Source organism: Eleutherodactylus coqui, chromosome 7 (genome assembly GCF_035609145.1).
Source record: "Eleutherodactylus coqui strain aEleCoq1 chromosome 7, aEleCoq1.hap1, whole genome shotgun sequence".
In the NCBI taxonomy this organism is placed as follows: Eukaryota; Metazoa; Chordata; class Amphibia; order Anura; family Eleutherodactylidae; genus Eleutherodactylus; species Eleutherodactylus coqui.
Window position 1 is genome coordinate 3,422,078 of NC_089843.1, and position 72,089 is coordinate 3,494,166.

The 72,089-nt window shown below is 56.4% G+C and overlaps 1 protein-coding gene and 2 pseudogenes across 1 annotated transcript in view; 2 read left to right on the forward strand and 1 right to left on the reverse strand.

Annotated features, from left to right (window-relative positions):
* The first annotated feature begins 24,582 nt into the window (after positions 1 to 24,582).
* LOC136573260 (matrix metalloproteinase-21-like) lies at positions 24,583 to 44,953 on the forward strand (annotated as a pseudogene).
* Positions 35,638 to 35,759, forward strand: LOC136573969 (U2 spliceosomal RNA; annotated as a pseudogene).
* A 15,143-nt stretch (positions 44,954 to 60,096) lies between the features above and the next one.
* Positions 60,097 to 72,089, reverse strand: part of TLX2 (T cell leukemia homeobox 2) — an 86,922-nt gene continuing 74,929 nt past the window's right edge. The window contains exons 2-3 of the mRNA XM_066572803.1: positions 61,852 to 62,089; positions 60,097 to 61,431 (exon numbers count right to left, since the gene is read on the reverse strand). Coding sequence (XP_066428900.1) covers positions 61,242 to 61,431; positions 61,852 to 62,089 — 428 coding nt within the window. The 3' untranslated portion in view covers positions 60,097 to 61,241. The remainder of the gene's footprint in view (positions 61,432 to 61,851; positions 62,090 to 72,089) is intronic.

The following is a 72,089-nucleotide window of genomic DNA, read 5'->3' on the forward strand; positions in this document are numbered from 1 at the left end:
CAGGGACCTTCTGAAGGGCTGGGAGCTGGGACAGCAGTGGGCAGTGACACCACCAATGGGCACCTACATCAGGGTCGGGAGCCAGGACATCAGTGGACAGTGACGCCACCAGCGTGGACCTCCATGAGTGTTGTGAGTCAGGACAGCGGTGGACAGTGACGCCACCAGCGGGGACCTTCATGAGGGCTGGGAGCCAGGACAGCGGTGGACAATGACACCACTAGCGGGAACCTCCATCAGAGTCAGAACCTGGGACAGCGGTCGAGAGTGACGCCAGCAGCGGGAACCTTCCTCAGGGCCGGAATCCGGGACAGCGGTGGACAGTGACACCAACAGCGGGGACCTTCTTAAAGGCTGGGAGCTGGGACAGCAGTGGACAGAGACACCACCTGCGGGGATCTCCATGAGTGTGGGGATCCGGGACAGCGGTGGACAGTGACGTCACCAGCGGGGTCCTCCATCACGGCCAGGAGCAAGGACAGCGGTGGACAGTGACACCACCAGTGGGGACCTTCATCATGGTCGGAAGCCAGGACAGTGGTGGACAGTGACACCAAGAGCGGGGAACTTCATCAGGACCAGGAGCCAGGACAGCGGTGGACAGTGACGCCACGAACAGGGACCTTCATCAGGGCCGGGATCTGAGACAGCGGTGGGCAGTGACACCACCAGTGGGGACCTTCATCAGGGTTGGGAGCCAGGACAGCAGTGGACAGTGACGCCACCAGCGGGGACCTCCATGAGTGTCGTGAGGCAGGACAGCGGTGGACAGTGACGCCACCTGCGGGGACCTCCATGAGTGTCGGGATACAGGACAGCGGAGGACAGTAACGCCACGAGCAGGTACCTTCATCAGGGCCGGGATCTGGGACAACGATGGACAGTGACACCAACAGCGGGGACCTTCTTAAGGGCTGGGAGCAGGGATAGCAGAGGGCAGTGACACCACCAGTGGGGACCTTCATCAGGTTTGGGAGCCAGGACAGCAGTGGACAGTGACGCGACGAGCAGGTACCTTCATCAGGGCCGAGATCTGGGACAACGGTGGACAGTGACACCAACAGCGGGGACCTTCATGAGGCCTGGGAGCTGGGACAGCAGGGGGCAGTGACACCACCAGTGGGGACCTTCTTCAGGGTCGGGAGCCAGGACAGCAATAGGCAGTGACGCCACCAGCGGGGACCTCCATGAGTGTCGTGAGCCAGGGCAGCGGTGGACAGTGACACCACTAGCGGGGACCTTCATAAGGGCGGGGCGCCAGGACAGCGGTAGACAGTGACGCCACCAGCGGGGACCTTCATCAGGGCCGGGATCCGGGACAGCGGTGAACAGTGACACCACCAACGGGGACCTTCTTAAGGGCTGGGAGCTGCGACAGCAGTAGACAGTGACACCACCAACAGAGATCCCCTTAAGGGCCGGAATCTGGGACAGCGGTGGACAATGACACCCCCAGCGGGAACCTCCATCTGTCCCAGAACCTGGGACAGCGGTGGACAGTGACGCCAGCAGCGGGGACCTTTATAAGGGCTGGGAGTCAAGACAGGGGTGGACAGTGACACCAACAGCGGGGACCTTCCATAATGGTTGGGAGCCAGGACAGCGGTGGACAGTGACGCCACCAGCGGGAACCTCCATGAGTGTCGGGATCCGGGACAGCGGTGGACAGTGACGCCACCAGCGGGGTCCTCCATCACGGCCAGGAGCAAGGACAGCGGTGGACAGTGACACCACCAGTGGGGACCTTCATCAGGGTCGGAAGCCAGGACAGCGGTGGACAGTGACACCAACAGCGGGGAACTTCATCAGGACCAGGAGCCAGGACAGCGGTGGACAGTGACGCCACGAACAGGGACCTTCATCAGGGCCGGGATCTGGGACAGCGGTGGACAGTGACACCAACAGCGGGGACCTTCTTAAGGGCGGGGAGCTGGGACAGCAGAGGGCAGTGACACCACCAGTGGGGACCTTCATCAGGGTTGGGAGCCAGGACAGCAGTGGACAGTGACGCCACCAGCGGGGACCTCCATGAGTGTCGTGAGGCAGGACAGCGGTGGACAGTGACACCACCAGTGGGGACCTTCATCAGGGTCGGGAGCCAGGACAGCAGTGGACAGTGACGCCACCTGCGGGGACCTCCATGAGTGTCGGGATACGAGACAGCGGTGGACAGTAACGCCACGAGCAGGTACCTTCATCAGGGCCGGGATCTGGGACAACGATGGACAGTGACACCAACAGCGGGGACCTTTTTAAGGGCTGGGAGCAGGGATAGCAGTGGGCAGTGACACCACCAGTGGGGACCTTCATCAGGTTTGGGAGCCAGGACAGCAGTGGACAGTGACGCGACGAGCAGGTACCTTCCTCAGGGCCGGGATCTGGGACAACGGTGGACAGTGACACCAACAGCGGGGACCTTCATGAGGCCTGGGAGCTGGGACAGCAGGGGGCAGTGACACCACCAGTGGGGACCTTCTTCAGGGTCGGGAGCCAGGACAGCAATAGACAGTGACGCCACCAGCGGGGACCTCCATGAGTGTCGTGAGCCAGGGCAGCGGTAGACAGTGACGCCACCAGCGGGGACCTTCATCAGGGCCGGGATCCGGGACAACGGTGGACAGTGACACCACCAACGGGGACCTTCTTAAGGGCTGGGAGCTGGGACAGCAGTAGACAGTGACACCACCAGCGGGGACCTTCTTAAGTGCCGGAAGCTGGGACAGCGGTGGACAATGACACCACTAGCGGGAACCTCCATCAGGGCCAGAACCTGGGACAGCGGTGGACAGTGACACCACCAGTGGGGACCTTCTTAAGGGTCGGAAGCTTGGACAGCGCTGGACAATGACACCACTAGCTGGAACCTCCATCACGGTCAGAACCTGGGACAGCGGTGGAGATTGATGCCAGCAGCGGGAACCTTCCTCAGGGCAGGGATCCGGGACAGCAGTGGGCAGTGACACCACCAATGGGGACCTTCATCAGGGTCAGGAGCCAGGACAGCAGTGGACAGTGACGCCACTAGCGGGGTCCTCCATCATAGCCAGGAGCAAGGACAGCAATGGACAGTGACACCACCAGTGGGGACCTTCATCAGGGTCGGAAGCCAGGTCAGCGGTGGACAGTGACACCAACAGCGGGGACCTTCATCAGGATCGGGAGCCAGGACAGGGGTGGACAGTGACGCCACGAGACGGGACCTTCATCAGGGCCAGGATCTGGGACAGCGGTGGACAGTGACGCAAACAGCGGGGACCTTCTTAAGGGCTGGGAGCTGGGACAGCAGTGGGCAGTGACACCACCAGTGGGGACCTTCATCAGGGTCGGGAGCCAGGACAGCAGTGAACAATGACGCCACCAGCGGGGACCTCCATTAGTGTCATGAGCCAGGACAGCGGTGGACAGTGACACCACTAGCAGGAACCTTCATGAGGGCCGGGCGCCAGGACAGCGGTAGACAGTGACGCCACCAGTGGGGACCTTCATCAAGGCCGGGATCCAGGACAGCGGTGGACAGTGACACTACCAACGGGGACCTTCTTAAGGGCTGGGAGCTGGGACAGCAGTAGACGGTGACACCACCAACGGGGACCTTCTTAAGGGCCGGAAGCTGGCACAGCGGTGGACAATGACACCCCGAGCGGGAACCTCCATCTGTCCCAGAACCTGGGACAGCGGTGGACAGTGACACCAGCAGCAGGGACCTTTCTAAGGGCTGGGAGTCAAGACAGGGGTGGACAGTGACACCAACAGCAGAGAACTTCCATAAGGGTGAGGAGCCAGGACAGTGGTGGACAGTGACGCCACCAGCGGGAACCTCCATGAGTGTCGGGATCTGGGACAGTGGTGGACAGTGACACCACCAGTGGGGTCCTCCATCATGGCCAGGAGCAAGGGCAGCGGTGGCATGTGACATCACCAGTGGGGACCTTCATCAGGACCGGGAGCCAGGACAGCGGTGGACAGTGACGCCACGAGCAGGGACCTTCATCAGGGCCGGGATCTGGGTCAGAGGTGGACAGTGACACCAACAGCGGGGACCTTCTTAAGGGCTGGGAGCTGGGGCAGCAGTGGGCAGTGACACCACCAGTAGGGACCTTCCTCAGGGTCGGGAGCCAGGACAGCAGTGGACAGTGATGCCACCAGCGGGGACCTCCATGAGTGTCATGAGCCAGGACAGCTGTGGACCGTGACACCAACAGCGGGGACCTTCATCAGGACCGGGAGCCAGGACAGCGGTGGACAGTGACGCCATGAGCAAGGACCTTCATCAGGACCAGGATCTGGGACAGCTGTGGACAATGACGCCAACAGCGGGGACCTTCTTAAGGGCTGAGAGCTGGGACCGCAGTGGGCAGTGACACCACCAGTGGGGACCTTAATCAGGGTCGGGAGCCAGGACAGCAGTGGACAGTGACGCCACCAGCGGGGACCTCCATGAGTGTCATGAGCCAGGACAGCGGTGGACAGTGACACCACTGGCAGGGACCTTCATGAGGGCCGGGCGCCAGGACAGCGGTAGACAGTGACTCCACCAGCGGGGACCTTCATCAGGGCCAGGATCCAGGACAGCGGTGGACAGTGACACCAACAGCGGGGACCTTCTTAAGGGCTCTGAGCTGGGACAGCGGTGGACAATGACACCCCCAGCGGGAACCTCCATCTGTCCCAGAACCTGGGACAGCGGTGGACAGTGACGCCAGCAGCGGGGACCCTCATGAGGGCTGGGAGCCAGGACAGCGGTGGACAGCGAAACCACCAGTGGGGACCTTCATGAGGGCCGGAAGCTTGGACAGCGGTGGACAATGACATCACTAGCGGGAACCTCCATCACGGTCAGAACCTGGGACAGCGGTGGAGAGTGACGCCAGCAGCGGGAACCTTCCTCAGGGTAGGGATCCGGGACAGCAGTGGGCACTGACACCACCAGTGGGGACCTTCATCAGGGTCGGGAGCCAGGACAGCAGTGGACAGTGACGCCACCAGCGGGGTCCTCCATCATGGCCAGGAGCAAGGACAGCGGTGGACAGTGACACCACCAGTGGAGACCTTCATCAGGGTCAGAAGCCAGGACAGCGGTGGACAGTGACACCAACAGCGGGGACCTTCATCAAGACCGGGATCCAGGACAGCGGTGGACAGTGACGCCACGAGCAGGGACCTTCATCAGGGCCAGGATCTGGGACAGCGGTGGACAGTGACGCCAACAGCGGGGACCTTCTTAAGGACTGGAAGCTGGGACAGCAGTGGGCAGTGACACCACCAGTGGGGACCTTCATCAGGGTCGGGAGCCAGGACAGCAGTGGACAGTGACGCCACCAGCGGGGACCTCCATGAGTGTCATGAGCCAGGACAGCGGTGGACAGTGACACCACTAGCAGGGACCTTCATGAGGGCCGGGCGCCAGGACAGCGGTAGACAGTGACGCCACCAGCGGGGACCTTCGTCAAGGCTGGGATCCAGGACAGCGGTGGACAGTGACACCACCAATGGGGACCTTCTTAAGGGCTGGGAGCTGGGACAGCAGTAGACGGTGACACCACCAACGGGGACCTTCTTAAGGGCCGGAAGCTGGCACAGCGGTGGACAATGACACCCCGAGCGGGAACCTCCATCTGTCCCAGAACCTGGGACAGCGGTGGACAGTGACACCAGCAGCAGGGACCTTTCTAAGGGCTGGGAGTCAAGACAGGGGTGGACAGTGACACCAACAGCAGAGAACTTCCATAAGGGTGAGGAGCCAGGACAGTGGTGGACAGTGACGCCACCAGCGGGAACCTCCATGAGTGTCGGGATCTGGGACAGTGGTGGACAGTGACACCACCAGTGGGGTCCTCCATCATGGCCAGGAGCAAGGGCAGCGGTGGCATGTGACATCACCAGTGGGGACCTTCATCAGGACCGGGAGCCAGGACAGCGGTGGACAGTGACGCCACGAGCAGGGACCTTCATCAGGGCCGGGATCTGGGTCAGAGGTGGACAGTGACACCAACAGCGGGGACCTTCTTAAGGGCTGGGAGCTGGGGCAGCAGTGGGCAGTGACACCACCAGTAGGGACCTTCCTCAGGGTCGGGAGCCAGGACAGCAGTGGACAGTGATGCCACCAGCGGGGACCTCCATGAGTGTCATGAGCCAGGACAGCTGTGGACCGTGACACCAACAGCGGGGACCTTCATCAGGACCGGGAGCCAGGACAGCGGTGGACAGTGACGCCATGAGCAAGGACCTTCATCAGGACCAGGATCTGGGACAGCTGTGGACAATGACGCCAACAGCGGGGACCTTCTTAAGGGCTGAGAGCTGGGACCGCAGTGGGCAGTGACACCACCAGTGGGGACCTTAATCAGGGTCGGGAGCCAGGACAGCAGTGGACAGTGACGCCACCAGCGGGGACCTCCATGAGTGTCATGAGCCAGGACAGCGGTGGACAGTGACACCACTGGCAGGGACCTTCATGAGGGCCGGGCGCCAGGACAGCGGTAGACAGTGACTCCACCAGCGGGGACCTTCATCAGGGCCAGGATCCAGGACAGCGGTGGACAGTGACACCAACAGCGGGGACCTTCTTAAGGGCTCTGAGCTGGGACAGCGGTGGACAATGACACCCCCAGCGGGAACCTCCATCTGTCCCAGAACCTGGGACAGCGGTGGACAGTGACGCCAGCAGCGGGGACCCTCATGAGGGCTGGGAGCCAGGACAGCGGTGGACAGCGAAACCACCAGTGGGGACCTTCATGAGGGCCGGAAGCTTGGACAGCGGTGGACAATGACATCACTAGCGGGAACCTCCATCACGGTCAGAACCTGGGACAGCGGTGGAGAGTGACGCCAGCAGCGGGAACCTTCCTCAGGGTAGGGATCCGGGACAGCAGTGGGCACTGACACCACCAGTGGGGACCTTCATCAGGGTCGGGAGCCAGGACAGCAGTGGACAGTGACGCCACCAGCGGGGTCCTCCATCATGGCCAGGAGCAAGGACAGCGGTGGACAGTGACACCACCAGTGGAGACCTTCATCAGGGTCAGAAGCCAGGACAGCGGTGGACAGTGACACCAACAGCGGGGACCTTCATCAAGACCGGGATCCAGGACAGCGGTGGACAGTGACGCCACGAGCAGGGACCTTCATCAGGGCCAGGATCTGGGACAGCGGTGGACAGTGACGCCAACAGCGGGGACCTTCTTAAGGACTGGAAGCTGGGACAGCAGTGGGCAGTGACACCACCAGTGGGGACCTTCATCAGGGTCGGGAGCCAGGACAGCAGTGGACAGTGACGCCACCAGCGGGGACCTCCATGAGTGTCATGAGCCAGGACAGCGGTGGACAGTGACACCACTAGCAGGGACCTTCATGAGGGCCGGGCGCCAGGACAGCGGTAGACAGTGACGCCACCAGCGGGGACCTTCGTCAAGGCTGGGATCCAGGACAGCGGTGGACAGTGACACCACCAATGGGGACCTTCTTAAGGGCTGGGAGCTGGGACAGCAGAAGACGGTGACACCACCAACGGGGACCTTCTTAAGGGCCGGAAGCTGGGACAGCGGTGGACAATGACACCCCCAGCGGGAACCTCCATCTGTCCCAGAACCTGGGACAGCGGTGGACAGTGACACCAGCAGCAGGCACCTTTCTAAGGGCTGGGAGTCAAGACAGGGGTGGACAGTGACACCAACAGCGGAAACCTTCCATAAGGGTCAGGAGCCAGGACAGCGGTGGACAGTGACGCCACCAGCGGGAACCTCCATGAGTGTCGGGATCTGGGACAGTGGTGGACAGTGACACCACCAGTGGGGTCCTCCATCATGGCCAGGAGCAAGGACAGCGGTGGACAGTGACATCACCAGTGGGGACCTTCATCAGGACCGGGAGCCAGGACAGCGGTGGACATTGACGCCACGAGCAGGGACCTTCATCAGGGCCGGGATCTGGGACAGAGGTGGACAGTGACACCAACAGCGGGGACCTCCATGAGTGTCATGAGCCAGGACAGCAGTGGACAGTGACACCACTAGCAGGAACCTTCATGAGGGCCGGGCGCCAGGACAGCGGTAGACAGTGACGCCACCAGTGGGGACCTTCATCAAGGCCGGGATCCAGGACAGCGGTAGACAGTGACGCCACCAGTGGGGACCTTCATCAAGGCCGGGATCCAGGACAGCGGTGGACAGTGACACTACCAACGGGGACCTTCTTAAGGGCTGGGAGCTGGGACAGCAGTAGACGGTGACACCACCAACGGGGACCTTCTTAAGGGCCGGAAGCTGGGACAGCGGTGGACAATGACACCCCGAGCGGGAACCTCCATCTGTCCCAGAACCTGGGACAGCGGTGGACAGTGACACCAGCAGCAGGGACCTTTCTAAGGGCTGGGAGTCAAGACAGGGGTGGACAGTGACACCAACAGCAGAGAACTTCCATAAGGGTGAGGAGCCAGGACAGTGGTGGACAGTGACGCCACCAGCGGGAACCTCCATGAGTGTCGGGATCTGGGACAGTGGTGGACAGTGACACCACCAGTGGGGTCCTCCATCATGGCCAGGAGCAAGGGCAGCGGTGGCATGTGACATCACCAGTGGGGACCTTCATCAGGACCGGGAGCCAGGACAGCGGTGGACAGTGACGCCACGAGCAGGGACCTTCATCAGGGCCGGGATCTGGGTCAGAGGTGGACAGTGACACCAACAGCGGGGACCTTCTTAAGGGCTGGGAGCTGGGGCAGCAGTGGGCAGTGACACCACCAGTAGGGACCTTCCTCAGGGTCGGGAGCCAGGACAGCAGTGGACAGTGATGCCACCAGCGGGGACCTCCATGAGTGTCATGAGCCAGGACAGCTGTGGACCGTGACACCAACAGCGGGGACCTTCATCAGGACCGGGAGCCAGGACAGCGGTGGACAGTGACGCCATGAGCAAGGACCTTCATCAGGACCAGGATCTGGGACAGCTGCGGACAATGACGCCAACAGCGGGGACCTTCTTAAGGGCTGAGAGCTGGGACCGCAGTGGGCAGTGACACCACCAGTGGGGACCTTAATCAGGGTCGGGAGCCAGGACAGCAGTGGACAGTGACGCCACCAGCGGGGACCTCCATGAGTGTCATGAGCCAGGACAGCGGTGGACAGTGACACCACTGGCAGGGATCTTCATGAGGGCCGGGCGCCAGGACAGCGGTAGACAGTGACGCCACCAGCGGGGACCTTCATCAGGGCCAGGATCCAGGACAGCGGTGGACAGTGACACCAACAACGGGGACCTTCTTAAGGGCTGGGAGCTGGGACAGCGGTGGACAATGACACCCCCAGCGGGAACCTCCATCTGTCCCAGAACCTGGGACAGCGGTGGACAGTGACGCCAGCAGCGTGGACCCTCATGAGGGCTGGGAGCCAGGACAGCGGTGGACAGCGAAACCACCAGTGGGGACCTTCATGAGGGCCGGAAGCTTGGACAGCGGTGGACAATGACATCACTAGCGGGAACCTCCATCACGGTCAGAACCTGGGACAGCGGTGGAGAGTGACGCCAGCAGCGGGAACCTTCCTCAGGGCAGGGATCCGGGACAGCAGTGGGCAGTGACACCACCAGTGGGGACCTTCATCAGGGTCGGGAGCCAGGACAGCAGTGGACAGTGACGCCACCAGCTGGGTCCTCCATCATGGCCAGGAGCAAGGACAGCGGTGGACAGTGACATCACCAGTGGGGACCTTCATCAGGGTCAGAAGCCAGGATAGCAGTGGACAGTGACACCAACAGCGGGGACCTTCATCAAGACCGGGATCCAGGACAGCGGTGGACAGTGACGCCACGAGCAGGGACCTTCATCAGGGCCAGGATCTGGGACAGCGGTGGACAGTGACGCCAACAGCGGGGACCTTCTTAAGGGCTGGAAGCTGGGACAGCAGTGGGCAGTGACACCACCAGTGGGGACCCTCATCAGGGTCGGGAGCCAGGACAGCAGTGGACAGTGACGCCACCAGCGGGGACCTTCATGAGTGTCATGAGCCAGGACAACGGTGGACAGTGACACCACTAGCAGGGACCTTCATGAGGGCCGGGCGCCAGGACAGCGGTAGACAGTGACGCCACCAGCGGGCGGGGACCTTCATCAAGGCTGGGATCCAGGACAGCGGTGGACAGTGACACCACCAATGGGGACCTTCTTAAGGGCTGGGAGCTGGGACAGCAGAAGACGGTGACACCACCAACGGGGACCTTCTTAAGGGCCGGAAGCTGGGACAGCGGTGGACAATGACACCCCCAGCGGGAACCTCCATCTGTCCCAGAACCTGGGACAGCGGTGGACAGTGACACCAGCAGCAGGGACCTTTATAAGGGCTGGGAGTCAAGACAGGGGTGGACAGTGACACGAACAGCGGGGACCTTCCATAAGGGTTGGGAGCCAGGACAGCGATGGACAGTGACGCCACCAGCGGGAACCTCCATGAGTGTCGGGATCTTGGACAGTGGTGGACAGTGACACCACCAGCGGGGTCCTCCATCATGGCCAGGAGCAAGGACAGCAGTGGACAGTGACACCACCAGTGGAGACCTTCATCGGGGTCGGAAGCCAGGACAGCGGTGGACCGTGACACCAACAGCGGGGACCTTCATCAGGACCGGGAGACAGGACAGCAGTGGACACTACGCCACGAGCAGGGACCTTCATCAGGGCCGGGATCTGGGACAGAGGTGGACAGTGACACCAACAGCGGGGACCTTCTTAAGGGCTGGGAGCTGGGGCAGCAGTAGGCAGTGACACCACCAGTAGGGACCTTCCTCAGGGTCAGGAGCCAGGACAGCAGTGGACAGTGATGCCACCAGCAGGGACCTCCATGAGTGTCGTGAGCCAGGACAGCGGTGGACAGTGACACCACTAGCGGGGACCTTCATGAGGGCCGGGACACAGGACAACAGTAGACAGTGACGCAACCAGCGGGGACCTTCATCAGGGCCGGGTTCCAGGACAGCGCTGGACAGTGACACCACCAACGGGGACCTTCTTAAGGGCTGGGAGCTGGGACAGCAGTAGACAGTGACACCACCAGCGGGGACCTTCTTAAGGGCCGGAAGCCAGGACAGCGGTGGACAATGACACCACTAGCGGGAACCTCCATCAGGGCTAGAACCTGGGACAGCGGTGGACAGTGACGCCAGCAGCGGGGACCTTTATCAGGGCTGGGAGTCAAGACAGGGGTGGACAGTGACACCAACAGCGGGGACCTTCCATCAGGGTCGGGAGCCAGGACAGCGGTGGACAGTGACGCCGCCAGCGGGGACCTCCATGAGTGTCGTGACCCAGGACAGCGGTAGACAGTGACGCAACCACCGGGGACCTTCATCAGGGCCGGGTTCCGGTACAGCGTTGGACAGTGATACCACCAACGGGGACCTTCTTAAGGGCAGGGAGCTGGGACAGCAGTAGACAGTGACACCACCAGCGGAGACCTACTTAAGGGCCGGAAGCTGGGACAGTGGTGGACAATGACACCACTAGCGGGAACCTCCATCAGGGCCAGAAACTGGGACAGCGATGGACAGTGACACCACCAGTGGGGACCTTTATCAGGGCTGGGAGCCAGGACAGCATTGGGCAGTGACATCACCAGCGGGGACCTTCATCAGGGCCGGGATCCGTGACAGCCGTGGGCAGCGACACCACCAGCAGGGACCTTCTTAAGAGCTGGGAGCTGGGACAGCAGTGGGCAGTGACACCACCAATAGGGGCCTTCATCAGGGTCGGGAGCCAGGACATCAGTGGACAGTGACGCCACCAGCGTGGACCTCCATGAGTGTCGTGAGCCAGGACGGCGGTGGACAGTGACACCACCAGCGGGGACCTTCATGAGAGCTGGGAGCCAGGACAGCGGTGGACAGCGACACCACCAGTGGGGACCTTCTTAAGGGCCAGAAGCTTGGACAGTGGTGGACAATGACACCACTAGCGGGAACCTCCATCAGGGTCAGCACCTGGGACAGCGGTGGAGAGTGACGCCAGCAGCGGGAACCTTCCTCAGGGCCGGGATCCGGGACAGCGGTGGACAGTGACACCAACAGCGAGGACCTTCTTAAAGGCTGGGAGCTGGGACAGCAGTGGGCAGTGACACCACTAGTGGGGACCTTCATGAGGGCCGGGCGCCAGGACAGCGGTAAACAGTGACGCCACCAGCGGGGACCTTCATCAGGGCCGGGATCTGGGACAGCAGTGGACAGTTACACCACCAACGGGGACCTTCTTAAGGGCTGGGAGCTGGGACAGCAGTAGACAGTGACACGACCAACGGGGACCTTCTTAAGGGCTGGAAGCTGGGACAGCGGTGGACAGTGACGCCAGCAGCGGGGACCTTTATCAGGGCTGGGAGTCAAGACAGGGGTGGACAGTGACACCAACAACGGGGACCTTCCATCAGGGTCGGGAGCAAGGACAGCGGTGGACAGTGACGCCACCAGCGGGGACCTCCATGAGTGTCATGAGCCAGGACAGCTGTGGACCGTGACACCAACAGCGGGGACCTTCATCAGGACCGGGAGCCAGGACAGCAGTGGACAGTGACGCCACGAGCAAGGACCTTCATCAGGGCCAGGATCTGGGACAGCGGTCGACAGTGACGCCAACAGCGGGGACCTTCTTAAGGGCTGAGAGCTGGGACAGCAGTGGGCAGTGACACCACCAGTGGGGACCTTAATCAGGGTCGGGAGCCAGGACAGCAGTGGACAGTGACGCCACCAGCGGGGACCTCCATGAGTGTCATGAGCCAGGACAGCGGTGGACAGTGACACCACTGGCAGGGATCTTCATGAGGGCCGGGCGCCAGGACAGCGGTAGACAGTGACGCCACCAGCGGGGACCTTCATCAGGGCCAGGATCCAGGACAGCGGTGGACAGTGACACCAACAACGGGGACCTTCTTAAGGGCTGGGAGCTGGGACAGCGGTGGACAATGACACCCCCAGCGGGAACCTCCATCTGTCCCAGAACCTGGGACAGCGGTGGACAGTGACGCCAGCAGCGTGGACCCTCATGAGGGCTGGGAGCCAGGACAGCGGTGGACAGCGAAACCACCAGTGGGGACCTTCATGAGGGCCGGAAGCTTGGACAGCGGTGGACAATGACATCACTAGCGGGAACCTCCATCACGGTCAGAACCTGGGACAGCGGTGGAGAGTGACGCCAGCAGCGGGAACCTTCCTCAGGGCAGGGATCCGGGACAGCAGTGGGCAGTGACACCACCAGTGGGGACCTTCATCAGGGTCGGGAGCCAGGACAGCAGTGGACAGTGACGCCACCAGCTGGGTCCTCCATCATGGCCAGGAGCAAGGACAGCGGTGGACAGTGACATCACCAGTGGGGACCTTCATCAGGGTCAGAAGCCAGGATAGCAGTGGACAGTGACACCAACAGCGGGGACCTTCATCAAGACCGGGATCCAGGACAGCGGTGGACAGTGACGCCACGAGCAGGGACCTTCATCAGGGCCAGGATCTGGGACAGCGGTGGACAGTGACGCCAACAGCGGGGACCTTCTTAAGGGCTGGAAGCTGGGACAGCAGTGGGCAGTGACACCACCAGTGGGGACCCTCATCAGGGTCGGGAGCCAGGACAGCAGTGGACAGTGACGCCACCAGCGGGGACCTTCATGAGTGTCATGAGCCAGGACAACGGTGGACAGTGACACCACTAGCAGGGACCTTCATGAGGGCCGGGCGCCAGGACAGCGGTAGACAGTGACGCCACCAGCGGGCGGGGACCTTCATCAAGGCTGGGATCCAGGACAGCGGTGGACAGTGACACCACCAATGGGGACCTTCTTAAGGGCTGGGAGCTGGGACAGCAGAAGACGGTGACACCACCAACGGGGACCTTCTTAAGGGCCGGAAGCTGGGACAGCGGTGGACAATGACACCCCCAGCGGGAACCTCCATCTGTCCCAGAACCTGGGACAGCGGTGGACAGTGACACCAGCAGCAGGGACCTTTATAAGGGCTGGGAGTCAAGACAGGGGTGGACAGTGACACGAACAGCGGGGACCTTCCATAAGGGTTGGGAGCCAGGACAGCGATGGACAGTGACGCCACCAGCGGGAACCTCCATGAGTGTCGGGATCTTGGACAGTGGTGGACAGTGACACCACCAGCGGGGTCCTCCATCATGGCCAGGAGCAAGGACAGCAGTGGACAGTGACACCACCAGTGGAGACCTTCATCGGGGTCGGAAGCCAGGACAGCGGTGGACCGTGACACCAACAGCGGGGACCTTCATCAGGACCGGGAGACAGGACAGCAGTGGACACTACGCCACGAGCAGGGACCTTCATCAGGGCCGGGATCTGGGACAGAGGTGGACAGTGACACCAACAGCGGGGACCTTCTTAAGGGCTGGGAGCTGGGGCAGCAGTAGGCAGTGACACCACCAGTAGGGACCTTCCTCAGGGTCAGGAGCCAGGACAGCAGTGGACAGTGATGCCACCAGCAGGGACCTCCATGAGTGTCGTGAGCCAGGACAGCGGTGGACAGTGACACCACTAGCGGGGACCTTCATGAGGGCCGGGACACAGGACAACGGTAGACAGTGACGCAACCAGCGGGGACCTTCATCAGGGCCGGGTTCCAGGACAGCGCTGGACAGTGACACCACCAACGGGGACCTTCTTAAGGGCTGGGAGCTGGGACAGCAGTAGACAGTGACACCACCAGCGGGGACCTTCTTAAGGGCCGGAAGCCAGGACAGCGGTGGACAATGACACCACTAGCGGGAACCTCCATCAGGGCTAGAACCTGGGACAGCGGTGGACAGTGACGCCAGCAGCGGGGACCTTTATCAGGGCTGGGAGTCAAGACAGGGGTGGACAGTGACACCAACAGCGGGGACCTTCCATCAGGGTCGGGAGCCAGGACAGCGGTGGACAGTGACGCCGCCAGCGGGGACCTCCATGAGTGTCGTGACCCAGGACAGCGGTAGACAGTGACGCAACCACCGGGGACCTTCATCAGGGCCGGGTTCCGGTACAGCGTTGGACAGTGATACCACCAACGGGGACCTTCTTAAGGGCAGGGAGCTGGGACAGCAGTAGACAGTGACACCACCAGCGGAGACCTACTTAAGGGCCGGAAGCTGGGACAGTGGTGGACAATGACACCACTAGCGGGAACCTCCATCAGGGCCAGAAACTGGGACAGCGATGGACAGTGACACCACCAGTGGGGACCTTTATCAGGGCTGGGAGCCAGGACAGCATTGGGCAGTGACATCACCAGCGGGGACCTTCATCAGGGCCGGGATCCGTGACAGCCGTGGGCAGCGACACCACCAGCAGGGACCTTCTTAAGAGCTGGGAGCTGGGACAGCAGTGGGCAGTGACACCACCAATAGGGGCCTTCATCAGGGTCGGGAGCCAGGACATCAGTGGACAGTGACGCCACCAGCGTGGACCTCCATGAGTGTCGTGAGCCAGGACGGCGGTGGACAGTGACACCACCAGCGGGGACCTTCATGAGAGCTGGGAGCCAGGACAGCGGTGGACAGCGACACCACCAGTGGGGACCTTCTTAAGGGCCAGAAGCTTGGACAGTGGTGGACAATGACACCACTAGCGGGAACCTCCATCAGGGTCAGCACCTGGGACAGCGGTGGAGAGTGACGCCAGCAGCGGGAACCTTCCTCAGGGCCGGGATCCGGGACAGCGGTGGACAGTGACACCAACAGCGAGGACCTTCTTAAAGGCTGGGAGCTGGGACAGCAGTGGGCAGTGACACCACTAGTGGGGACCTTCATGAGGGCCGGGCGCCAGGACAGCGGTAAACAGTGACGCCACCAGCGGGGACCTTCATCAGGGCCGGGATCTGGGACAGCAGTGGACAGTTACACCACCAACGGGGACCTTCTTAAGGGCTGGGAGCTGGGACAGCAGTAGACAGTGACACGACCAACGGGGACCTTCTTAAGGGCTGGAAGCTGGGACAGCGGTGGACAGTGACGCCAGCAGCGGGGACCTTTATCAGGGCTGGGAGTCAAGACAGGGGTGGACAGTGACACCAACAACGGGGACCTTCCATCAGGGTCGGGAGCAAGGACAGCGGTGGACAGTGACGCCACCAGCGGGGACCTCCATGAGTGTCATGAGCCAGGACAGCTGTGGACCGTGACACCAACAGCGGGGACCTTCATCAGGACCGGGAGCCAGGACAGCAGTGGACAGTGACGCCACGAGCAAGGACCTTCATCAGGGCCAGGATCTGGGACAGCGGTCGACAGTGACGCCAACAGCGGGGACCTTCTTAAGGGCTGAGAGCTGGGACAGCAGTGGGCAGTGACACCACCAGTGGGGACCTTAATCAGGGTCGGGAGCCAGGACAGCAGTGGACAGTGACGCCACCAGCGGGGACCTCCATGAGTGTCATGAGCCAGGACAGCGGTGGACAGTGACACCACTGGCAGGGATCTTCATGAGGGCCGGGCGCCAGGACAGCGGTAGACAGTGACGCCACCAGCGGGGACCTTCATCAGGGCCAGGATCCAGGACAGCGGTGGACAGTGACACCAACAACGGGGACCTTCTTAAGGGCTGGGAGCTGGGACAGCGGTGGACAATGACACCCCCAGCGGGAACCTCCATCTGTCCCAGAACCTGGGACAGCGGTGGACAGTGACGCCAGCAGCGTGGACCCTCATGAGGGCTGGGAGCCAGGACAGCGGTGGACAGCGAAACCACCAGTGGGGACCTTCATGAGGGCCGGAAGCTTGGACAGCGGTGGACAATGACATCACTAGCGGGAACCTCCATCACGGTCAGAACCTGGGACAGCGGTGGAGAGTGACGCCAGCAGCGGGAACCTTCCTCAGGGCAGGGATCCGGGACAGCAGTGGGCAGTGACACCACCAGTGGGGACCTTCATCAGGGTCGGGAGCCAGGACAGCAGTGGACAGTGACGCCACCAGCTGGGTCCTCCATCATGGCCAGGAGCAAGGACAGCGGTGGACAGTGACATCACCAGTGGGGACCTTCATCAGGGTCAGAAGCCAGGATAGCAGTGGACAGTGACACCAACAGCGGGGACCTTCATCAAGACCGGGATCCAGGACAGCGGTGGACAGTGACGCCACGAGCAGGGACCTTCATCAGGGCCAGGATCTGGGACAGCGGTGGACAGTGACGCCAACAGCGGGGACCTTCTTAAGGGCTGGAAGCTGGGACAGCAGTGGGCAGTGACACCACCAGTGGGGACCCTCATCAGGGTCGGGAGCCAGGACAGCAGTGGACAGTGACGCCACCAGCGGGGACCTTCATGAGTGTCATGAGCCAGGACAACGGTGGACAGTGACACCACTAGCAGGGACCTTCATGAGGGCCGGGCGCCAGGACAGCGGTAGACAGTGACGCCACCAGCGGGCGGGGACCTTCATCAAGGCTGGGATCCAGGACAGCGGTGGACAGTGACACCACCAATGGGGACCTTCTTAAGGGCTGGGAGCTGGGACAGCAGAAGACGGTGACACCACCAACGGGGACCTTCTTAAGGGCCGGAAGCTGGGACAGCGGTGGACAATGACACCCCCAGCGGGAACCTCCATCTGTCCCAGAACCTGGGACAGCGGTGGACAGTGACACCAGCAGCAGGGACCTTTATAAGGGCTGGGAGTCAAGACAGGGGTGGACAGTGACACGAACAGCGGGGACCTTCCATAAGGGTTGGGAGCCAGGACAGCGATGGACAGTGACGCCACCAGCGGGAACCTCCATGAGTGTCGGGATCTTGGACAGTGGTGGACAGTGACACCACCAGCGGGGTCCTCCATCATGGCCAGGAGCAAGGACAGCAGTGGACAGTGACACCACCAGTGGAGACCTTCATCGGGGTCGGAAGCCAGGACAGCGGTGGACCGTGACACCAACAGCGGGGACCTTCATCAGGACCGGGAGACAGGACAGCAGTGGACACTACGCCACGAGCAGGGACCTTCATCAGGGCCGGGATCTGGGACAGAGGTGGACAGTGACACCAACAGCGGGGACCTTCTTAAGGGCTGGGAGCTGGGGCAGCAGTAGGCAGTGACACCACCAGTAGGGACCTTCCTCAGGGTCAGGAGCCAGGACAGCAGTGGACAGTGATGCCACCAGCAGGGACCTCCATGAGTGTCGTGAGCCAGGACAGCGGTGGACAGTGACACCACTAGCGGGGACCTTCATGAGGGCCGGGACACAGGACAACGGTAGACAGTGACGCAACCAGCGGGGACCTTCATCAGGGCCGGGTTCCAGGACAGCGCTGGACAGTGACACCACCAACGGGGACCTTCTTAAGGGCTGGGAGCTGGGACAGCAGTAGACAGTGACACCACCAGCGGGGACCTTCTTAAGGGCCGGAAGCCAGGACAGCGGTGGACAATGACACCACTAGCGGGAACCTCCATCAGGGCTAGAACCTGGGACAGCGGTGGACAGTGACGCCAGCAGCGGGGACCTTTATCAGGGCTGGGAGTCAAGACAGGGGTGGACAGTGACACCAACAGCGGGGACCTTCCATCAGGGTCGGGAGCCAGGACAGCGGTGGACAGTGACGCCGCCAGCGGGGACCTCCATGAGTGTCGTGACCCAGGACAGCGGTAGACAGTGACGCAACCACCGGGGACCTTCATCAGGGCCGGGTTCCGGTACAGCGTTGGACAGTGATACCACCAACGGGGACCTTCTTAAGGGCAGGGAGCTGGGACAGCAGTAGACAGTGACACCACCAGCGGAGACCTACTTAAGGGCCGGAAGCTGGGACAGTGGTGGACAATGACACCACTAGCGGGAACCTCCATCAGGGCCAGAAACTGGGACAGCGATGGACAGTGACACCACCAGTGGGGACCTTTATCAGGGCTGGGAGCCAGGACAGCATTGGGCAGTGACATCACCAGCGGGGACCTTCATCAGGGCCGGGATCCGTGACAGCCGTGGGCAGCGACACCACCAGCAGGGACCTTCTTAAGAGCTGGGAGCTGGGACAGCAGTGGGCAGTGACACCACCAATAGGGGCCTTCATCAGGGTCGGGAGCCAGGACATCAGTGGACAGTGACGCCACCAGCGTGGACCTCCATGAGTGTCGTGAGCCAGGACGGCGGTGGACAGTGACACCACCAGCGGGGACCTTCATGAGAGCTGGGAGCCAGGACAGCGGTGGACAGCGACACCACCAGTGGGGACCTTCTTAAGGGCCAGAAGCTTGGACAGTGGTGGACAATGACACCACTAGCGGGAACCTCCATCAGGGTCAGCACCTGGGACAGCGGTGGAGAGTGACGCCAGCAGCGGGAACCTTCCTCAGGGCCGGGATCCGGGACAGCGGTGGACAGTGACACCAACAGCGAGGACCTTCTTAAAGGCTGGGAGCTGGGACAGCAGTGGGCAGTGACACCACTAGTGGGGACCTTCATGAGGGCCGGGCGCCAGGACAGCGGTAAACAGTGACGCCACCAGCGGGGACCTTCATCAGGGCCGGGATCTGGGACAGCAGTGGACAGTTACACCACCAACGGGGACCTTCTTAAGGGCTGGGAGCTGGGACAGCAGTAGACAGTGACACGACCAACGGGGACCTTCTTAAGGGCTGGAAGCTGGGACAGCAGTGGACAGTGACGCCAGCAGCGGGGACCTTTATCAGGGCTGGGAGTCAAGACAGGGGTGGACAGTGACACCAACAACGGGGACCTTCCATCAGGGTCGGGAGCAAGGACAGCGGTGGACAGTGACGCCACCAGCGGGGACCTCCATGAGTGTCATGAGCCAGGACAGCTGTGGACCGTGACACCAACAGCGGGGACCTTCATCAGGACCGGGAGCCAGGACAGCAGTGGACAGTGACGCCACGAGCAAGGACCTTCATCAGGGCCAGGATCTGGGACAGCGGTCGACAGTGACGCCAACAGCGGGGACCTTCTTAAGGGCTGAGAGCTGGGACAGCAGTGGGCAGTGACACCACCAGTGGGGACCTTAATCAGGGTCGGGAGCCAGGACAGCAGTGGACAGTGACGCCACCAGCGGGGACCTCCATGAGTGTCATGAGCCAGGACAGCGGTGGACAGTGACACCACTGGCAGGGATCTTCATGAGGGCCGGGCGCCAGGACAGCGGTAGACAGTGACGCCACCAGCGGGGACCTTCATCAGGGCCAGGATCCAGGACAGCGGTGGACAGTGACACCAACAACGGGGACCTTCTTAAGGGCTGGGAGCTGGGACAGCGGTGGACAATGACACCCCCAGCGGGAACCTCCATCTGTCCCAGAACCTGGGACAGCGGTGGACAGTGACGCCAGCAGCGTGGACCCTCATGAGGGCTGGGAGCCAGGACAGCGGTGGACAGCGAAACCACCAGTGGGGACCTTCATGAGGGCCGGAAGCTTGGACAGCGGTGGACAATGACATCACTAGCGGGAACCTCCATCACGGTCAGAACCTGGGACAGCGGTGGAGAGTGACGCCAGCAGCGGGAACCTTCCTCAGGGCAGGGATCCGGGACAGCAGTGGGCAGTGACACCACCAGTGGGGACCTTCATCAGGGTCGGGAGCCAGGACAGCAGTGGACAGTGACGCCACCAGCTGGGTCCTCCATCATGGCCAGGAGCAAGGACAGCGGTGGACAGTGACATCACCAGTGGGGACCTTCATCAGGGTCAGAAGCCAGGATAGCAGTGGACAGTGACACCAACAGCGGGGACCTTCATCAAGACCGGGATCCAGGACAGCGGTGGACAGTGACGCCACGAGCAGGGACCTTCATCAGGGCCAGGATCTGGGACAGCGGTGGACAGTGACGCCAACAGCGGGGACCTTCTTAAGGGCTGGAAGCTGGGACAGCAGTGGGCAGTGACACCACCAGTGGGGACCCTCATCAGGGTCGGGAGCCAGGACAGCAGTGGACAGTGACGCCACCAGCGGGGACCTTCATGAGTGTCATGAGCCAGGACAACGGTGGACAGTGACACCACTAGCAGGGACCTTCATGAGGGCAGGGCGCCAGGACAGCGGTAGACAGTGACGCCACCAGCGGGCGGGGACCTTCATCAAGGCTGGGATCCAGGACAGCGGTGGACAGTGACACCACCAATGGGGACCTTCTTAAGGGCTGGGAGCTGGGACAGCAGAAGACGGTGACACCACCAACGGGGACCTTCTTAAGGGCCGGAAGCTGGGACAGCGGTGGACAATGACACCCCCAGCGGGAACCTCCATCTGTCCCAGAACCTGGGACAGCGGTGGACAGTGACACCAGCAGCAGGGACCTTTATAAGGGCTGGGAGTCAAGACAGGGGTGGACAGTGACACGAACAGCGGGGACCTTCCATAAGGGTTGGGAGCCAGGACAGCGATGGACAGTGACGCCACCAGCGGGAACCTCCATGAGTGTCGGGATCTTGGACAGTGGTGGACAGTGACACCACCAGCGGGGTCCTCCATCATGGCCAGGAGCAAGGACAGCAGTGGACAGTGACACCACCAGTGGAGACCTTCATCGGGGTCGGAAGCCAGGACAGCGGTGGACCGTGACACCAACAGCGGGGACCTTCATCAGGACCGGGAGACAGGACAGCAGTGGACACTACGCCACGAGCAGGGACCTTCATCAGGGCCGGGATCTGGGACAGAGGTGGACAGTGACACCAACAGCGGGGACCTTCTTAAGGGCTGGGAGCTGGGGCAGCAGTAGGCAGTGACACCACCAGTAGGGACCTTCCTCAGGGTCAGGAGCCAGGACAGCAGTGGACAGTGATGCCACCAGCAGGGACCTCCATGAGTGTCGTGAGCCAGGACAGCGGTGGACAGTGACACCACTAGCGGGGACCTTCATGAGGGCCGGGACACAGGACAACGGTAGACAGTGACGCAACCAGCGGGGACCTTCATCAGGGCCGGGTTCCAGGACAGCGCTGGACAGTGACACCACCAACGGGGACCTTCTTAAGGGCTGGGAGCTGGGACAGCAGTAGACAGTGACACCACCAGCGGGGACCTTCTTAAGGGCCGGAAGCCAGGACAGCGGTGGACAATGACACCACTAGCGGGAACCTCCATCAGGGCTAGAACCTGGGACAGCGGTGGACAGTGACGCCAGCAGCGGGGACCTTTATCAGGGCTGGGAGTCAAGACAGGGGTGGACAGTGACACCAACAGCGGGGACCTTCCATCAGGGTCGGGAGCCAGGACAGCGGTGGACAGTGACGCCGCCAGCGGGGACCTCCATGAGTGTCGTGACCCAGGACAGCGGTAGACAGTGACGCAACCACCGGGGACCTTCATCAGGGCCGGGTTCCGGTACAGCGTTGGACAGTGATACCACCAACGGGGACCTTCTTAAGGGCAGGGAGCTGGGACAGCAGTAGACAGTGACACCACCAGCGGAGACCTACTTAAGGGCCGGAAGCTGGGACAGTGGTGGACAATGACACCACTAGCGGGAACCTCCATCAGGGCCAGAAACTGGGACAGCGATGGACAGTGACACCACCAGTGGGGACCTTTATCAGGGCTGGGAGCCAGGACAGCATTGGGCAGTGACATCACCAGCGGGGACCTTCATCAGGGCCGGGATCCGTGACAGCCGTGGGCAGCGACACCACCAGCAGGGACCTTCTTAAGAGCTGGGAGCTGGGACAGCAGTGGGCAGTGACACCACCAATAGGGGCCTTCATCAGGGTCGGGAGCCAGGACATCAGTGGACAGTGACGCCACCAGCGTGGACCTCCATGAGTGTCGTGAGCCAGGACGGCGGTGGACAGTGACACCACCAGCGGGGACCTTCATGAGAGCTGGGAGCCAGGACAGCGGTGGACAGCGACACCACCAGTGGGGACCTTCTTAAGGGCCAGAAGCTTGGACAGTGGTGGACAATGACACCACTAGCGGGAACCTCCATCAGGGTCAGCACCTGGGACAGCGGTGGAGAGTGACGCCAGCAGCGGGAACCTTCCTCAGGGCCGGGATCCGGGACAGCGGTGGACAGTGACACCAACAGCGAGGACCTTCTTAAAGGCTGGGAGCTGGGACAGCAGTGGGCAGTGACACCACTAGTGGGGACCTTCATGAGGGCCGGGCGCCAGGACAGCGGTAAACAGTGACGCCACCAGCGGGGACCTTCATCAGGGCCGGGATCTGGGACAGCAGTGGACAGTTACACCACCAACGGGGACCTTCTTAAGGGCTGGGAGCTGGGACAGCAGTAGACAGTGACACGACCAACGGGGACCTTCTTAAGGGCTGGAAGCTGGGACAGCGGTGGACAATGACACCCCCAGCTGGAACCTCCATCTGTCCCAGAACCTGGAACAGCGGTGGACAGTGACGCCAGCAGCGGGGACCTTATAAGGTCTGGGAGTCAAGACAGGGGTGGACAGTGACACCAACAGTGGGGACCTTCCATAAGGGTCGGGAGCCAGGACAGCGGTGGACTGTGACGCCACCAGCGGGAACCTCCATGAGTGTCGGGATCCGGGACAGTGGTGGACAGTGACGCCACTAGCGGGTTCCTCCATCACGGCCAGGAGCAAGGACAGCGGTGGACAGTGACACCACCAGTGGGGACCTTCATCAGGGTCGGAAGCCAGGACAGCGGTGGACCGTGACACCAACAGCGGGGACCTTCATCAGGATCGGGGGCCAGGACAGCGGTGGACAGTGACGCCACGAGCAGGGACTTTCATCAGGGCCGGGATCTGGGACAGAGGTGGACAGTGACACCAACAGCGGGGACCTTCTTAAGGGCTGGAAGCTGGGCCAGCAGTGGGCAGTGACACCACCAGTGGGGACCTTCCTCAGGGTCGGGAGCCAGGACAGCAGTGGACAGTGACGCCACCAGCGGGGACCTCCATGAGTGTTGTGAGCCAGGACAGCGGTGGACAGTGACACCACTAGCGGGGACCTTCATGAGGGCCGGGAGTCAGGACAGCGGTAGACAGTGATGCAACCAGCGGGGACCTTCTTAAGGGCTGGGAGCTGGGACAGCAGTAGCCAGTGACACCACCAGCGGGGACGTTCTTAAGGGCCGGAAGCTGGGACAGCGGTGGACAATGACCCCACTAGCTGGAACCTCCATCAGGGCCAGAACCTGGGACAGCGGTGGACAGTGACGCCAGCAACGGGGACCTTTATCAGGGCTGGGAGTCAAGACAGGGGTGGACAGTGACACCAACAGCGCGGACCTTCATCAGGGCCGAGAGTCAGGACAGCAGTGAACAGTGCGGGGACCTTCATCAGAGTCGGGAGCCAGGACGGGAGAAGAATACTGGCCTGCCAGGAACTACAGGGGAGCCAGCTCTGCAGCCAATCAGCATCAGGGGGTGTCACCGGGCTGTCACTCTTGCCTCTAGCAGGACTTCCTGCTGGCTTCAAAATACAATAATACCCTCACCCTCCATCCCAGCCAACACTCAATTCACGCTGCTAGGACCTTGCCCACCGTGTCACCTCATCTCCCCTCCCCCACCTGCACTGCCAAGCTGTTACTGGGGCCGCAGCCTTCCATCCTGGCCACGCAGAAGCCGTGAGCAAAGAAGGGAGACAGGGGTGAGTGGCAGGACCAGGCCTGACTGATGGGGACCGGCAGCCCGAACATGACTGTAGGTGAGAGGGGACAGAGGAGGACCCAAAGACAATCCACACCGGCGGCGTTACTCACCATAGCCAGCAGCCCAGCACAAGGCACAGTGGTGGAGGGGTGAGTGCAGCCAATCAGGAAGTGGGGGCGTCACCTGGCTGTCAAGCAGCCCATCACTAGGTCTCTATCCATATTGCAGGCAGCCAATCATTACCTTGTGGGTGTACAGGGGGCGGGTACAGCTCTTTACTAGCTCTACACCCATGCTGCAGGTAGCCAATCATTACATTGTGGGTTACAGGGGGTGGGTACAGCCCATTACTAGGTATCCACCCACACTGCAAGCAGCCAATCATTACCTTGTGGGCGTATACTGGGCAGGTACAGCCCATTACTAGGTCTCCACCCATACTTGTGGTGGAGACGAGATACAATAGTACCCTTCAGGGGCGCCCCGATCCTCCATACAGCTGATTGCCACCAGTTAGTGTAGAGGTGGGCCGTCGCCCCATCGTGGGTTCTGCTATCATCTAGTGAGCATGTGCCCGGTGAGGTCTCTTCCCTGTGTGTGCATTATTGGTCACCGGGTACCACATCTCAGGTGGTCTGTCTACAATGCCCCCTCCTTGGTCAGCTATACGGGATGGAGGGAGGATAATTAGTGACTATATCTGCGGCTTCAGCTTAAAGGCGTTTTCTCATTACATAAAACTGCTCCACAAATGCTCAGCCCTTCCTGGTGACTGCTGACCAGGTCATGTGACCGCTGCAGCCAATCACTGGCTATAGATGGTGCTGGATGTAGTCAGTGATTGGCTGCAGCAGTCACATGACCTGGTCAGCAGCCACCAGGAAAAGCCGAGCAGTTGTGGAGCACTTTTATGTAATGGGAAAACCCCTTTAAGGTCCCTTTTTTGTTCCTCAGAGACAAGGCTCACCGAGTAGATAAAGCTGAGCTGTAAGAAGAAGAAAGGGAGCCGGAAAAGATGGAGTCCACCTCAGCCCTGCTAGCCCTGACCCTCATACACCTGAGCGCCGGAGAGCGACTGCACCGCCTCAACACACACACTCACCCAAGGGACAAGACCGCCGTCTCCGTGATGTATGCCCAGGTACAGAGGGCGAGTATAACAGAGGACGGGGTTCACTGTAGGCAAGTAGAATGAAGTGCAGGCTGGGATGCATTTGTGTCAAGGGTCATGAGTTGAGGTGAAGGGTTAAACATGGCTTGGTTGGAGGTAGTTGGGTGTGGTGGTAATGCAGTAGTAGGGTATAGTCGGAGGTGATGCAGTGCGGTACAGGTGATGGAGTATGGTGGAGGTGAGGTAGTGCGGTACAGGTGGAGGTGAGGTAGTGGAGTGAAGTGGCGGTGATGGAGTGTGGTGGAGGTGGTGCAGTACAGGTGGAGGTGATGGAGTGTGGTGGGGTTGAGAGAGTGTGGTGGAGGTGATGGACTGTGGTGGGGGTGAGATAGTGGGGTGAAGTGGCAGTGATGGAGTGTGGTGGAGGGAATGCAGTGCGGTACAGGTGGTGGTGATAGAGTGTGGTGGAGGTGAGGTAGTGCTGTGAAGTGGCAGTGATGGAGTGTGGTGGAGGTGATGCACTGCAGTACAGGTGGAGGTAGTGCGGTGTGGTGGAGGTGATGCAGTGCAGTGTAGGTAGAACAGAGTGTGATAGTCTGGGTCTTTCCATTGCTATCACTATCCTACTATTGCTCCCTCTATTTCCTGAAGACCTATCTGCGGAAGTACGGCTGGATGCAGCCAGTTCCCTGGGAGTCTCCGCCATTCGGAGGAGTTCCATCCACATCCCAGGACACTGTAGCTCCAGCAGACATTCCTATCCTTCTGAGTGAAGGGCAGTCTTCATCTTAAACTCGGCCAGACAGTCCTGAGCTTCTAGAGCCAACGCTCAACCCAAGATTTGTTGGAGCACTGAAGAGATTTCAGGAGGCCAACAGGCTGAAAGTGATGGGTGAGCTGGACGATGCCATATGGGAGGCCATGAATGCTCCACGCTGTGGAGTTCCTGACCGGAAGATTCCAGAGGTAGAGAAAACCAAAGTTGTAGAACTACCTGAGGGTGACAGCTCAATGTCAGGAAGAGCCCAGAAAGCTAAGTATCCACATGTTACCACAAGAGAACTGATGGAAAGTAGGAAGAGAGTCCGAGCATGCGTGCGGAATAACCGGCTGCTCGGACCCCACGTCAGGAGGAAACAAAGTGACCTTCTAAAGGCAGGAACTACCAAAGGAGCTTTCTCCAAGCCGACCATTAAATGGAGACTGTTGGGTGAAGGTTACAGTGTGTGGCTGACCACTGACCAGCAGAGGTTTATACTAATGCGGGCCTTCTCGATCAGGAGTGAAGTGGTCCCCCTCATCTTTGAAGAGGACGTGACCTTCTCTGACCCACCTCATTGACATCAGACTAGGCTTTGGTACCCGTGAGTAGTGCTCTAAGTTGAGAGCTCCGTTGCTAAGGCCTCACCTTGAATACATAGTCTGGGATAGTGGAAGACCACCGAGTCTGCATATGTGAAGGGGCAGTCGGAGTAGTGGGGCATATATGCAGAGTCCTGAGGTAGATACAGAGGAAGCTCTCTATAGTATTTATCACTGAAAGAGAAATGCTGATTTGGGTTGGAGAGGTATTCAGCCATAAGCGAACCCTTCTCCAGAGTCGGCACAAGATGATCGTGGCAATAGTCAAGACTCCTGGTTTTAGGGAGGCTCATCAGGAACAGTCAGACACCTCACACAGGACTTGGTGTATTAGCATTAAGTGGCCATACACTTTCAAGTAATGGTGGTGAAATATTTATTCAGCTGTTCCTCCCAATCCTCTCATACATGTGTATACTGAGTTAGGCAGAGCATGCTTTCTTAATAGCGAGAAGAGAATTAGCTGAAGCCAGATTCCTCGGTCCTCCCCCAGATTCCTCGGTCCTTCCCCCAGATTCCTCGGTCCTCCCACCAGATTCCTCAGTCCTCCCACCAGATTCCTCGGTCCTCCCCCCAGATTCCTCGGTCCTCCCCCCAGATTCCTCGGTCCTCCCCCCAGATTCCTCGGTCCTCCCCCCAGATTCCTCGGTCCTCCTCCCAGATTCCTCGTCCTCCTCCCAGATTCCTCGGTCCTCTTCCCAGATTCCTAGGTCCTCCTCCTGACTCTCTTTTTCTCGGTCCTCTTTCAGACTCTCCTCTGCTCTACTCCAGATTATTCTCCATACCCTATAGACTCCTCTATCCTCCTGCAGACTCTTCTTTGTCCTCCAGACTATTTAGCCGTCCTATGGACTCTTCTCCATACCCTCAAGACTGATCTGTCCTCCTCCAGCCTTTTCTCAGTACACTCCAAACTACTTTGCCGTCCTCTGCCTCTTTTGTTTTCCTCCAGACTCCTCTGTCCTCCTCCAAACTATTCTACATACCCTCTAGACTCCTTGGCCCTCCTCCAGAGTCTTCTCCATACCCTGCGGACTCTTTGCTGTCCTCCTGTGGACTCCTTTGCTCTCTTCTCAGTGTCCTTCAGACTCCTTTGCCATCCTCCAGACTATTCTATATAGCCCCTAGACTCCTTTGTCAACCAGCAGACATCCAGCTCTTGGTTGACACAATAGAGTGCTGTTCTTGGTGATTGCAGACAAATAGTATGCATTACAAAGGATGGAAAGGACCACACAGTGCCTAGTTATCATACAGCAGGAGAGACGGCAGCCACTCCACCCTGGCGTCAGCCACTCCACCCTGGCGTCAGCCGCTCCACCCTGGCGTCAGCCGCACGTCAGCCGCTCCACCCTGGCGTCAGTTGCAGGTCAGTCGCTCTACCCTGGCGTCAGCCACAGGGCAGCGCTCCACCCTGGCGTCAGCCGCCGTCCCCCAAATGACCGCCATCCTCTGCCACCATCTCCCAGACAACCACCGTCCTCTGCCGCTGTCCTCTTCTGCTGTCCCCCGGACGACTGTCGTCCTCTGCCTCCATCCCCCCGATGACCGCTGTCCTCTGCCACCGTCCTCTGCCGCCACCCCGGTCGACCACCATCCTTTGCCGCTGTTCTCTAACACCGTCCCCTGGGCCTTGTTGCAGTTGCTCCCCTGCTATACTGGTGGGGGGAGTTCCTCCTCATTAGGGGGGTCTCATCGGCTCCCTGCAGTTAGGCCCAGACTTTCCTCTGAGGGGCCTGCAGTTCCCTATACAGAGGCTACACTACAACTCCCAGCCATGGCTCCTCCCACACAGCAGCAGTTAGCATGGGGCGCAGTCATTGGCTGACTGTTCACAGAAGCTTCTGGATACTTTGCAGTACCTGTTAACCCCTAGAGAGCTGTCTGTGTGCAGGTTCACATCCTGAACATTGCAATACATGATGTATTACATAAAACAAGAATCCAGCATGTTAGTCATCTGGAGACGCCCGCTTGTGGGATACCACGTATCCGCACGGCCCCCTAATCATGTCACATGGCCGAGGCGTCAACCCTAAAGCGGGGCCCTAAAATATAACTTTTGTTATTAAAAACTTACGTTGTAGGAGCCCATATTGGCTGCTGCTGACCGGACGGACGGTGCGTCCACAGAAGGACAAGTAGTATGAGATTAGTCAGGATCGTCCGGGGTCTCTTCAGGAAACCCTGCCCCCTATAAAGCAGCAGGCTGCATATAACCAGTCAGGCCCATCGGTGAAGGCTCTACGGTCAGTCGTGGACCCAGCGGATGCTGGCACTCCCTACACAGTCAGTGGATGCCGAACCCGCTCACCCGTAAGACCCTATTGTGGCCACATGGAAGAACCGAGTGTCTACAATGTCAGTTGGGTGGGAGATATGGACCCCTGTCACATAGTAACTGAGCAGCTGAACTGCTGGGATGGATGGGAGTTCAGAAGATAAAGACCCCCGACATGTTTCACCAGACAGCCCAGCGTCCTCAGGGGTAACAACTGGGTAATAGATCTGCAACTGACCGTAGAGCCTTCACTGATGGCTTGACTGATGTATGCAGCCTGCTACTTTATAGGGGTCTGCCCCAACGCCCCATAAGTGACTACTGCAACACCCTTAATAGTGTAGGAGATCACTGTTATTATTGTGTTATAATGGGCTTGCCCAACACCCCCCTGGTTGTGGGAAGTTGGTTTCTTCTTAGCCCCTGCTTTTGGGTTAATGAGGAAACCCCATGTATGTAATGGGGGGCGGGTATATAAGAGAAAGACCTATCCAGGCAGATGCAGACCGCATGGGAAGTAGGAAGGGTGTGGTGCACCGGGGGTTAATACAACAGGCTAGCAGGGGCAGTCGTTCTCATGTCACGTGGCTGGGTGGCTTCACCAACCTAAAGGGATAAGATCCCAGGAGCTCTCTCCCTGTCTGCCCTTTGTTCTTGGCTCACATCTTACTCTGCTCCCTTCCCCCTCCAGGAGACGACTGACTCCCTTTGCTGTCGGGTCCCTCCCACCTTCTTGGGGGATGTGGAGCTCTGCAGCATCTGCTGAGGGGCTGCATGATAACCAAAATCACATCTCATCTGTACAATTTAACCCTTGTATCTCTGCATAGCCTGAGCTATGCAAGGTTCTGCAACTATAAGACAGCGCAGTGCAAAATACAAACAATATATATTATAATGCATTGTGAAAAATATGCTTTATGCAACCACACGACAACTTTGCACTGGGGTGTAACACGGACTCTGGTTCTGGGACACTACAAACTCCTCCTCTTAAAATAAGCCGTCCTCGGCGATATTGTTGGAGGGTGGTGCGGAGATTCAGAAATGCAGATATTTACAAATATTTTTCATTTACAGGTAATAAGTATCACAGTTTATGAAACAACACAAAGGCAATAGTCCACATCGCCAAGTACTAAGACTTGCGCTAGATTTTGCAGTTGGTATGAACATAGATGCAGACAAACATAGGTACATTTAACAATTTAAGGTATCGTAAGAAAAGGTTATTAGTTGTTTACTCTCTGTAGCGTGCTGGTGGCACTCCTCTGGTGACTCGTCCGGATCTGCGTAAGAATGGCCCTTCTCCTGTAGCAGGGATCATACCATCTCCGAAATCTGTTGGTATCAGATTTGTATTCAGTACAGAAGGCATTACTGGTGAAGGTGTTGGGATTGCAGCAGGTACCCATTGGTATAGTCCTGGTTCAAATACTGGTGTAACAAACATTGGTTCTTCAATACCAGTTAGTCTTTCTACAGGATCTGGTAAAAAGGGGTCGGAACTTGCAATCTCCTGTGACGTGTAAAAAGTTGGGATGTCTTCTTTAGCACATAATTTTATGCGGTTACGGTGCACAACTTGGGGGACCCTGTCTGTTTTCTGGACTTCATATACATCTGTATCTGGACAGGGTATAGCTGTGATGGTATAGGGTTCTGGTTCCCATAAAGGATCACGTTTTCCTGACCGCTGGAACTTTTTGAGCCACACTTTGTCTCCAATTTGAAGAGGTTTGGCTCGTGCATGAAGATTGTAATCCTCCTGTTGTCTCTGACGAACTTCATCCATGCGCTGACCTACTATTTCTTGAGCTTCAATTATTCTTCTTTGGTGTTCTGCAACCCAATCGGTTTTCGGAAAGGGGTTGATGGTGTCCGGTACTTGAATTCCTAAGGCTCGGTCTCTTGGAAGTTGTCCTTGTCTTCCGAACATGAGATAGTAAGGTGAATACCCAGTAGAACAGTGTGTTGGTATTGCTATAGCTCTCAAGGAGTTCACGAAGTAGTTCAGGCCATTCCGCTTGTTTCTTTACGGAAGCGGTCCTAAGCATATTTATGAAGACTTGATTCACTCTTTAACAAAGGCCGTTACCTTGAGGATGATAAGCTGTTGTCCTCAGCTTTCTGCACTCGTGGAATTGACACAATTCCTTGAACAGTTGTGATTCGAATGCAGATCCACGATCGGTTAACACAGCATCTGGACATCCATAACAGCTTACATACTCCTCATAGAACATCATGGCAGTGGTTCTTGCTGTAAGGTCTCTAACAGGTACCACAACGACCCATTTGGAATAATGATCCACCATAGTTAAGACATATGAGTAGCCGGAACGTGTTGGGGCAAGCTTCACGTGATCAAGGGCTACTAACTGGTTTGGCCTGTGAGTCTGGATTGGGTGAAGGGGTGCTCCAGCATCTTTACTTCCATTTTTGGTGATTTGGCATGCAGAACATTCATTACACAGTTTCTCGATATCTCCACTCATTCCGATCCAATAGAAGCGTTTACGTGTGGTAGCCTCTGTCTTGTATATGCCAAAATGTCCCGACTGATCGTGGTATGCATCTAAGACCATGTTAGCATCTCTTCTTGGGATCAGGATCTGATGTAGCCTCTCGCCAGAGACTGGACCAGGTGAGTTGCGCATGATCACACCTTTTTGAAGGAATAGACGTTTTCTCTGTCTCCACAGGCGAACAAGTTCAATATGTGGATGAGCAGGACGTAGTTGTGTTGGTACTCTACCAGCAGTAATGTAGTCACAAATCTCTCCAAGAACACGACTTTCACTCTGGATTGACTTCCACATAGAAGGATCCAGTAAGGGCTCAGATGCTTCTTCAGGCAGTTGGTTACTATCTGCAGGTGCAGTGATAGCGTTCTGTAGGGCAAACCTGTTGTAGATGGGAGGCATTTCCACCTCTTCCCAGTTATCATCTTTGGGGGTTCGTCTCCAACTTGTAGGCGGGACAAAGCGTCTGCATTGACGTTGGACTGGCCACTTCTGTACTTAACAGTGAATGAGTAGTTCGCCAATCTGGAAGCCCATCTTTGCTCCAAGGCACCTAGCTTCGCAGTATCAAGATGCGCCAGGGGGTTGTTATCCGTATACACAGTGAATGGCGCAGCTGCAAGGTAATCTTTGAATTTTTCAGTGATATATATATATATATACCTATAGTACCTCTGATCCCCGTATTATGAGTGTTGTTCCTGTACTGCTATCCTGGTATAATCCCCGCAGACCAGTAGTATGTCACATGTATGTTATCCATATGTGTCTGTATAGGGGATTCCCAGGAAGAGACCCTTATATCCTGGGTGAGGCACGGATTAGACAGACTCAGTCCTATGGCCAGTCCCATACAGGTCAGGATACCGCTGGCAGGGGTCATTATTCGTACCCCCCCCCACCCCCACCAGGGTGACAATAGTACCCGCCAGCACGCCCCGTCACAGGGCACAACACTGCGGGTCTGAGCAGACGTGATGGAGGCCGACGGACAGTCGGGGGTCTCGCACTTCCATAAATCTTTTCCTCCTGTCTTCCAGGTCAGCACTTGGGCTGCCCACAGCAGTTTGATGAGACGGGCAGAGAGTTTGCTTACGCCTGGTGGATCGGAGACATCCATTTTGATGATGATGAGCATTTTGTGCCCCCAAATAGTGAAAAGGGGATCACTCTGCTGAAGGTAAGAGAAGTGTGCAAGCAACCAGGTAGAAGGAGCATGTACACCATCTATGAGGGGGAGGAGCATGTGCACCATCCATGAGGCAGGGGGGAGCATGGGCACCATCCATGAGGTGAAGGAGCATGGGCACCATCGATGAGGGGGAGGAGCATGGGCACCATCCATGGGGCAGGGGGAAGCATGTGCACCATCCATGAGGGGGAGGAGCATGGGCACCATCGATGAGGGGGAGGAGCATGTGCAACATCCATGAGGGGGAGGAGCATGTGCACTATGCATGAGGGGGAGGAGCAAGTGTATCAACCATGAGGGGGAGGAGCATGTGCACCAACCATGAGGGGGAGGAGCATGTACACCATCCATGAGGGGGAGGAGCAAGTGCACCATCCATGAGGGGGAGGAGCAAGTGCACCATCCATGAGGGGGAGGAGCAAGTGCACCATCCATGAGGGGGAGGAGCATGTGCACCATCCATGAGGGGGAGGAGCATGTACACCATCCATGAGGGGGAGGAGCATGTGCACCATCCATGAGGGGGAGGAGCATGTGCACCATCCACGAGGGGGAGAAGCATGTGCAACACCCATGAGGCGGGGAGAAGGAGCATTTGCCCCATGCATGAGGCGGGGGGAGGAACATGCACACTATACACAAGGTGGGCTAGATAGCAGCAAAACGTGCTAGTGAAGATGCTGAGGACTGGGGGGAGGAGTCAAGAAGAGAGGAAGCGACCAGGGGTAGGGGAGGGGTTAACAGAGTGAGCGGAAGAAGAAGGAAGAGGAGGATCAGTCTGGACCGTGGAGAAGAAGAGTGAAGACGGACCCAGAAGAGCTGAAGAATGGAGGAGCTCATGCAGAAGATCAGGGACGTGGTGGCCAGCCAGGGCGCTAGATGGCTCGTGAAGATGGCTGAAGACCTTTCTGGGACGACAGCGGTGGAAGCCGGGGCAGGTAGCAGCCAGCCAGTTTTGCCCAGCAGTGAAGAGCCCCACGGAAGACCGACCCGGAGAAGAAACCCGCCAGCGCGACTGAGCCCCAGCCCGGTGGCAATGAGAGGCGGACATACCGGCAGCCCAAAGACGGAACGACCTGTAAGGAGCAGCGCCGCGCGATCGCAGCGCGGTAGGGAGGAAGCGGAGCCAGCAGGACGCACGTGTGTCGGTGAGACAGAGGTAGCTGGGAGGACGGCACCAACATGTGGATGTCCGGCGGGGTCCAGGTCGGGTAAGTCCAGCGCGGGGGCAGGTATCCCCGTGGCCGACGGCAGAGCGAGGAGCGGGGTACCGGAGCGCTCCCCACGTGGAGCGGCAGGCGCGCGTAGGGATACGCGCACAGGAAGTAGATCCGGCCACGGATCTGCAGCGACCGTTAGGAGAGAGATGCCAGAAAGTGCATCTCCCTCATCGCGCGCCGATAGCAGCGGGGGGGGGGCCGGCAGCCTGGGTTGAGGAAGCGGCAATTTTCGCGCCACAGCGCGCGGGGGGGGGGGGGGGGGCGGGGCAGCCAGGGGCGAAGAGGCGGCGATTTTTCGCGCCGCAGCGCACGGGGGGGGGGGGGGGGGGGGAATTGGAGGGCGGCAGCCAGAGAGGAAAAGGCGGCGAATTTTCGCTCCCCGGGGGAGCTAGAGCGAAGCGCAGGGACTACAGGGCTGCAGCTAGCAGCAGTGCAGAGAGGAACTCCCCGGAGGATTGCGCAGCGCATGCTAGCACATGGCGTGCCCATCATACCAGCTGTAGGGATTTAGGGCAGGATAGGCGCAGGCGGCTAGCGGTTGCGGAAGGTAGACAGACAGTTAGCGCGCGGGAGGAGCGTAGCAGCTCGTCTTCCTCAGCAGCACGAGTGGAGAATAGGAGAAGCAGGTTCCCGCGAGAGTTCGCACGGAGTGGTCAGTCAGAAGCGGTGACACGGAGGGATAGGCGGAGCAACCGAGATTTGGACACGCAGGTTGCAAGGCACTTTTTTTTTTTTCACGTTCACCGGCTTCTTCTGCAGTTTTCAGACAAGGGGAGAGTAGTAGCAGACCTAATACCAGGATGTCAGCCTGCGGGGCTACAAGGCCAGGGAGCCCGAGGCACCGGGGTGTCCCCCACGATAATCGCACGGCGCGGCACGAGGAGTTTACCAGCAATCATCACTGCCTGCCCCCAACTTTCCCTTGGCTATGCCGGAGGTCAACGAGGCGGGTGAGTCGGTGCAATTTAATAAAGTTTGGGATAATGTGCCCGGCGCGAGCCGGAAGGATGATTTTATGGTGGCTCTGAGAGCCTTGGTGGAAAATTACTATATGGATGAACAACCGGGGAGGTCGGCCTCGCCCGAGGTTGGTGGTAAAATTACGATATGGGTAAAGGGCTTCTAGTGTCCTATAATCAACCAGGGAGGTCGGCCTCGCCCGAGGTTGGTGGTCCACTACAAGGACAAAGGTGCCTGCCTTCGGGGGCAGGAGTGAGCGAGGGTCTGAAATTAGCAGACTCGCTTTTTTGTGGCGTAGCCCCGGTGGATACGGGACTGGAGGACGAGGTGGTGTTGAAAATAGCAAGCGGATGCTATGTGGACATATGGTCGCTGTTATCCGTCGAACACGTGTCAGTCGACAGGGAACGGTTCGCGGAGCATGGGAGTGACAAGAAACCCGAGGCGGCATCGCTTCTCGGCCTTTTGGCTAAGATCAAGTGTAGTATCTGTTCTTATCAGTTTAATATCTGATACGTCCCCTATCTGGGGACCATATATTGGGTGGATTTTTGGAGCAGGTAAAACCTTTGGGAACTGGCTACAGGCCTTTTGATTTTGGCACACGTAGTGTGCAAATAGCATCCGCAGAAGGGGCCTGAGCTGCTCGGGTACATCAACACGATACACAGTGCATATCAGTTGCACGGGGGATCGGCTTGGTGGCGCTACGACGAGGATTTTCGTCGTAGGATCTCGGGTTCAAAGCGTATCAGCTGGGCGGCAAAGGCGACGGAGGTGTGGATCCACCTGATCCTGGCGCAGAAACCGGTGAAGCCTATTTTCAAGGAACGGCCACAGGCGCCAGCGGACAACAGGCTCCTGTGGCCCCAAAGCCATCCGGTTCATGCTGGATCTTCAACGAAGGCCACTGACGCTTTTATGCATCATGCAAATTTCGGCATGAATGTGCAATCTGCGGAGGTTCGCACGCAGCGCTGCGTTGTTTCTGACGCCAACGAGCGACGGGACTTCCCGGCACAGGGGCGAACGCCGGTGAGCGTCCAGTACCTGGAGCCGTGGCTCGACCGGTACCCCCGGAGACTGGAAGCAAACCTGCTTAGAGCGGGCTTTGCTGAAGGTTTCTTCATTCCACATTCCCCGGTTTCCTCTGCGTCGTTCTGCCATAATTTAAAATCCGCTCGCGATAATAAAGAGTTAGTGATGGAAGAGTTGCTGAAGGAGGTAGAAATGGGACGAATGGCGGGCCCATTTCAGGAGCCGCCTTTCGGGAACTTGCGGGTTTCCCCTTTGGGATTAGTACCGAAGAAGGAAACGGGCAAGTTCAGACTTATCCATCACTTATCCTATCCGTCGGGTGAATCAGTCAACGACGGAATACCAAAGGAACAAGCGGCGGTGTCACATGCGTCATTCGATTGCGCGGTTGCTTTGGCATCGAGGGCCAGTTTTTATTGATATGTGCCTGCCGATGGGTTACTCCATCTCTTGGTATTATTTCGAGGTTTTCAGCTCCTTTTTGGAGTGGATGTTAAGAGTGGAGACGGGCATCTCATCGGTGTCGCACTATCTAGATGATTTTCTGTTTGTTGGACAGGCAAATTCGACGGTCTGTGAGTTTCTGCTTTCGTCTTTTCGCGCATTAATGCAGAAAGCTGGGGTTCCACTATCAGAGGGAAAAAACGGTGGGCCCTGTGTCGCGGTTAGGCTTCCTAGGTATAGAAATTGACACAGTGGAAATGATTTTCCGCTTGCCAGATGACAAAGTGGCGCGTTTGCGGCAAGTGGTGGAGTTGGTCGGCAGTTCACGAAAGGTCACACTGCACCAACTACAAGTTTTATTAGGTTAACTTAAGTTCAGAGTCATTCATATGGGGCAAGCTTTTTTCCAAACGTTTGTCACTGGCGACAAAAGGGGCAAGGGAACCCCATCATTTTGTCAGGGTGACAAAAGGGATGAGGTTGGACCTGCACATATGGAAGTTTTCTGAGTTCGTTCAATGGGCAAGTTATATGTCCGGATGAGGAAAGGGACAACGAGGAGATGGTTTGGTGTCGGATGCAGCTGGCTCAGATGGATTGGGAGTGATATTTGGTGACCGGTGGTGTTGTGTCGCATGGCCCGAAACATGGGTAAAAAGAAAGTGGATAAAGAGCACGGCATTATTGGAGATTTTCCCGTTAATGGTGGCTATGGAAATATGGGGTCAAAGGTTGGCCAACAGTAATATCTGTTTTTGGTCGGATAATCAATCGGTGGTACAGGCGGTCAACAAGCAATCGTCATCGTCAACGTTGGTGCTGGCAGCATTACGCCACTTGATCTTACGGTGTTTACAGCACAACGTTAAGTTTAAAGCGAGATATGTCCCTGGTTACTTGAATGCAATGGCTGACGCTCTTTCTCGTTTTCGGATGTCGAATTTCAGGGAGCTGCACCCGACGGCGGATGTCGAGGGGGTATGTTGCCCTGCTTTCTTGTGGGAAATGATAGAAGAGAGCTCTTAGCTCTCGTTAAAGCGTCAGTAACAAGTACCACATGGAGACAATATAACAACGTATGGAAGGAATGTTAGCGGCAGCGGGACAATGCGGAAAAACGGGGCATTAGCGGACGCGGCGAAAAAACAGCTATCGGCTATAGCCTTTTTGTTACGTTTACACGGATCAAGAGACGTGACGAAGGACTTCGTTTTCGGGCAAAGGTAAAAGGGTGGAGGAAGGACAAGGCGACCAAGGACAGCAGGCGCCCGATTACGTTCGAATTATTGAATGCTATACTCGACGCGTTAGAGTCAGTCTGCACGGAGCTTTTCCGCGTGGCCTTTTCACTTGCCTTTTTCGCAGCGTTGCGAATAGGGGAGTTAGTGTCGGCGTGTAAAGCGAGACCCGGTGGACTGCGTTTCGCAGACGTGGTAGCTGACGGAGACTGTATCAAGATATGTGTTAGAAGATCAAAAACCGATATACACGGGATGGGAGAATGGATCAGGATAGGCAAATTGGGGACATAGTGGTGCCCGGTGTCACTTATAACAGAATTGTCGGCGCGACATTGCGGGGCGGGCCCGTTTTGAGATATGCGTCGGGCCTTCCTCTAACGAGATATCAATTCATGGCGGTCATGCGTGGTAGCATAAGAAAACTAGGCCTCAATCCTACAGAATTCGGATCGCACTCATTCAGGATTGGAGCGGCGACGTCCACTTTTACGTGCGGTATGGGTATTGAGGGTGTCAAAAAGGTGGGTCGTTGGAGATCAGATGCGTACCGGTCATATGTTCGACCGGATCTGAGAGTTTTCTAGAAATTGCCACTGTGTTGCGATTTGTGTTTTCGGTGTTTTGCTTTTATTTTATTCGCAGTGTCGGATTGGACGGTATGGGTGGTAGGCCACTCTTATATATACTGGGCGGAAAGGAGAGCCAGAAATAGGCCGATCGGAGCGAATTTAGGCCTCAATGTGCAGGTACGTTGGCACGGTATCAGAGGCTTACAATGGCCCAGGCTGCTTCAGGAGCTCTTAAACATCAGCAGCTGGAATAAGGATAGAGTGATTTTAGGAGGAAAAGATCTCGGAAGGATTGAAGTAGCCGAGCTCATTGTGTTGATGACATATATCGGTTCAAACAGTTTTTTAAGAGAGTCGTAATTGTGTGGTCGGACACCGTGGCCAGAAGAATTTGGAGAGAGGTGAGAGATAGAGATGAGCGAGCGTACTCAGATAAGCACTACTCGCTCGAGTAATTGGCTTTATCCGAGTATCGCTGTGCTCGGGTCTGAAGATTCGGGTGCCGGCACGGAGCGGGGAGCTGCAGGGGAGAGCGGGGAGGAACGGAGGTAAGATCTTTCTCTCCTTCTCTCCCGCCCGCTCTCCCCTGCTCCCCGCTGCAACTCACCTGTCAGCCGCAGCGGCACCCGAATCTTCAGGGACGAGCACAGCGATACTCGGATACAGCACATTACTCGAGCGAGTAGTGCTTATCCGAGTACGCTCGCTCATCTCTAGTGAGAGACAACGAGGCGATGGAGCGAGTTCGGAGGACCGTTAATACATACATAGTAACATAGTATGTAAGGCTGAATGAAGACAATGTCTATCTAGTCCAGCCTGTTTATCCTCCTGTGTTGATCTAGAGGAAGGCAAAAACCCCAAGGCCAGAAGCCAATGTCAGATTATCCAAGCACATGCAAGCGTTAGGTGGAGTAGCCATACGTCACTGGGAGTTGGAGAGAAGAGAGCGCGGGATGATGCGAGGTGACGGGGTGCATCTTAGTGACATAGGGCTAGACACATTTTTGTCCAGGTTGCAGGATGGAGTAGAGTCGGCTCTTTTGCTGGCATGTGGGGGGCGGGGTGCAGCATAGGAATATGCTGCATCCTTCGTGGCGGAATTTTAGGACTTCCATGCCAGCAAGGAATACTAGGGCTTTTCAGGCCGTTAGGGGGCCTTCTTACGCCTCAGTTATACAGCGAACGTTTTGGTTAGAATTGGACATTTTAGTATTTGGCATGGAAGGAGAAAAAGAAAAGGATTAATGGTTAAAATTTATATGGTTAAATAAAGGCTGTGGCCTACCCACAATAAGCCAGCATATACTTGTATTGGTCTTTGTTTAATGAGGAGCGGGTTTAGTGGGTAAGTCCCCCCAGTCAGAGCATGTGCACCATCCATGAGGTGGGGGGGAGGCATTTGCACTATCCATGAGGGGGCCAAACATGTGCACCATCCATGAGGGGGAGGAGCATGTGCACCATCCATGAGGGAGAGGAGCATGTGCACCATCCATGAGGCGGGCAGAGCATGTGCACCATCCATGAGGTGGGAGGGAGGCATGTGCACCACCCATGAGGCGGGGGGGGGGGGCATGTGTACCACCCATGAGGCAGGGGAGGGGGGCATGTGCACCATCCATGAGGCGGGGGGCATGTGCACAATCCATGAAACAGGGGGACATTTACACCATACACGAGGTGGGCAGAGCATGTGCACCATCCATGAGGCGGGTGGGAGGCATGTGCACTATCCATGAGGGGGCCAAACATGTGCACCATCCATGAGGGGGAGGAGCATGTGCACCATCCATGAGGGGGCCAAACATGTGCACCATCCATGAGGGGGAGGAGCATGTGCACCATCCATGAGGGGGAGGAGCATGTGCACCATCCATGAGGCGGGGAGGAGGAGCATGTGCACCATCCATGAGGGGGAGGAGGAGCATGTACACCATCCATGAGGCGGGGAGGAGGAGCATGTACATCATCCATGAGGCGGGGGGTCTTGTGCACCTTCCATGAGGCGGGCAGAGCATGTGCACTATCCATGAGGGGGCGAGCATGTACACTATCCAGGAGGCGGGGGAGAGGAGGAGCATGTGCACCATCCATAAGGCGGGGGGAGCAGCATGTGCACCATCCATGAGGCAGGCAGAGCATGTGCACCATCCATGAGGTGGGGGGAGGGGGAGCATGTGCCCGATTCATGAGGGGGGCGAGCATGTGCATCATCCATGAGGCAGGGGGGGGGGGGGAGGAGCATGTACACCATCGATGAGGCGGGGGCATGTGCACCACCCATGAGGTGGGCAGAGCATGTGCACCATCCATGAGGTGGGGGGGAGGAGCATGTGCCCCATTTATGAGGGGGGCGAGCATGTGCACTAACCATGGGGCTGGGGGAAGCATGTGTACCATCTATGAGGGGGAGGAGCATGTGCACCATTCATGAGGGGGAGGAGCATGTGCACCATCCATGAGGCGGGCAGAGCATGTGCACCATCCATGAGGTGGGGGGGAGGCATGTGCACCACCCATGAGGCAGGGGGGGGGGGGGCGTGTGCACCACCCATGAAGCGGGGGGAGGAGCATTTACCCCATCCATGAGGCAGGGGAGGGGGGCATGTGCACCATCCATGAGGCGGGGGGCATGTGCACCATACACGAGGTGGGCAGAGCATGTGCACCATCCATGAGGCGGGTGGGAGGCATTTGCGCTATCCTTGAGGGGGCCAAACATGTGCACCATCCATGAGGGGGAGGAGCATATGCACCATCCATGAGGGGGAGGAGCATGTGCACCATCCATGAGGGGGAGGAGCATGTGCACCATCCATGAGGCAGGGGAGGGGGGCATGTGCACAATCCATGAAATAGGGGGGCATGTACACCATACACGGGGTGGGCAGAGCATGTCCACCATCCATGAGGCGGGTGGGAGGCATGTGCACTATCCATGAGGGCGCCAAACGTGCACCATCCATGAGGGGGAGGAGCATGTGCACCATCTATGAGGGGGAGGAGCATGTGCACCATCTATGAGGGGGAGGAGCATGTGCACCATCCATGAGGTGGAGGAGCATGTGCACCATCCATGAGGTGGAGGAGCATGTGCACCATCCATGAGGGGGAGGAGCATGTGCACCATCCATGAGGCGGGGAGGAGGAGCATGTACACCATCCATGAGGCGGGCAGAGCATGTGCACCATCCATGAGGGGGCGAGCATGTACACTATGCAGGAGGCGGGGAAGAGGAGGAGCATGTGCACCATCCATAAGGCGAGGGGAGCAGCATGTGCACCATCCATGAGGCGGGCAGAGCATGTGCACCATCCATGAGGTGGGGGGAGGGGGAGCATGTGCCTGATTCATGAGGGGGGCGAGCATGTGCATTATCCATGAGGCGGGGGGGGGGGGAGGAGCATGTACACCATCGATGAGGCGGGGGCATGTGCACCACCCATGAGGCAGGCAGAGCATGTGCACCATCCATGAGGTGGGGGGGGGGAGCATGTGCCCCATTTATGAGGGGGGGCGAGCATGTGCACTAACCATGGGGCTGGAAGCATGTGTACCATCTATGAGGGGGAGGAGCATGTGCACCATTCAGGAGGGGGAGGAGCATGTGCACCATCCATGAGGCGGGCAGAGCATGTGCACCATCCATGAGGTGGGGGGAGGCATGTGCACCACCCATGAGGCGGGGGGGGGGGGCATGTGCACCACCCATGAGGCGGGGGAGGGGGGCATGTGCAACATCCATGAGGCGGGGGGCATGTGCACAATCCATGAAACAGGGGGGCATGTACACCATACACAAGGTGGGCAGAGCATGTGCACCATCCATGAGGCGGGTGGGAGGCATGTGCACTATCCATGAGGGGGCCAAACATGTGCACCATCCATGAGGGGGAGGAGCATGTGCACCATCCATGAGGTGGAGAAGCATGTGCACCATCCATGAGGGGGAGGAGCATGTACACCATCTATGAGGGGGAGGAGCATGTGCACCATCCATGAGGCGGGAAGGAGGAGCATGTACACCATCCATGAGGCGGGCAGAGCATGTGCACCATCCATGAGGGGGCGAGCATGTACACTATCCAGGAGGCGGGGGAGAGGAGGAGCATGTGCACCATCCATAAGGCGGGGGGAGCAGCATGTGCACCATCCATGAGGCGGGCAGAGCATGTGCACCATCCATGAGGTGGGGGGAGGGGGAGCATGTGCCCGATTCATGAGGGGGGCGAGCATGTGCATCATCCATGAGGCGGGGGGGGGGGGGGGAGGAGGAGCATGTACACCATCGATGAGGCGGGGGCATGTGCACCACCCATGAGGCGGGCAGAGCATGTGCACCATCCATGAGGTGGGGGGGAGGAGCATGTGCCCCATTTATGAGGGGGGCAAGAATGTGCACTAACCATGGGGCTGGGGGAAGCATGTGTACCATCTATGAGGGGGAGGAGCATGTGCACCATTCATGAGGGGGAGGAGCATGTGCACCATCCATGAGGCAGGGGAGGGGGGCATGTGCACAATCCATGAAACAAGGGGGCATGTACACCATACACGAGGTGGGCAGAGCATGTGCACCATCCATGAGGCGGGTGGGAGGCATGTGCACTATCCATGAGGGCGCCAAACATGTGCACCATCCATGAGGGGGAGGAGCATGTGCACCATCTATGAGGGGGAGGAGCATGTGCACCATCTATGAGGGGGAGGAGCATGTGCACCATCCATGAGGTGGAGGAGCATGTGCACCATCCATGAGGTGGAGGAGCATGTGCACCATCCATGAGGGGGAGGAGCATGTGCACCATCCATGAGGCAGGGAGGAGGAGCATGTACACCATCCATGAGGCGGGCAGAGCATGTGCACCATCCATGAGGGGGCGAGCATGTACACTATCCAGGAGGCGGGGGAGAGGAGGAGCATGTGCACCATCCATAAGGCGGGGGGAGCAGCATGTGCACCATCCATGAGGCGGGCAGAGCATGTGCACCATCCATGAGGTGGGGGGAGGGGGAGCATGTGCCCGATTCATGAGGGGGGCGAGCATGTGCATCATCCATGAGGCGGGGGGGGGGGAGGAGGAGCATGTACACCATCGATGAGGCGGGGGCATGTGCACCACCCATGAGGCGGGCAGAGCATGTGCACCATCCATGAGGTGGGGGGGAGGAGCATGTGCCCCATTTATGAGGGGGGCAAGCATGTGCACTAACCATGGGGCTGGGGGAAGCATGTGTACCATCTATGAGGGGAGGAGCATGTGCACCATTCATGAGGGGGAGGAGCATGTACACCATCCATGAGGCGGGCAGAGCATGTGCACCATCCATGAGGTGGGGGGGGAGGCATGTGCACCACCCATGAGGCGGGGAGAGGAGCATTTGCTCCATCCATGAGGCAGGGGAGGGGGGCATGTGCACCATCCATGAGGCGGGGGGAGCATGTGCATCATCCATGAGGCGGGCAGAGCATGTGCAAAATCCATGAGGTGGTGGGAGGGGGAGCATGTGCACCATCCATGAGGCGGGGGGAGCATGTGCATCATCCATGAGGCGGGCAGAGCATGTGCACCATCCATGAGGTGGGGGGAGGGGGAGCATGTGCCCGATTCATGAGGGGGGCGAGCATGTGCATCATCCATGAGGCGGGGGGTGGGAGGAGGAGCATGTACACCATCGATGAGGCGGGGGCATGTGCACCACCCATGAGGTGGGGGGGAGGAGCATGTGCCCCATTTATGAGGGGGGCAAGCATGTGCACTAACCATGGGGCTGGGGGAAGCATGTGTACCATCTATGAGGGGAGGAGCATGTGCACCATTCATGAGGGGGAGGAGCATGTGCACCATCCATGAGGCGGGCAGAGCATGTGCACCATCCATGAGGTGGGGGGGGAGGCATGTGCACCACCCATGAGGCGGGGAGAGGAGCATTTGCTCCATCCATGAGGCAGGGGAGGGGGGCATGTGCACCATCCATGAGGCGGGGGGAGCATGTGCATCATCCATGAGGCGGGCAGAGCATGTGCACCATCCATGAGGTGGTGGGAGGGGGAGCATGTGCACCATCCATGAGGCGGGGGGAGCATGTGCATCATCCATGAGGCGGGCAGAGCATGTGCACCATCCATGAGGTGGTGGGAGGGGGAGCATGTGCACCAACCATGAGGCAGGGGGACATGTACATGTTACCCGCTGTCTTCTGACTCCAGCTGTTACTTGTTGTAGATGATACTAGGCTGTCTTCTGCTCTCTGGTGTCAGGTTGCGGTACATGAGATCGGACATGGCCTCGGTCATATGAATGAGGTGACCTCTGTGATGCAGCCGAACTACATCCCAGCCCACAGTAGGATGGCGCTTGATGGAACTGATCGGAGAGCAATCCAGAGGATCTATGGTGGGTACATCCACAGGATGATGATGAGTCTGTGGGGCGAGATATGCCTGAAATATTCACCCCACTCCTGATATTAGTCATACATCACCCATATGGTCTGTACCACCAACCACTGTCCAGCCTGAGAAGCCACCATTTGTCCAGTCTATTAAAGCCTGGTGCCATAACAGGAGAGAGGTCTATAGTGATGGAACCACAGTGGGGCGCATGGATGATGGAGGTGCTGACATGATCCTGGGTGTCTGGATGATGGTGGTGCTGACATGATCCTGGGTGTCTGGATGATGGTGGTGCTGACATGATCCTGGGCGTATGGATGATGGTGGTGCTGACATGATCCTGGGCGTATGGATGATGGTGGTGCTGACATGTTCCTGGGTGTCTGGATGATGGTGGTGCTGACATGATCCTGGGTGTCTGGATGATGGTGGTGCTGACATGATCCTGGGCGTATGGATGATGGTGGTGCTGACATGATCCTGGGCGTATGGATGATGGTGGTGCTGACATGTTCCTGGGTGTCTGGATGATGGTGGTGCTGACATGATCCTGGGTGTCTGGATGATGGTGGTGCTGACATGATCCTGGGCGTATGGATGATGGAGGTGCTGACATGTCCCTGGGCGTATGGATGATGGTGGGGCTGACATGATCCTGGGCGTATGGATGATGGAGGTGCTGACATGTCCCTGGGCGTATGGATGATGGTGGTGCTGACATGATCCTGGGCGTATGGATGATGGTGGTGCTGACATGTTACAGGGTGTATGGATGATGGAGGTACTGACATGTTCCTGGGTGTATGGATGATGGGGTTGCTGACATGTTCCTGGGTGTCTGGATGATGGTGGTGCTGACATGATCCTGGGTGTCTGGATGATGGTGGTGCTGACATGATCCTGGGCGTATGGATGATGAAGGTGCTGACATGTCCCTGGGCGTATGGATGATGGTGGTGCTGACATGATCCTGGGTGTCTGGATGATGGTGGTGCTGACATGTTCCTGGGTGTCTGGATGATGGTGGTGCTGACATGATCCTTGGTGTCTGGATGATGGCGGTGCTGACATGATCCTTGGTGTCTGGATGATGGCGGTGCTGACATGTTCCTGGGGGTATGGATGATGGCGGTGCTGACATGTTCCTGGGTGTCTGGATGATGGTGGTGCTGACATGATCCTTGGTGTCTGGATGATGGCGGTGCTGACATGTTCCTGGGTGTCTGGATGATGGCGGTGCTGACATGATCCTTGGTGTCTGGATGATGGTGGTGCTGATATGATCCTGGGCGTATGGATGATGGTGGTGCTGACATGATCCTTGGTGTCTGGATGATGGGGTTGCTGACATGATCCTGGGTGTCTGGATGATGGTGGTGCTGATATGTTTCTGGGCGTATGAATGATGGCGGTGCTGACATGTTACAGGGTGTATGGATGATGGAGGTACTGACATGTTCCTGGGTGTATGGATGATGGGGTTGCTGACATGTTCCTGGGTGTATGGATGATGGGGTTGCTTACATGTTCCTGGGTGTATGGATGATGGGGTTGCTGACATGTTCCTGGGCGTATGGATGACATATTTGGACACATGAAAAGGACCTCACCCTGTTCTTTAAAGGTATGAAGACCCCATGTGACGGCTTTATTATACACCAGAGCTGCACTCACAACTCTGCAGCTTCGGAGCTGAAAACTCCCAGCATACGCTGCGTGTCCATGGTTATACACCGCTTGTTTGCTGATTATATTCTATGAAGTGTCACCTTTATACTTCTTATAGTGACTGCATTACTGCTGGTGTGTCTGACACAAGCTAGCTGACTGTTTCTAATAACAACCAGCAGAATAGTGAGTGCAGCTCTGGAGAAGGTTGGGTGTGTGAGAGCTCTGCAGGATCCAGGGTGTGGTCACCAGTGAGAGGAATCCTACCCAGCAAAGGCTACAGGTGCAGGGATTGCTCCAGCCATGGAGTCCCGGACCTCCTCCCTCCGGCTTCGGTCGGGGGGAGGGAGGACTGCACCCCAGGAGGGGAGAACATCTGGTCGGAGGGGCATCAACCTTATCCTGACTCCCCTGGAGGAGCGTAAGATGACTCGCAGCCAGAGGAAGAGAGTGGAGGACCATGCGGAAAAACATCATACGCAGGCAAGTTGGACTGATCGCAGGGAGGGCGAGTCTGTGACGGATGTGGCAACCCGTGTTGCCAAATATATGAAGGACTTTGGGCATGTCGGGAGGCAGCTGAATAAATATAGGCAGGAGCTGCATGCTGCCCGCTATGATGCGGAGCGGGCCAGATCCCGTACCAGAAAATTGGCCATATCGCGGCAGATTGAAGCCTGTGAGGAGGCTATTGAGTTTTATGAGGAGGAGAGGGAAAGGATACTGGAAAGAAGTGGGCCTTTCAAAGAGAAACTGTTAAATGATGAGAGGTTCAGCAAAATGGCGTCTGTGAGCAGCGGTGCTATTAAAGAGCGCTCTGCCAGGCACTCAAGCAGCAGCACGGGCGAATCTGACGGTGCTGAGGATGGGCGAGCTGGGTGCTCTGGTGAGCAGCAATCGTCGCTGCCAGGTGGGACTACTGGGCCCAGCATCCCAGCTGAACAGGTCAGCCTGCCCCCCACATCGGGTGAATCTGACCTGGAGGACTCTGATGACAGCTGCAGCAGCAGTGGAGAGGGGGCGCTGATAATGCGGCAGATACAGCTGCAAGAGTCCCCAGAGAGGCTGCAGTCCTGCTACTTTGGAAAAGATCTGCCCCCAAAAACATCAAGCAAGAAGAAGAGGAAAAAGGAAAAACCATATATGCAGGAGAAATTTATTTATGTCACCAAGCACTCTGGTTTGGCTGAAAAGTCAGACCAGGGTGGTAACCCTGAGCTCCTAGTCCCGGGCTCTGTGGTGGGTCCGGTGCAGGGCACTGGGGAAGAGAGGGTTAATGCGGCCCAAAACTCCAAGTCCGCTTGTGCCAGTAGTGGGAATGGAGGAGTAAAGGAGGTGGAGAAGAGCGTTGGGAAAGCGAAGGGTCGCGGCCAGTCCAGAGGTGCTGGTGCTGTCGGTCACGTCCCAGTGGGAGGGGGGCGTGATCCGGCGCCAGGTCCCCCTTGTGTCCCTAAAGCGTCTTTCAAGTGCAGAGGGGGCGCAGTGGGTGGTGGCCAGGTCTGTCGATCCTCCCACCCATGGTAGGCATCTGCCTGTTGCTGGAAGGAAGGTTGGAGGAACTACAACTCCCAGAGTGGCTAAGGTGGGCGGAGCTACAAGCACCAAAGTCAGGAGAAATGTTGAGAGGTCAGACACTGAATCTGCTGAAGTGCATCTCCAGCCACCCACCGGAGGTGCCATGGACTTGCCCTCTGAGCATAAAGGGAAGAATAAGGGTAAAAGTAATAAGGGTCCTGGTCCAGCAGCTAATGGAGAGGCGAGTGAGGTAATGGATGTGGCTGTTGGCCCTGTTCCTGCTACACCCTGTTCCTGCAAGGACCCTGGGAACTCCCGGTTAGTACGCCATCTTGTGTACAGGTGGGAGGGGCTTCGGAGGGTAGTCAGGGGATGGGTCAGGATGCAGTCGCCCCTCCAGCGGTGACAACAGCTGGTTATGCCAGTGTCGCCGCTGGAGGGAGGGGGGATGCGTCCTCCTTGTCTTTGGGCTCTGGGGACGGCGTTTTGCAGCAGCGCCTCCTGGAGGCCTTAAGGAGGGGGGAGAGCTCAATGAATGTAGGGGGCAGAGTTGTGGATTTGTCTCTCTGGGTGGAGAGACATGGTCTTGGTGCCTTCTGAGAACAAAGGGGGAGACCGTATGGTCCCTGCCAACAACCGGGCAGGACCTTGGCCGTAGGAATGTGGCCCGTCTTCAGTGGAGAGGCAATGACGCGTGCCCATCCAGGAGTAAGGTGGGGGAGCTTCTGCTGAAGATGGGGTTCAGGGCGAATGACATCTATGCCCTGATCCACCCTTACGGCACGTCTGAGTTCACATCAGCTTTATTCGCCCAGAGGGCCTCGAGCTCTTTTGGGGGAACTACGAGTTGATGAAGGACGAGCCCGGCTGGCGCGGTTTCGCGGCACAAGTGGTAACCCGCCAGACTGGAGTCAAGAGAGTGACCGTTTTGACTCGTAACGAGTCCCTCTCTTGCTATGACATCATGACATGGCTCAGTCGGTACGGTGACGTGGTAGACCTTCCCAATAAGAACCGGGATGAACACGGCATCTGGTCCGGAGCCTGGACGTTTATGGTGAAACTAAAGCGTTCGGGGAACTCGGTGGCCCACATACCATCTGCGGCTTTCCTCAGTTGGGATCATATCTTGGCCTTCTACCAAGGGCAACCAAAGCTCTGTCACAAGTGCGGCGACCCCACACATTTGAGTGCCGCCTGTAAAGTCATCAAGTGCGCTCTGTGTGGCGAGGTAGGTCATCTTGCAGCATATTGTGCAGAAATTAGGTGTCACTTGTGTGGTGACCTCGGTCACCCATTCAGTCGCTGTCCATGCTCTTTCGCCAATGCGGTTGTCGCCCCAGCGGAGGAGAGCCGTGAGGTTGCCTCTGTGGGAGAGGGGAACAGCAGAGGCGATGGAGCCCAGGAGCCAAGGAGGAACAAGCATGCTGGAGCTGCCAAGCTGAGGCGCCAAGAAAAGCGCAGAAGGAGCAGGGAGCTGGTGGAAACCCAGGTGGCAGGTGGGTCAATGCTGGCCCCTGCTCTGTATGCAAATCATGAAGCTGAGGCTCCAGGTGACAGGGAATTGGATAAGGAGGTCAGGAGGATCCGAAAGGAGGAGGCTGCCACTTCTTCAGATTCCTCCTACTATGAAACTGTGGGTGAGAATGACAAGGAGTGGCAAAAGAAAAAATGCAAGCAGGGCACTGGGAAAGGAAAGACGAGGGAAAGGAAAACTTTTCCTACATGAGGCCAGAGGCAGGAAGGTAATCCCAACTCTCCTCCTGTCAAGCTCTCCAATAGGTTCCAAACTCTCTCCTCTGCTTCGGAGGGTGCAGACAGTGAGGGGGCTAGGACAAAGGTGAGGCCAACAGGGGGCGCTGAGTCTTCCTCTTGTGAGGGTTCAGTAACCTCCAAGGGGCGGGCTGGCCTGGAGCCCGGCGGCAAGGAGGACAGGGTCGAGGAGCCCCTTGCTATGGACCTTTCAATAAGCAAAAAACATGGCAAGGGGTCATCCTCAGACCCTGAGGAGAAGGGGGTGGGAAGAAGAAAGCCATCTAACTCAATCACCAGTGATGGCGGCACCCGCTCCGTTGACGCTGGCATCCATTAATGTTCCCAGCATTAAGTCTGATATGGCTGGATTTGCGGCCTTTGATTTTCTCGGCCGCGTTGAAGCCGACATTTTGTTTTTGCAAGAAACCAGGCCGCCAAACTTGGCAGCCATACATAAGGCAAGGAGGGAATGGAGGTCTGGTCCATCTTACTGGTCTCTTGCGGCCGAGCCGTATAGCGGAGTGGAGGTCTTTTTTACCGCAGCGGTTGAATGCCGACTGCTTATCGAGTTAGAAACAGGGAGGTGCCTGATCCTGGATGTTCTCATAAAGGGACAAGAGCTTCGGCTAATCAACATCTACGGTCCCCAAACCAAGCGGGACCGCAAAGATCTCTTTATGAGGATCAAGCCGTACCTTTTTACCAGTCGGCAGGTGATCTTTGGGGGTGACTTTAATGCAGTCATGAGGACCCGTGACAGGGGAGGCTCCCTAGGCAAGCTGACTTGTGATAGCGTCGCGCTTAATAGCATAGCTAGTAGAGATGAGCGAGCACACTGGTCCGAGCATTAGGGTACTTGAGATGCTCATTACTCGAGACGAACACCACGCGGTACTCGAGTCAATTGCATTTCCTTCCCCACATGTTTAGCGCCATTTTCTAGCCAATAGACATGCAGGGAAGGCATTACCACTCCCTCCTGTGACGTTCCAGCCCTATCCCATCCCCCAGCAGTGAGTGGCTGGCGAGGTCAGTTATACAACTTCAGTTATACCATTCTGTGTCTGCAGTGCATTAGACAGAGGTCTCACCGCTAAACGGTACTGTAATATTACCGGGGCCACTGCAGACTATTTCAGCTCTGCCGCTGTGCAGAGCGTCTCACAATACCCTTTCCTTGGTGGGGTTGAGATCGCCGCAGTTACCAGCACTATCCACTGGCTTTAGAGTCTTCTCCCACTCCATACAGCCTCTATTATCTACAAGTCTCTGCGAGCAGTAAATTACCCCTAGGTATCAGCGCAAGACAGCGTCACAGCATAGAGCCTCCGCTATCTACAAGTCTCTGTGTGCGGTGAATTAAGGCCCAGTTGTCAGTGCTGTACAGTGGGGTAATTTATTTGGGCCCTGCTCTATTCTTAATCCGCCATGATGAGGAGTAGGGGTAAGGGGCGAGGACGCGGACGTCCAAGTGAGGGTGTGGGCACAGGCCGAGTTCCTGGTCCAGGTGAATCACAGCCGGCTGCTGCGGGATTAGGAGAGAGGCAAGTTTCTAGGCTCCCCAGCTTCATATCACAATTTACAGGTCCACGTGGTAGACCTTTATTACAAACAGAGCAGTGCGAACAGGTCCTGTCGTGGATGGTAGAAAATGCATCCAGCGATGTATTGACCACCCAGTCTTCTACGCAGTCCACTACTCCCGGCCTAGGGACTGCAACTCTGAATCCTCTGGCTGCTGCTCCTCCTTCCTCCCAGCCTCCTCACTCCATGAAAATGACATATTCTGAGGAGCAGGCAGACTCCCAGGAACTGTTCTCGGGTCCCTGCCATAAGTGGGAAAAATGGTTCCTCTCTCACCTGAGGAGTTTGTCGTGACTGATGCCCAACTTTTTGAAAGTTCCCAGAGTCTGGGTGATGAGGCTGGGGACTTCCGGCAACTGTCTCAAGAGCTTTTGTGGATGAGGATGATGAGACACAGTTGTCTGTCAGGTAGTAGTAAGGGCAGTAAGTCCGAGGGAGGAGCGCACAGAGGATTCAGAAGAAGAGCCGCTGGACGATGAGGTGACTGACCCCACCTGGTTTGCTAAGCCTACTTGGGAGGCAAGTGCAGCAGCAGGGCAGGTTGGAAGAGGCAGTGCGGTGGCCAGGGGCAGCGGCAGGGCCAGAGCAAAGAATCCCCCAACTGTTTCCCAAAGCACCCCCTCTGGGCAAGCCTCCGTGCAGAGGGCTAGATCTTCAAAGGTGTGGATGTTTTTTAGTGAGAGCGCGGATGACCGACGAACAGTGCTGTGCAACCTGTGTCGCACCAAGATCAGCCGGGGAGCCACCACTACTAGCCTCACCACCACCAGCATGCGCAGGCATATGATGGCCAAGCACCCCACAAGGTGGGACGAAGGCCATTTACCGCCTCCGGGTCACACCACTGCCTCTTCCCCTGTGCCCCAACCTGCCACTTAGATCCAACCCCCCTCCCAGGATGCAGGCACGAGCGCCTCCCGGCCTGTACCCACACCCTCACCTCCAGCGTCCTCCACTCCATCCAGCAATGTCTCTCAGCGCAGCGCTCAGCAGTCGCTAACACAAGCGTTGGAGTGAAAGAGGAAATACGCCGCCACGCACCCGCACGCACAAGCTTTAAACGTGCACATTGCCAAATTGATCAGCCTGGAGATGCTGCCGTATAGGCTTGTGGAAACTGAGGCTTTCAAAAACATGATGGCAGCGGCGGTCCCGCGCTACTCGGTCCCCAGTCGCCACTATATTTCCTGGTGTGCCTGCCCTGCCCTACACCAGCACGTCTCCCGCAACATCAATCGTGCCCTCACCAACGCGGTTACTGGGAAGGTCCACTTAACAACGGACACGTGAACAAGTACTGGCAGGCAGGGACACTACATCTCCCTGACGGCACATTGGGTGAACTTGCCGGAGGCTGGGACAGAGTCAGAGCCTGGGACCGCTCGCGTCCTACCCACACCCAGAATAGCGGGTCCTACCTCGGTGCTGGTATCTGCGGCATATTATGCCATCTCCTCCAAACCCTCCCCTCCTCCTCCTCTGCCACCTCTACCTCTCAATTAAGAAGTGTGAGCACATCGCCAGCAGTCGGTAGCGCGTGGCGCGGCAGCACAGGGGAGGTAAGAAGAGACTGGGTCCGGGTCGTGGCTGCAGCAGTGTGCCCCCGTTTGTTAGCACGGTGGCTTCCGACAGCACCAGGAGCGAGATTGTTACCCGCAGCCAGACCCACAGACGGGGAGGTGAGCCACAGACACCGGTAAGCACAGGAATGTGGAGTGACAAAAGGAAGGAGGAATCTGTGATTGAGCTGGCCTCCCGGCTGGAGAAGAATGTCAAAGACTATAACTTTGCAGGGAAAATGTTGGTCATGCAAAAGGGGAAACTGCGCGATGCCAAGATGTTAAAGGAGATGTCCCGAGGCAGCAAGTGGGTCTATACACTTCTGTATGGCCATAATAATGCACTTTGTAATATACATTGTGCATTAATTATGAGCCATACAGAAGTTATAAAAAGTTTTTTACTTACCTGCTCCGTTGCTAGCGTCCTCGTCTCCATGGTGCCGACTAATTTTTGGCCTCCGATGGCCAAATTAGCCGCGCTTGCGCAGTCCGGGTCTTCAGCAGTCTTCTATGGAGCCGCTCGTGCCAGAGAGCGGCTCCGTGTAGCTCCGCCCCGTCACGTGCCGATTCCAGCCAATCAGGAGGCTGGAATCGGCAGTGGACCGCACAGAAGAGCTGCGGTCCACGAAGACAGAGGATCCCGGCGGCCATCTTCAGCAGGTGAGTATGAAGACGCCGGACCGCCGGGATTCAGGTAAGCGCTGTGCGGGTGGTTTTTTTAACCCCTGCATCGGGGTTGTCTCGCGCCGAACGGGGGGGGGGGTTGAAAAAAAAAAAACCCCGTTTCGGCGCGGGACATCTCCTTTAATGGAGCAAAAAGCTTCCAAAGATAAAAAGGCAGAAGCCAGGAAGGCAATGAAAAAGTGCAAGGACTGCATTAAGATGTGGGAAGCAGTAAGGGCAAAGATCCTGGAGGAGAGCGGGCCCTTCATGGAAAAGATACTAAGCGACGATCGGTTTGCTAAGATGGCGGCAGGGCGCAGTGGCCACGAGCAAACCGAGTCAAGCGATGGTGAAGCCTCAGATGAAGAGTTGTATGAGGATGTGCAGGAGACCCTGGAGGAGCAGCCTGTGTGCTCACAAGAACTAGCAGCAACTCCTAGTAGCACTACAAGCACCAGAAATATGCTGCCTGAGGAGATTGCGCTGCCATCTACCTCAGGGGAATCTGAGGTGGAGGGAGGAACGGGAAGGCTGCAGCTACAGAAGACCCCGCAGCCGGAAGCCTCGGTGCATATGGGGGGCTTCATGTTCGGCAATGAGATGCCAGTGGAGGATGCAGAGAAAAAGAAAAAGAAACCGGAGAAGCTGCAGGAAAAGCTGGTGTTTGTGTCAGTTCCTGGGAGCGCTGGTCTGGCTGCAAAGTTGGATCAGAGTTCTGACCCCCAAAACTCCCCTAGCTCGGGCTCTGTGGTGGGCCTGGAGCGGGGAGTTGGGGAGAAAAGGGCCCAGCTGGCTAAACCCCCTGTCCCTGTGTTAGTTGGTAATGGGAACAGGGAGTTCAGTAAGAAAGGCGCAGTAAAGGCCAGTACAGCTGGAGGTCGTGGTAACGGCAAGAAGGGTGGCAGCGGTGCCACTATTGCAGCAAGTGCTGCCTGTGATGCAGAGGGGGCTGCGGACCTGAAATCTGGGGTCTCCCATAATCTGCGAGCAAGTCAGACCGGATCCCGCGCCTGCAGTGTGGCGGAGGCAAAAAAGAAAAAAGTAAAAACACAAGCAAAAATCCAGAGGTGTTACCATCTACCTCTGGAGAGGCCAGGACCCATGGACCACATGATCCGAGGAAAAAAGTGGTAGATCTCGGTATGGATGTGCGAGAGCGTGTGGTGGATGTGAGGGACAACGCCGAGAGTACACGTTTCTCTGCAGTTGCTGGGCCTCCAGGCACCTCGGGTACCCCTGGCAGCCCAGCAACTGGAGATAAGGTGGTTAGGCCAGAGGGGTCACAGGTTCCAGTCGCCCCTCCAGTGCTGACAACAACTGGTAGGAGTTATCCCAGTGTCGCCGCTGGAGGGAGTGGGTCCTCCTTGTCTCCAGGCTATAGAGAGGGCGTTTTGCAACAGCGTCTCCTGGAGGCTTTACGGAAGGGGGAGAGCTCAATCACAGTTGGAGGAAGAGAGGTGGAACTATCTCTCTGGAAAGAGAGACATGGCTTGGGTGCCTTCCGAGAGCAAAGGGGGGAGACCGTATGGTCCCTACCGACACCCTGGCAGGACGCAGGTTGTAGGAATGTGGTCCGTCTTCGTTGGAGAGGCAATGATACATGCCCCCCGAGGGTGAGGGTAGTCGAGCTTCTGCTGAAGATGGGCTTCAGGGCAGTTCACATCTTTGCCCTGATCCATCCCTACGGCACGTCTTGAGTTTGACATCAGTTTTGTTCGCCCAGAGGGCCTAGAAATCTTCTGGGGGAATTAGGAGCTGATGAAAAACGAGCCCGGCTGGCGAGACTTTGCCATCCAGGTGGTGTCTCGCCAGAACGGTATCAAGAAGGTGACTATTTTGACTCCTAACGAGTCACTTTCTTGCTTTGACATCATGACGTGGCTCAGTCGGTACGGAGAGATGACGGAGATGCCCAAAAAGAACAGGGATGAGTACGGAATATGGTCGGGGCCTGGACGTTTATGGTCAGGCTGAAGCGTTCAGGTAACTCAGTGGCACACATACCATCTGCAGCCTTCCTCGGCAGGGATCGTATCTTGGCCTTTTACCAGGGGCAGCCGAAGCTCTGCCACAGGTGCGGCGACCCCTCACATTTGAGCGCTGCTTGTAAGACCTTGAAGTGCGCTCTGTGTGGGGTCTGGGCCATCTAGCCGCCTCCTGTGCGGAGATTAGGTGTAACCTGTGTGGTGACCTTGGTCCCCCATTTAGTCGCTGTCCGCGCTCCTTTGCCAATGCGGTCTCAGCCCCTACAGATGGGGGTTGTGATGTGGCCCCGGGGGTGAGGGGAGTAGCAGAGATGGGGGAGCTCAGGAGCCAGGGAAGAACTGGCACAAGACGCCTGCTGAGCAGACGGAGCAGGGAGCTGACAGGAGCGCCCACAGCAGGTGGGTCAATGGTGGCCCCTGTTCCAGTAGCAAATCTTGCAGCTGAGGCTTTGAGGGACAGCGAGTTAGATGAGGAGGACAGGAGCATACAGAGGGAGGAAACCAACTGTGCAGATTCCTCCCACTGTGAAAGTGTGGATGAGGAAGGCAAGAGGTGGTTAGAGAAAAGGCGTAAGCTAGGTGCCACAAGGAGGAAACGAAGGCGGGATTCAAGATCTTCTCCCACCCCGGGCTAAGTACTGGAAGGAAAAGCCTGCTCGCCTCCAGTTGGACTCTCCAATAGGTTCCGAGCCCTCCGAGATATTTCTTCCTCCTCTCCTGGAGGGAAAGCAAAGGGCAAGGATCCTAGGGCACAGAAAGGGTCAACAGGGGGCGCTGAGTCTCCTCCTCATGAAGGCATAGTTCCTTTGGGGTGGGGGCTACTCTGGAACCTGGAAACAAGGACGACGGGGTCGGGGGATCCCCTGCTATGGACACATCTGTGTCCAAAAAAAGAGGCAAGGGGCTTTCCTCTGATCCCGAGGAAGCGGGTGTGAGGAAGAAAGCCGTCTAATTTAATCACTCATGATGGCGGCACCCACTCCGCTGACTTTGGCATCAATTAACGTTGCCAGCATTAAGTCGGATACGGCTAGATTTGCGGCCTTTGATTTTCTCGGCCGAGTTGAAGCTGACATTTTATTTTTGCAGGAGACCAGGCTGTCCGATTTGGCAGCCATACATAAGGCAAAAAGGGAGTGGAGGTCAGGCCCTTCCTACTGGTCTCTTGCGGCCGAGCTGTATAGCGGAGTGGCGGTCCTTTTTACCGCAGCGGTTGAATGCCGACGAGTAATTGAATTAGAAATGGGAAGGTGCCTGATCTTAGATGTCCTCATGAAGGGACAAGAATTAAGACTTGTCAACATCTATGGTCCCCAGTCAAAAAAGGACAGGAAGAGTCTCTTTATGAGGATCAAGCCCTACCTTTTTACCAGCCGCCAAGTTGTCTTTGGAGGTGACTTCAATACAGTCACGAGAGCCCGCGATAGGGGAGGCTCTGGAGACAGGCGGTTGGCTTTTGACAGCGTCGCACTGAATAGCGTAGCTAGCGAAGCTCGCCTGGTGGATGTCCACATCCGGCACAACCCAGGCCACGAGGGATTCACCTTTTATAGAGGTCAGAGCAGGTCTAGAATAGACAGGTTTTATTTGAAGGAGGAAGCCATCTCTTCAACAGTGTCCGTTGTTGAGGTGGAATTCTCCGACCGCACCTTTTGGCCTTCAGAGCTGCCTTCAATTGGTCCAAAAGTTCTATGTAATCCCTTGCATTGATGGTGGAACCATTGTGAAGGTTGTCCACTAGGAGCACGCCCTCCTTATCCCAGAACACAGACGCCATTACCTTAGTGGCTGAGAACCACTGGGCCTCCACTCTGACTGCTCCTTGGTTTCAAGGTCATACAAATAAATCCAGGTCTCATCCATAGTGACCAGTCGGTCCAGGAAGTTCTTATCAGTGGGACCATCACTCATACAAGGAAGGACAAAAGGCTTAGTCAGGCCATCACTCATACAATGAAGGACAGAAGGCTTAGTGAGGCCATCACTCATACAATGAAGGACAGAAGGCTTAGTGAGGCCATCACTCATACAATGAAGGACAGAAGGCTTAGTGAGGCCATCACTCATACAATGAAGGACAGAAGGCTTAGTGAGGCCATCACTCATACAATGAAGGATAGGAGGCTTAGTGAGGCCATTACTCATACAATAAAGGACAGAAGGCTTAGTGGGCCATCACTCATGCAATAAAGGACAGGAGGTTTAGGGGGGCCATCACTCATACAATGAAGGACAGAAGGCTTAGTCAGGCCATCACTCATACAATGAAGGACAGAAGGCTTAGTGAGGCCATCACTCATACAATGAAGGACAGAAGGCTTAGTGAGGCCATCACTCATACAATGAAGGACAGAAGGCTTAGTGAGGCCATCACTCATACAATGAAGGACAGAAGGCTTAGTGAGGCCATCACTCATACAATGAAGGATAGGAGGCTTAGTGAGGCCATTACTCATACAATAAAGGACAGAAGGCTTAGTGGGCCATCACTCATGCAATGAAGGACAGGAGGTTTAGGGGGCCATCACTCATTACTTTTATGGACACAGTGATACTGAACATATATTTTTTGACTCTTCTATTTAGTGTAATGATCTGTAAAAGCACAGCTCATTAATTACAGCTTACTGGTGGATGATCTAATTACTGGTGGATGATCCGCCACGTGGAAGCATCCCCTGTTACATAAACCTACCAGATATCATATCTAAAGTTACTATGAGTCGCCTCTCTGCTCACTGGTTCCACAAGTTGTGCTGCACAGAGTAATCGTTCAAATGTGTTCGTTTGAATGAATTTTGAGCAAATCGTTCCGTATAAATAGGCCTACAGTTGAATCATGATGAAGGCTGAGCGGGGCACAGAGATGTCCAGCAAAACCCAGAAGTTGTTGCCTCCAGGACCCTCCAGTACTCAAGCTTGTCCTTCTGATTATATATAAGCCCCCTCCATAAGATGACTGCAGACACGATGAGCGCTGCCACGTCCCGGCCATCGGAGGACAACGTTCCTTCCAGGAGAGACAAGACGTCTTGCTGCAATAAATAATTAGATTGTTTACATTTTAGGTTTGTTGTTTTTAATTCCAGATCTAGAAGCTCCAACAGTGGTCGGTGAGGTTCTAGATGAGGAGGGTCTGGTGACATCTAACCTAGACGTTAGGGGGTGCAGCTCCGCAGTACCCGGATATAGATGGTGAGATGATGTATGAGAGGCCCACCCGGTGGGTTCTAGGTGACGGCTTAGAACATCTTCATTCCATCTATTATGGCTTGATCACTTCAGAGCTGTGTCATCCGTGTTACGGCAGGGGCTAGGATTACAATTCAAGTTAGGGTCGATGTTAGAGGTGCCCAACTAAGTTTGATGAAAATGGATGATTTCAACCAAAACGCTCATCACTCATCAATGCCATTTAACAACCAATGGTCATTTTAGCCGGTTGATTACAGACCATCATCATATGGAAAGAAACTGGCCACATCTGAATTTCCTGACCGCAAGTTGGATGAGAGAGCGGTCATTGTTACGGGTTGCAGTTTGGGTTTGTCTGGGGTGCGTTCACACATCTGCAGCAAATTTTCGAAATGAAAAGACAATGGTGGCCGTGGGGGCCAAACAACAGTTATAAATACAACACATACCGCTGCTGCTCCCCACCGCCGCTCACTGTTGCTCCGATCTTCTGTTTACTTCGGGCTGCAGTGGTCAGATGAGCTGTTGGCCCATGTGACCACTACAGCCAATAGAGAACCTGATGGGGAAGTCGCTCTCGGCTGACATTCAGCCACAGTGGCGATGGAGGCTACGAAGTCCTGTATGTTGCCCTTGTCTGTACAGTCTATACCTAGAGCTGAGTGGTGTGGAGACTGGATGCCGTAGGGTGTTGAGTATACAGCCATTGTATGGTTGGTAATCAGGGGCTATTGGCACATCTTAGGGTGCATTTACACTGTAAAGATAGTCGTTTAAAAGATGGCTTTTGAGCGATCATTTTGCATAAACTACTACTTGGCACTAATGCCTATTGGTACCAAGGAGCAGTGCGTGAGCCGCCAGGAGCTGTAATCAGGGAACAGACCTCCCGCTGTTTCCTGATTACTTTCGCTTTGATCTGCCGGAGGGGCTGACAGCTGAGAACAGATAATACAATGCACTCAGCTGTTATCAGCGCTACCGGGCAGAACACAGCGCGCGGTCCTGCTTATCAGCTGTTCTACTCATCAACGGCTTTGAAACAGACCTGAAAACCATCGTTCAGCAGAAAACTGAAAAATGGGCACATTTTTACCCAATGATTATCGCTCAAAAGACGGCTTTTGAGCGAATTTTGAGTGATAATCATTGTGTCTAAATGGGCCTTTAGAGTGCGCAGCATTCAGGTCTCTGGTGAATCCATGTATTAGGAACAGTGTTGTTGGGTAATGGGGCAGGGCTACTGATATAATGAGTGTTCCCTCACAGTATGGAGCAAGAAGCAGTGTGAAGACATAAAAAGACTGGTTTTACTAGTTACATAAAAGCTAACAAGAACAAGAGAAGATCAGAGTACAGGGACCAGAACGGAGAGTAGTCATACACCAAAACATGGTCCAGACCCATAATCCCCTCTTATATCTGGAAGTATTAGATACAGGTCCATCCACTTCATTAAAGAGGGGAAGGGTAGTCAACAAGGTGAAAGTTCTAGATAATCCAATGTACAATGCTAGTCAGGAGGATGAGGTTCTAGATTACACAGTATAGAGAAGGTTTAAGGTGGAGGAGAGGAATACCAAATCATGTATTAAATAATGCATATAAACATAAGGAAGATGGTGGAGAAGGAGGACATGTTGGACATAAATGAGGTTAAAGAGATGGAGAAGATGGTGAAGACTGAAGAAATAGTGTAGAGTAAGGAGGTGGAGAGCAAGGAGAAGGAGGGCATGGTGGAGATAAGGAAGAGATAGTGGAGATCAAGTAGATGTAGAGAGTAAGGATGCAGAGAAGGTGATGAGGAAGGAGATGATCAACAAATCATATACCTGATTATAGGACATGATGGTGATAAGGGAGATGAAGAAAATAGCGGATATTGAGGTGATATTGGATATTAAGACAGTGGAAGAGAGCAAAGGGATGAAGAAGAAGGGGAGACAGTGGAGACAAAGGAGGTAGGGGAGAGACAAGATCAAGGAGGAGAACCTGGTGAAAATATAGGAGATGGTGGATTAAGAAGATGGTGGACACGGTGGAGGTAAGGGAGATAGAGGAGGAGAGCAGATGGGGGAAATATTAAAGATGAAGGTGTGAGAAAAGAGCAAGGGGAAGGAGATAAGTGAGTATTGGAGAGTAGTGCGATGGTGGAGATGAAGGATACAATGGAGGGTTAGAGTTAAGATCCACTACACAAAACAGAAGATTTTACTCTGACCATTCCCCATCGTTATCTTCTAGTTTCAAAATGATTCCTGATGTCCACATATCCCACCAAGAGCAGGAGTTCTACCAAGCAGAGTCTGCCTTACATGTAAGATTTCCTGGTGGTCACATATGTTTTGGCCTCCCAGAGTTCATCAGTGCGTGGACCTAAGAGCATCCACACATCTTATATCGCATGTTCATCTCTTCAAATGAAGATCTAAGTCATAAGTTGGCCGTGTCATCAACCCAAGGCTGTAGGTTCTGCAGTGCACAGAGTGAGGAGTTGTGTGTACACAGGGGGTCTCGGGGAAGAGACTGCTGTAGACTTTTCTGGAATGCTTCCTGCTGAAGCTGCATCATCATACGGTTTGTCTGCTGGCGCTCAGATTCCCTTTCTTCAGCTGTTTGACGCCTGAGAACACAAATCATCATCATTAAGATGGGACAGAAGATCTTATCGGGATCTTATAAGAATACTCTTCCAATTTTGAAGGAGTCACATTCTATTTTAGGGGGTTTCTCTAACTCCCAGTCGCTGACTTTGATAGAACCCACTTTTCAATCTCCTGATCAGTAATCCCCAAGATGGACATTTATACTAGTTGTCCGGGGTGTGTGCCACCATTTCCCATACTGCACACAAGCTATAATGTAATAAGACTTGTAAGCTGTCTCTTGGAATCCGTTAATGGAATAAAGTGGCCTTACAGAAGGTCCATCCCCACTACAGGGCCAACCGTTATCCATTTCTCCCGACCTGTCTTTAACTTTAGTTAATAATGGAGACTTCAGGAAGAGCCTCCAACATACTGCGCCCCTATGGTCACCTCACCTCCACTTTGTCCTGCGGTTTTGGAACCATGTTTTGACTTGAGAGTCGCTCATACGCAAAGATTTGGCCAGAGTGGCTCTTTCGGCAGATGCCAGGTACTTCTGTCGATGGAATCTTTTCTCCAGCTCACAGATTTGGAGACGGCTGAATGACGTTCGAGGCTTCTTCCTCTTTGGAGGTGTTCGATTCTGATATGGATGCCCAATCCGTCGAGACAAAGAGAAGGCTGGTAGGGCAGCTGAAATATGAGAACATTAATGAGGAAACCTAGGATCTACTCATTGATCTACCGGATCTACTTATTGTTCTACCGGATCTACCAGCTGCAAATCATAATGCAATCAGAACCACCTGCTCACCAGTTATAAACTCAGGGGCAGGAGATAATAGGATCTTCCACACCGCGAGCTGAAGGACCTTCTATACAAGACTGAGGTTAAATTCAGAGGAAGGACTAGGCTTACAATCAGGTTTAGGGAAAGGTCTAACATTAGGATTAGTTTTAGGATTAGGTTTAACGTTATGGTGGGTCCCAGAGTTACAATTAGGAATATGGTTCAATTTAGAATTAGGGTTAGCATTAACTTTAGTGCTAAAGCCCATTTAGATGGGATGAGTGTTGAGCACACGATCCCTGTCACTCCTCCCTGTGTGCCCTCGCTCTTCTGCTGTCACATGGGAGCTAGTAGTGCTGGCGGGGTTGGCTGCAGCAGATTTCCCTCCTCGCTCCCCCGCCCCTCTCCATTGACATCACATAGCGGCCGTTCAGCGATCATCAATCAGCTCATCGTTTATGCAGCATAAAATCCTGAAGGATGGATGATGAGCGTTCAGTGTAAATGAGTGAATGGAGAGGGGCAGGGGAGTGAGGAGAGAAATCTGCTGCAGTCGCCCCGCTGTGAGCCAACAGTACTAGCTCCCCTGCAGCAGCACCGCAGCCAGTATGTGCCCCGGGGGCGAGTGTAGCGGCGGACATCCTGTGAGAGACGCCAAAAATTGTAATGGACCAAACACACACCGTTACTGTGCATGAGACTGGAGGGGTAGTCCTTGTCACGGTGTAACACAGGGGGAATGCTTATGGAAGTATACATATATATCAGGTCGTGACGCCACCGTTCCCACACTGTTATTCTATGCGGCGTAGTAATAAACACTGGACAAGTGTATGGTACCTCGGGACCTCAGGAACGGTGGAGGCCCGCTAAAACTTTACTTGGATAAACTTTGCATGCAGGTAATTACAGGTAGATTGACGGCAGCAGTTACAGGCAGAAGCTCGGAGGTTGGGAGGAACACAGGAACAATACGACCCTATAGTTCACGTTATCTATATGTCACCGGTCCTGGACATTATATATACTCCGGAGGAGGGAAAAAGACAAGAAGCTCTCCATATACCCTCTGGCAAGAAATCACTTAGAAGAAGGCTTAGCCTAGATGCACCCCGCACATCATCCACATGGGGGTCACAATCACGTACCTCTGTGTGAGGATCCCATTGGTAAACGGCACACAGGAAAAATAATGCCTGTAGTGTGAACGGGTGCCTGGTTGGTGTGAAGTAGGCTGATGGGGGTTGTGTTCTCTCTCTCTGGACTGGACTCACTCCTATTACATCCACTCTACATGGGCTAAGGGTAGTCGCTCCTCTTCCTCCATCTTCACCGGCACGGCAGCTGATGACAGGCATGGCGGAGGAGTAGGTGCTCTTCTCTCCCCGAAATGTACCTACCAGGTCACCCCCCCTGTACCCTCACTCACTTTTCCATCAGTTGAGGTACATACGCTACGGCTTTTCCGCCCGCTGTCCATGCGAGTAGCAGTTATCTATCGCCCCCCAGGTGCTCCTCACCTGTTTTTGGAGCACTTTGCCGCCTGACTCCCCCACTTCCTCTCCTGTGAAATTCCAACCCTCATCTTAGGCGATTTTAACATCCCCACTAATGACCCCAACTCCCCATCCGCCTCTCAGCTTCTTTCGCTCACCTCCTCCCTTGGTCTCTCTCAACTCACAGCCTCTCCCACTCACAAGGATGGCAATACTCTGGATCTGGTCTTCCTCCGTCTCTGCTCTGCTGCCAACTTCACTAACTCCCCTCTCCCGCTCTCAGACCATAACCTCCTCTCTTTCTCTGTCACGCTCCCTAACATCTCTCCACACCCACCTACCTACAGTACCTACACGAACCTAAAGGCCATTCACACCCAGAACTTTGCTGAATCCCTACAGTCCTCTCTGTCCCCCATCTCTCTCCTCACCTGCCCCAACCTGGCTGCCGCTCACTACAACACCGCTCTCAAACATGCCCTGGATGAAGCGGCGCCCCCCAGGACCCGAGCCATCCGATGTAGACCACGGCAACCCTGGCTCACGCCTCAAACGTGCTTCATCCGGCGGTGCTCTAGAAGTGTTGAACGGCTGTGGAGGAAATCGCAAACGTCCGCAGACTTCCTCCACTACAAATTCATGCTCAGAACCTACAACCTCGCCCTCCACCGCGCCAAACAAGTCTACTTCACCTCTCTAGTCTCCTCATTATCGCACAACCCTAAACGGCTCTTTGATACTTTTCACCCCCAATAACTTCCCAACCCCAGACTATCCCTGACCCTAGTCTTGTCAGCACTGCATCTAGCTCCTGCTCATTGTCTGTACTCAGACCAGCAACAGAGGAAGAAGTCTCCAAATTGCTCTTCTCTGCTCGCCCCACCACCTGCGCTAGCAACCCCCATCCCTCACACCTCCTCCGTTCCTTCTCCCCAGTGGTCATCTGCCATCTCACCACTATATTCAACCTCTCTCTGTCCTCTGGCATCTTTCCCTCTTCTTTCAAGCACGCCATCATATCCCCACTGCTAAAGAAGCCGACTCTGGATGCGACTGATGCTGCCAACTACCGACCCATCTCAAACCTCCCCTTCATCTCCAAACTGCTAGAACACCTGGTTTACTCCCGTGTTGTAAGCTACCTATCAGAGCACTCTCTCCTAGATCCCCTACAGTCTGGCTTTCGACCTCAACACTCGACAGAAACTGCCCTTAGAAGGGTATCCAATGACCTACTGACAGCCAAATCAAGGGGTGATTACTCCCTACTGATCCTCCTCGACCTCTCCGCAGCATTTGACACTGTTGACCACAAACTCCTCCTCAGTATGCTTTGCTCCATCGGCCTAAAGGACACTGCCCTCTCCTGGTTCTCCTCCTACCTATCTGACCGCTCCTTCAGTGTCTCCTTTGCTGGTTCTACCTCTCCTTCCCTTCGCCTTGCTGTTGGGGTCCCCCAGGGCTCAGTCCTCGGCCCCCTTCTTTTCTCTATCTACACAGCCCCTATTGGACAAACCATCAGGAGATTTGGCCTCCAATACCCCCTCTACACTGACGACCCCCAGCTATACACCTCTTCCAGTGACATCTCTGCACCCTTCCTCCAAAACATCACTAACTGTCTATCAGCTGTCTCTAACACCATGTCCTCTCTCTACCTAAAACTAAACCTCTCTAAAACTGACTTATTGGTGTTTCCACCCTCCACTAACCGCCCTCATCCTGACATCTCCATCTCAGTGTGTGGCGCCACCATAACTCCTAGACAACACGCCCGCTGCCTTGGGGTCATATTTGATTCTGATCTCTCCTTTACCCCCTACATCCAATCTCTGGCCCGAACCTGTCAGCTGCACCTCAAGAACATCGCAAGAATTCGCTCTTTTCTCACCGTGGACACGCTAAAAACGCTTAGTGTTGCCCTCATCCACTCCCGACTCGATTATTGTTACTCGTTGCTGATCGGCCCCCCGCACCAGACTCTACCCTCTCCAATCCATCCTGAATGCGGCGGCCAGGCTCATCTTCCTGTTCAGCCGCTCCTCGGACCCCTCTGCCCTGTGCCGGTCACTGCACTGGCTGCCCGTTAAATACAGAATTCAATTTAAACTCGCCACCTTCATCCACAAAGCCCTCCACAGCGCAGCGCCCCCCTATATTGTATCCCTCATCCCCAGCGCAGCGCCCCCCTATATTGTATCCCTCATCCCCAGCGCAGCGCCCCCCTATATTGTATCCCTCATCCACAGCGCAGCTCCCCCTATATTGTATCCCTCATCCACAGTGCAGCGCCCCCCTATATTGTATCCCTCATCCACAGCGCAGCGCCCCCCTATATTGTATCCCTCATCCACAGCGCAGCTCCCCCCTATATTGTATCCCTCATCCACAGTGCAGCGCCCCCCTATATTGTATCCCTCATCCACAGCGCAGCGCCCCCCTATATTGTATCCCTCATCCACAGCACAGCGCCCCCTATATCGCCTCCCTCATCTCAATCCATCACCCAGCCCGGGCTCTCCGCTCTGCTAATGAAACCAGACTGCGCGCCCCTTTAATTCGAACTTCTCATTCCCGCCTCCAAGACTTCTCCAGAGCAGCACCGGTCCTCTGGAACGCACTACAAAAGGCTACCCGAGCAATCCAGGACTCGCTGAACTTCAGGCGTGCTCTAAAAACGCACCTCTTCAGGGAGGCATACCGCATTCCCTAAACAAACCCCTCTGTACTCCGCCTGATAACATGCTCCCTGACCTACTGACTGCAATCCCTGCTAGCCATCATAAACCGCTCCTGCAGTCACACCGTTTCTGCTGTCACACGGCTAAATGTCTGACCATTGTCTATTTGTATAACATCGCTCACTCTCCACCTCGCCATACCGTGTACATCTCCACCCCGCCATAACGTGACCATCTCCAGCCCCTTTACCTTCTGTATCACCCCATTACTTGTAGTATGTAAGCTCGTTGGAGCAGGACCTGCACCCCACAATTCGTAGTATGTAAGCTCGTTGGAGCAGGACCCTCACCCCAATATTCGTAGTATGTAAGCTCGTTGGAGCAGGACCCTCACCCCTATTGTATCAATCAACTGATTACAATGTAACCGTGGTTCTGTAATGTTTGTACGTTTGTCTCTCTGTATCCCCCGTCTATGTAAGCGCTGCGGGATATGTTGGCGCTATACAAATACAGATTATTATTATTATTATTACGGCTCTGTGTTAGCTCCGAGCAGCAGGTAAGATGGAACCCTGCTCCAACACAGAAAGAAGACCCCTTCCTGCTCTCAGACACTCACTTTTATCACCTCACTGGTATTAGTGTATCTTGATGCCACCAGGGTTTGACAGGAGGAACGCCCCTCTCACATTCCCAGCTCCCAATCGGGTCAAAGCTGTAAGGTCCTGGAAGCTGTGAAAGTGCATTTGTGAAAGCCATAAGCAAAGCAACTGAGCAGCTGTGCTTACTGTCTCTACCCCGTGTCCGCTGCTGTGGCCTTGGAACTGTAGTCCTTCTGCTCCGGCATCCCACTAGGGTCCCTGCTGTCCTGATGCATTGTGAGCAGGAGCGCTCAGAGGGTGTGCAGCGCGGCACTGCCGAGTCCCTGATGTGCTCCTGCTGTGCCTGCATGCCGTCAGAAAGTCTCTCCCACTGCTGTGTCCTCCCTGTTGCCGAACGGTGCGCGGCGGGGGGGGGGAAGGGGGGGGGGTTGGGGTGGTGAAGCGCCTTCTGCGGCGCTTGAATGCACTGTGCCGTCTGTAATGCCGACCCCGCTCTGCTGTTCTACACAAAGCGGGGTGGTGTCTTCTAACCCGGCGGCGGGAAATGGCCTTTCACGTGCCGCAATGTGCATGGACCCCACTCTGCTTTTCAACACAGAGCGGGGTGCTGTGTTGTGAACCGGTGACAGGGAAACGGCCTTTCAGGTGGGCCAATGGCAGCTGCAGCAGGGGTACATCAATGTTAACAGCTGCAGGCCCCCTTGCAAACGAAGGTCTTCCTCCTTCCCGTGAGTGCCCTGCCAGGACCTGTAGGGAACGCTGCAGCTCAGCCAATCGGCTACAGGGGGCGTCACCCTCCTGTCAATCTTGACTCCACCAGGACTTCCTGGTGGCGTCAAGATACACTAATACCCACCTCACTGGTACCACATGACACAGTAAGATAGATACATTCAGCAGCAGAGCTGACAGGCGATGGGTTTAGGGGAGTTAACCCTTCAGACTCTGCAGCTGTGCAACATACATACTGAAAATAGACATGACAGTTTTGCATAGCGCATCCACATGAGACAGAACATGTATGACAATATGGAGGGGACCGGGATGTTCTTCTGGGACACTACAGGAGTGTCAGGCATCGTCCCATCTAAATGGGCCTTTAGGTCTAAAGTAGAGATTAAGGTTAGATATGAGGCCAGATTAGGGACACATTCAGCATTCCTAGTGAAGCCGTCCGGCTCGGCCCATCATAGAAGGAGACTTCTAGGAGAACGTTCACAGTTGGGATTATAGTTAGGGCCAGTATGGGGTTCGGTGTTGGGGTCAGCGTTACAGTTAGGGTTAGGGATAGAGTCAGTCTTCGGCCTAGCTCCTTCGTTAGGAGGGTCCGGGGTTACAATTAGGAGTATGCTGTTTTATAATTAGGGTTAAAGTTAAAATGAAGGTTAGGATTATTATATCCCTTCTAATTGGGATTAGTCTTGGTGGGGTTCGTGTTCGGGTCCTCCCTCATGCCCGCCCCGGGCGCCCACGAGCTGCTTATGCTGATTGTTCTCTTGTTTGTGTAAAGATTTCCTAGTTCCTTGCGGTTTGACCTTTTTTGATGGAAATATCGTTTTACCAGAATTTTTAAAGCATGTAATCATTTTAGAAACTGGAGTTAAAAAATAGCGCTCCGCAGCGGCCCCCGCGCCCCCTATGCCTTGGCGGCCCTCGTGCTCCCGCGCCCCCATGCCCCTGCGCCTTTGCGGCCCCTGCACCCCCGCGCTCCCATGCCCCCAGGCCCCCGCACCCCCAGGCCCCAGCGCCTCCGCGGCCCCTGCGCCCCCTATGCCTTTGCGGCCCCTGCACCCCCGCGCTCCCATGCCCCCAGGCCCCCGCACCCCCAGGCCCCAGTGCCTTCGCGGCCCCTGCGCCCCCTATGCCTTTGCGGCCCCTGCACCCTCACGCTCCGGCGCCCCCAGGCCCCAGCGCCTTCGCGCAATAAACAATGTATGCGGCTGGACTCCGTAAAAACGGGAGAAACTAATAAATGCCGTATTTGTCAGAGAAGAGGCCTACACACCAACATTAGAAATTCAACGAATGTCCGTTACTCAGTCCTCTCCGAGCGAGCGTGTATGCGCGACCCCCACGTTCTAGAGCAGTTGTACCGCAGGGGCGCCACACAGCGGTGATCAGTCGGGGTGCGTACAGAAGGGTTAATGCTACGCTTAGGGTTAGACTGACTATTACCTCTAGGCTTAGAGCCGGGGTTAGGGATAGCCTTGGAGGTAGAGCTAGGATTAGAGATGGGATCAGAAAATGATCAGCGGCAACGTGGCCGATCCGTCACCCGTGAGATCAGCCATACCAGTCAGTACATGGCGAGTGATTGGCAGGGTTCGCCCGCGCACATATAGAGCCAAGCATGCCCGAAATCATCAGGCGCATTAATTTATCAAACACTCCCAAAATTGTAAGAGGCAGATGGCAGCGGGTCCCCCGAGATCAGCAAGCTATTTGGTACAAACCCTTGCTAATGCATAGACCTGGGGCAGAGCTCGGCGTAAGTGTAAGGATGAGGGAAGGCTTTTGGATGGGGTAATTGGAGCGCCTAACGTAACATGCTCACCCCCTCCCCCATCCCGGATTCTCCGCATGCTATTACCATGACTGCTCTGCTGAGGGAAGGCCTGACTCAGATGCTGGGCTGGAGCGGGCCGACACCACAGCCAAATCTTGCATTACCTTTCCTAGGACCTGTTGGGCTCTTGTGTTTGGAGGGCATAAGTTCTGGGAGTGCCAGTGCTGCTGGGAAACAGTGCCTGCTCAGAGCAGGATCACTAAATCATCCCACACAGATGTCTGTCCACTTCTGAAGACTCCCATTGAAGGAGAACTCCCCACCTCCCGTGGTAACCTGTTCCACTCATTGATCCCCCTCACTGTCTAATATCTAATCTGTGTCTCCTCTCTTTCAGTTTCATCCCATTGCTTCTAGTCTTTCCTTGTACAGATGAGAATAGGGCTGATCCCTCTGCACTGTGACGGCCCTTCAGATATTTGTAGACAGCTATTAGGTCTCCTCTCAGCCTTCTCTTCTGCTAAACATTCCCAGATCCTTTAACCGTTCCTCATAGGACATGATTTGCAGACCGCTCACCATCTTGGTAACTCTTCTCTGAACTTGCTCCTTTTACCATGAGGCCGGTCAGGGACCCCGGGTGGCAGTGGCGTGGTTCGCCGCGGCGTTCTGGGATGGTATTGTGCCCACGTTCAGGTCGGCGAGCTGTGGCGCCGTGCTCTGGTGTGCGGGAGCGGCATGTGGTGCGTGTACGCGTGCTCTATCTCTGAGTTATAGTATAGTTAGTATATAGTTATAGTGGCTGGCTGGGAGCTCCGGTCAGCCGGCCTGATTGGTCTCCGCCCTGTGTGTCTGACCTCGGTCCTGCTCCAGTGGAAGTTACCCTGTCCCTATCCAGCTCTGTCTGTGTTCTGTGGTTCTCCCGTCGTGTTGGTTATTCCATCTGCCTAGCCTGTCAGTACTAGTAGGTTGTCATCTGCATAGGTACGGCAGTTCCTTCCTGTCCTGCCACTAGGCAGCGTAGGGTCAGTGTTGGCGGCCTGGACCTGTCCACCTTTGGGGCTACCTCCAGGAAGGGACATTGGCATGGGTGAGTGTCAGGGAGTCCAGCGCCGTGCGTACCTGTGCACCCTACTAGTACTGTAACATACCCGCGCCGTGCGTACCTGTGCACCCTCCTAGTACTGTAACATACCCGCGCCGTGCGTACCTGTGCACACGACTAGTACTGTAACATACCCGCGCCGTGCGTACCTGTGCACCCTACTAGTACTGTAACATACCTGCGCCGTGCGTACCTGTGCACCCTACTAGTACTGTAACATACCCGCGCCGTGCGTACCTCTGCACACTACGAGTACTGTAACATACCCGCGCCGTCCGTACCTATGCACCCTACTAGTACTGTAACATACCTGCGCCGTGCGTACCTCTGCACACTACGAGTGCTGTAACATACCCGCGCCGTCCGTACCTATGCACCCTACTAGTACTGTAACATACCTGCGCCGTGCGTACCTCTGCACACTACGAGTACTGTAACATACCCACGCCGTGCGTACCTCTGCACACTACGAGTACTGTAACATACCCGCGCTGTGCGTACCTGTGCACACTACTAGTACTGTAACATATCTGCTCCGTGCGTACCTGTGCACACTACTAGTACTGTAACATACCTGCGCCGTGCGTACCTGTGCACACTACTAGTACTGTAACATACCAGCGCCGTGCATACCTCTGCACACTACGAGTACTGTAACATACCTGCGCCGTGCGTACCTGTGCACCCTACTAGTACTGTAACATACCTGCGCCGTGCGTACCTGTGCACCCTACTAGTACTGTAACATACCTGCGCCGTGCGTACCTGTGCACCCTACTAGTACTGTAACATACCCGCGCCGTGCGTACCTGTGCACACTACTAGTACTGTAACATACCTGCGCCGTGCGTACCTCTGCACACTACTAGTACTGTAACATACCTGCGCCGTGCGTACCTCTGCACCCTACTAGTACTGTAACATACCTGCGCCGTGCGTACCTCTGCACACTACTAGTACTGTAACATACCCGCGCCGTGCGTACCTCTGCACCCTACTAGTACTGTAACATACCTGCGCCGTGCATACCTCTGCACACTACTAGTACTGTAACATACCTGCGCCGTGCGTACCTGTGCACCCTACTAGTGCTGTAACATACCCGCGCCGTGCGTACCTCTGCACCCTACTAGTACTGTAACATACCCGCGCCGTGCGTACCTCTGCACACTACTAGTACTGTAACATACCCGCGCCGTGCGTACCTCTGCACCCTACTAGTACTGTAACATACCTGCGCCGTGCGTACCTCTGCACACTACTAGTACTGTAACATACCCGCGCCGTGCGTACCTCTGCACCCTACTAGTACTGTAACATACCCGCGCCGTGCGTACCTGTGCACACTACTAGTACTGTAACATACCCGCGCCGTGCGTACCTCTGCACACTACTAGTACTGTAACATACCTGCGCCGTGCGTACCTCTGCACACTACTAGTACTGTAACATACCCGCGCCGTGCGTACCTCTGCACCCTACTAGTACTGTAACATACCTGCGCCGTGCA